At 40.5% G+C, this 60,948-nt stretch overlaps 1 long non-coding RNA gene across 2 annotated transcripts; it reads right to left on the reverse strand.

Moving 5' to 3' along the window:
- Positions 1 to 36,612: 36,612 nt before the first annotated feature.
- Positions 36,613 to 60,513, reverse strand: LOC126470067 (uncharacterized). Of its 2 annotated transcripts, XR_007586115.1 has the most exons (3): positions 60,370 to 60,513; positions 60,203 to 60,269; positions 59,918 to 60,117 (listed from the first exon to the last, which is right to left on the reverse strand). It is a non-coding gene; the product is annotated as an uncharacterized LOC126470067 (long non-coding RNA). The 2 variants fall into 2 exon arrangements; XR_007586114.1 differs by lacking the exons at positions 59,918 to 60,117; positions 60,203 to 60,269 and adding an exon at positions 36,613 to 37,376.
- Positions 60,514 to 60,948: the final 435 nt, after the last annotated feature.

Raw genomic sequence — 60,948 nt, forward strand, 5'->3', positions numbered from 1 at the left:
TTTTATTGTAAGTTTCCAGTTTGCTTAGTAGTAGCTCATGGTTCACTGAATCAAATGCTTTAGTAAGGTCTAGAAATATCCCTGCTGTCTGCATTTCCTCATCCACGGCATCATACACCTTGTGGAGAAAGTCGGTAATTGCCGTAATGGTACTGTGATGCTTTCTGAAGCCATGCTGTGTTTCTGCTAGTAAATTATTCCTTGTGATATAATCAGTAAGATGTGTCAACAAAACAATTTCAAATATTTTAACAAAAGTTGGTATTAGTGATATGGGCCTGAAGTTTGATAGCTCTTCTATCGATCCTTTTTTATGCACAGGTTGAACTGCACTTTTCTTCAATATATTTGGAAATGTGTGCTCCCTGATACCACTGTTGATCATACAGGTAATTATTCCGACTAATTCCTTATTGCATTTTTTAATTATAATACTACTCAGTCCATCCCAGCCAGATGAGGTCTTATTCTTTAAGTTATTTATTATTTTTCCTATTTCCTCCATACTCACTTCCTTAAATTCAAAAGCAGTAGCCAGCCTAGGGTAAGGCTTTACCATCCAAGACAGACCTGTGTTGTTAACTGGATTCACAGCTGAAGATATAAAATATTCATTAAATATATTGCAGATTTTATCTGGATCATTAATAAGGTTTCCTTCATGTTGGATTCTGACAATTTGAGCCTCTAACTTGAGCATGGCTTTGCAATATCTATTTATTATATTCCATGAAGTCTTCCATATATTTGTTGACTGAGCTATTTCCTTACCTAGGATCTGTTTTCTTAAATTTGAGAGTTGTTGCTGAAATTGTTTTTTAACTTGATTGTACTTATCCTTAAATATTTGCAATTTAGTTGACTTATGTAGCACACTTAGATCCTCAATATTTTGCCTGAGTTTAATCATGTAAGCTGGAAGAGTCAGTCGTGTTTTTTACATTTTGGTTGTGAGTTACTATTTTCTTAATTTAAGTGTAATAATCCGCACATCACTGAAGAGGCTTCAATCACATGTTCAGTTGTCAGCTTTACTCCTGATGAAATTGACAGCAAGTAAATGTTTATCAGTGGATGAAAATAAATAAACACCTTATCTCCACTGAGCATTTCAATTTTGTGGATAAATGATGTAGAAAGTATGTTTGATTCCACTATTACATGAGATTTGGGGCAGAATTACTATACTGACAGGAGAATGTTTACAGGAATTGGCAATATTAACACTGCAGTAGGCATACCATGTAGAAATTTCTAGAACTGTGGTGAAATGACCCCATCTCCATACCCAAGGTTGCTAACACACTTCTGTGTGGTCGATTTTTACTTGGATGTGAGTCATTCCAGTGGTGGAAAATTTTGACTGCCAGTATTCGGCTGGAAAAGGAATGATAGGTGGTGGCATAAAGTTCCTGATCACATTTTGTGCCTGTGTCCTGGATTAAATTCCATACCTTCTCACAGTGTCTATCGATGTGACGGCACGTGACACTGTCTGTTCATCAGATGGGGGTTTAAGCTCAGCAGCTCCCTCAGTGCAATTTTGGAGGAGTTGGCTGTGTGCCCACATCAGGTTTCACCCTCTTGCTTCCCTTTGTCCATAAAAACACAAACTCAGCAGTACACTGTACATGTACTCATCAAAGTCATTCACACAACACAGATACATACTTGACACTTTGTTATAGGTCAAAGGAAGACAAAAGCAGACCATGACCAGTGCAACCTCACCAAGTGATGCATCTGCTCCCCTGTGCTCAGTTCCTGAGTATGGGACTACTTTCACTTTGATGGCGAAATGGAATGAAGCAACAAACACAAGATCATCATGTTGAATGTATACATTGCTCTTTCTACAGCAGTTCAGAGAGCTAATCTTACCTGCAAGATGTTTTACCCGAACTTATTTACACGGCAGTGCTTCACAATTGCTAAATATGTACAGGGACTCTATCACCCCCTGCCCCTCTGTCATCCACCAATGTATGTTAGTAGTGGCATAGACTTGCATTACTGTGAGTGATAACTGTATAGAAAATTTACTGGAAACAGTGGCATTGTCCTGCCCATGTAAAAACTCATAATTGTACCTATATAACTGCACAAAAGATAGTGATATTTAAGTATCTGTGCAGGTTTTACAGAAAGTGATTGTACACTTTGAGAAATGGCATAAATATAGGATTTTAATTTTTGGTGACTCGAGTATTGATATAAGACTAAGGATACAAACAAATTAACCTACACAGTATGCTACGAGCATGTGACCTGTTCTGTATTAATGATCACTTAACAAGACAAACTACTTGCCTTGACAATGTATTTACTAATGTTGAGACAAATCAGTTATCAAGTGGTGTTGTTCAATACACATTTTATCATCAGGTTACCTTCCATTCAGAAAGTGGGTTCACTCAGTGACTGTTATGTGGTTTATAAATTATACAGTGCAGCAATCAGTCATCCTAATTTTTGCAGGTTTTATTATGCAAAACCAGATTTTGGCTAGTGCCTAGCCATTATCAATGAACTATTTTCTAATCTCGATGCATGTTAGTTCCCTGTTGTTTGGGCATCAGTCACAGTTCATTGAATACTACCAGTTCAAAGAACTGTGACTGACGCCCAAACAACGGGGAACTACCATGCACTGAGATCAGAAATCAGTGCATTAATAATGGCTAGGCACTAGCCAAAATCTGATTTTGCATAATAAAAGCTGCAAAAAAAGGACAACTAATTGCTGTGCTCTATAATTTATAAATCACATTTTATCAGTCCATAAAGGTGTTTCGTTAAATTAAATACTAAAAATCTGATTACAGTGAAATTAAGTGTAGAACATGGCTAAAGATGACAAACTTGAATGACATTCAGCTCGAAAGTAGGCCTACTCACACTGAAAATGCATTTACATTAATTGTCAGTGCACTGTCAGATACATTTAAAACTAATTGCCCTAAAGTAGTGAGAAAAAATAAGGGAACTGCCAGGATACATGGTCTCACATCTGTGCATTGCCGGTTCACACATTATCTACAAGAGCTTTTAAGTCTGTTAATAATTTCCTATGATAAATCAAGGGATAGTGAAGAAGAAAGAGCAAACCACATATGATTAATGAAGAAATATAAGGCAGAAATCAGTCAGATTAAGCAAGTGCAATGTTAATGACGTTTATATTAATAAGTTGCAAAATAAATGTAAAGTAGCCTGGACTGTTGTCAGGACTCATCTGGGAAGAAGTAAAGATATTAGCAAAAATAATTCCTGTGATGCTGGTATCACACCAGATGATTTCAACACATACTTTGTTCATGCTGGCAGTATGAATAACACTGCTTCAGCTGAACACAGTCGTAAATATCACAACATCCATGACTCAAAACATGAAAACTATTTTCCTCCAAAATTTTGAAGATCTAGTTCCTGTCTCTAAATGATAAGAGGTAAAAGTAACCAATAATAAAAGTGCAATAGCAATACTAACTTACTCAAAATCAGAAGACATTTATTGTCTATTTTTGAGAGAGAAAAACTGAGGATATAATAGCACATCCATTATGTCCTCTTATAAACTGAATGTTTGTTAGTGGTTGTTTCCCTGCATCCTTAAAAAATAACAGCCTTTACTTCTCTGCCCAAAAATGTAATGTGTTTTGTTCTAATAATTACCACCCAGCCTGTGTTGTCCCCATCCTTTTTTTCTTACTGCATTACTGTGTGTGTACGCGTACTAATTACCAGATTTGCAGAAAACTATGACTTTTTAAACCTTGTGTGTGTGAAACATAGTAAGAAGGTGAAATGTGATGTCAAGTTATGTCTGTGGTTACAACAATGGATCTATTGCTAATGTTTAAATACATTAGAAGAGAGAAATGTAATTTGTGATTGTGGAAATGTGCACTGCGATTTTCATGATATTCTATGTTTACAAAAGGAATACCAAGAGGACTGTGTGACTGCTGTATTAAAATATGATCTTATGTTAGCTAAACTGTATGTATAGAAACCTGAAAAAGTCATCGAAGACTATTCAGTGTGTAGTGAAACTGTCATAACCGAACAAAATGATAACTTCATTAGGCCTAAAAAGTTCCATCATGCTAATAGTAAAGAGAACACCACTAGTCTCCCAGTAGCAAATAATTTTGGACTTTTAACGTGTGGTGAGTCAAAAAATGTGAAAATACTAGAACAAATGAAGTACTCCCACAAATGTATCGGCTAAAAATCACTCACTTACGAAACGCTGTCATAACAAGCAAGGAAATAACAGATAATGCTGGGAACATGCAAACATAACAATTATCGGTAAGAACAAAGAAGATATTTACATACTTTCAGGCAATCATGGAAAAGGTTTAGCTGACACCATGTCTAACAAACAAGCTACACTCAAAGTTGGTGGAGTAATGAAACCAGGTATCCCTTACGGGTAGTTCTGTGAAAATTTTCTGACTCCTGGAATCAACTGTGTAATAATAGGAGGTGCTAATGATGTTAATAGAAATGAAGATACACTTGTCATGAGAGCGCTAAGAAGTACATTACAGAAAATTACAAACGTTAACTTCTTCCTTGGTAGTACAGTGGAACCTTGCGTAGCGAGCATAATTTGTTCCAGGGCAGTATATGTACTTTATTATCCACTAAACATAACTAATTCTTTTTTACTAGGAAGCTATCTATAGTCATTCATTTCTGCTAATACTTCAACACTTGGAGAAATTGCGATACAGCATTATCGTCAAATAAATTTCTAGTGCACGTAGCCACTACTTTAATAGTGTGTTGATTTTCAGTGTACAATGCAACCGATTCCCATGCTTTCAGCATTTCTCTTATTGCATCAGAAGACTGCTTCTTTGCTGTTACTGCCACCTCCTCCTCCTCCTCCTCCTCCTCCTCCTCCTCCTCCTTCTCGTCCTCCTCCTCTGAAGAACTCCTCTCCACAACATCCTGCTGTGAAACATGCTGCAACTCCATAAGCTCTTCAGTGGTCATTTCTTGGCTGTGATTTTCACAAGCTCATCAGTATCATTACTATCTACTTCTAGTACAATGCTTTTGGCCAAAGCCACAATCTCGTTGAATGCAGGCTTCACAGGTACTGCCTCAAATGCCTGTCACATTCAACAATACACTCCAGCCAAAGCTTCTTCCAAGCAGATGTGAGAGTTCGCTTGGTAACCCCTCCCCACAACTTTTAGATCATCTTGACACAGGCAATGATGTTCTACATCTACATCTACATTTGTACTCCGCAAGCCACCCAACGGTGTGTGGCGGAGGGCACTTTACGTGCCACTGTCATTACCTCCCTTTCCTGTTCCAGTCACGTACGATTCGCGGGAAGAACGACTGTCTGAAAGCCTCCGTGCGCGCTCTAATCTCTCTAAATTTACATTTGTGATCTCCTCGGGAGGTATAAGTAGGGGGAAGCAATATATTCGATACCTCATCCAGAAACGCACCCTCTCGAAACCTGGCGAGCAAGCTACACCGCGATGCAGAGCGGCTCTCTTGCAGAGTCTGCCACTTGAGTTTATTAAACATCTCCGTAACGCTATCACGGTTACCAAATAACCCTGTGACGAAACGCGCCGCTCTTCTTTGGATCTTCTCTATCTCCTCCGTCAGACCGATCTGGTACGGATCCCACACTGATGAGCAATACTCAAGTATAGGTCGAACGAGTGTTTTGTAAGCCACCTCCTTTGTTGATGGACTACATTTTCTAAGCACTCTCCCAATGAATCTCAACCTGGTACCCACCTTACCAACAATTAATTTTATATGATCATTCCACTTCAAATCGTTCCGCATGCATACTCCCAGATAATTTACACAAGTAACTGCTACCAGTGTTTGTTCCGCTATCATATAGTCATACAATAAAGGACCCTTCTTTCTATGTATTCGCAATACATTACATTTGTCTATGTTAAGGGTCAGTTGCCACTCCCTGCACCAAGTGCCTATCCGCTGCAGATCTTCCTGCATTTCGCTACAATTTTCTAATGCTGCAACTTCTCTGTATACTACAGCATCATCCGCGAAAAGCCGCATGTTGAAGTGATATTACTAAAACTCACTGGAGTGAGATTGATAGCTTCAGTCAGCCCAAAGCAATTTCCAAGAGTGCTTTGGTGCAGAGCTCCTTATAGTTGGAAATAATCTGCAGGTCCATAGACTGGAGTAACAGAGTGGTGTTGGGAGGCAGAAATTGGATCTTGATGAATTCAAATTCTTCAAGGAGTTGGACTCGTAGGCCTTGAGAATGGGCACGAGCATTGTCCATAACATGCAAGAATTGGGAATGGCAGATTCATCTCAAGCAAATGTGTTTTCACCGAAGGACCAGATACTTCATTGATCCAATCACAAAAAAGATCACGTGACACCCAAAACTTGTAGTTGTTTGATCTCCACATCACATTTAACCTCTTCTGGATTTTGCTCTTCTTGAAGGCTCATGGAGTTTCTGAATGGTAAGCAAGCAGTGGTTTACATTTCAAATCGCCTCTTTCATTGGTACAGAATAGCAGAGAGAGCAAAAACCCATACTGCAATATGTAGTACTCCCGGCAGTGGCATATGAACAATGAGGCTAGAGCAATACAAGTGAATGGAAAAAAAGAGAAAAATAATGGTCATGTCAGTGTACTGAACACCATAGTGACGAATTTTTTTTTATTAATAAGCTTGAGGCACTGCTGAGCATCTCTCATGATGAGAAATCATCAAGATTTATATGTGGGGACTTTAATGACAATGTGCCAATGGCCTTATCACAGTGGTAACATCGGTTCCCGTCAGATCATCGAAGTTAAGTGCTGTCGGGCTGGGCTAGCACTTGGATCTCTGACCATCCGGTCTGCCGAGCACTGTTGGCAAGTGGGGATGCACTCAGCCCTTGTGAGGCAAACTGAAGAGCTATTTGATTGACAAGTAGCAGCTCCGGTCTCAGAAACTGACCTATGGCCAGGAGAGCAGTGTGCTGCCCACATGCCCCTTCATGTCCCTGTCCAGTGACGCCTACGAGCTGAGAATTACACGGCGGCCAGTCAGTACTGTTGGGCCTTCATAGCCTGTTCAGGAGGGTCCGTTTTTTTTTTTTTTTTTTTTTTTTTTTTTTTTTTTTTTTTTTTTTTTTTTTTTTGGCCAATGTGTTGGTGGTAAAAAGTCCAATTAAAATTCAATTCCACAATACACAATGTTTTACACAGTTTGAATTTGTATTCAAATTTAAATAACCTTAAAAGGCTAACAAATGCAAATTTAAATAACCTTAAAAGGCTAACAAATGCTTCAAAATGTCTCATAGCAAATTTATTTTGAAATATAGAAACCTCAGATAGAGAAGTTTTGAATATTGACCTAGGCATATCTGATCACAATGCACTCATTAAAGTTTTCACAGTTCAGATAAATACAAAAACAGTACATCATATGTACAAACCAATTTTCTCCACTGAAAACTGTAGCCAGTTTGCTATCACACTGTCTAACCAATCCTGAGGTGCAGTATTGCTTCATACAATGTTTTCCCTTATCTTTTCATGACAGATTTTGAAATGTTCTTTCCAAAAAGATTAGTCAAAATCAACTCACATAGGCATAGACACAGAAATTCATGGATCACATCTGATATAAAAAATTCTTCCAAGACTCTGAAATGAAAGGTTGTACTGATTCTAATTAAAAAAAGTAACAAACTACAAAAAGTGTATAGAAGGATAATTAATCTAGCAAAAATACTAAATAATGCTAGATTAATAAGGAAGTCGGCCAATAAATCAAGAACTCCATGAGAAATTGTTCAAAGAGAAATGAAAGAGACAGTAAGCAACAGGATATTGTACTTAAATCTAAAGATAACATAACAATAAAGATGGAAGCCTTGTCTGTCTTTATTTATTTATTTACATCACAAGATCTTTTATGTACATATATTTTACCCTAGATGTTGGACAAAATTTCATTAATTTCAATACTGTTATATCGAGTATTATTTGCTAGGGTCATTTTTATGATGTTTGTCTGAGCATAATTTGCAACAGAAAATTCTTTACTTAGGCATTTTACATAATTTTCTTTAGTTAAGTGGGATATCTTTCACATATAATGCAATTTGGCACTTTTGCACTCTCATTTTTATAATACTTGTATGTACATATTTTTCAGGAGAGAGCTTCCTGGCATCAGATGTACACTATATTTACAAATTCAGTTTTTAAGATACTGTGATACTGAGTAAAAACAGTTTTCCATAAGATATAAAGTTACACTAATAATTACTTTCCAAGTGTACCTGAGAAACTAAGCAAGAACTTTATCAAACAAGAGAAAATAACAACAATGAAGTAGTCAGCAGTTTGAGAGTAAGTCCCACAGATGAACATGAAATGTTGAAAGTAAGTAATAGTCTGAAATCGAAAATGTCTGCAGGAATGGATGAAGTGCCAGTATCACAAAAAAAGGTGCCTCACAGAGTTTAAAACCACTGATAGATATTGCCAGTTTCTCATTCAGGGAAGGTGTGTTCCCCTAGAGGCTGAAAATCTTTCAGGTTAGACGACTATTCAAACATGGAGATGCATGTAAGGTAGGAAACTACAGCCCTATATCCTTCCTTCAATCTTTTTCAAAAATATTTGAAAAACTGATAAAAATCCAACTCATAAGATACCTGGACACCTTCAGTATTCTGAATTATTGCCAGCATATCTTTCAAATAGGTTACAACACAGAAACAGCTATGCAAGCCTATACAGAAGAGTATGTTATGAATTTACACAATAGCAAAAGTGTGGTGAGAATCAACCTAGAGCTTTCCAAGGCCTTTGATATAGTAAACCATCAAATTATACTTGAAAAACTGGAGGCAATAGGCATTGGAGGAATTGGGAGGAAATTATTTGAATCCTGTCTCCAAGATAGAACTTAAGTTGTGGAACTCACCTTAAAATAAGTAAAAATAAAGCATCACATGCTAAGAAAGTGGAAGCAGGTGTCCTGCCGGTTAGAGTTCTTGGCCCACTATTTTTCTTGATCTATATAATGACATTAAAATCCCAAACAGCTCATCCAAAATTATGTTATTTGGAGATGACACAAACAAAATTATAAGTGATGACAGAAAATCTTTATTCACTACAGCTGAAAAAGTTCTGAATCATGTGCAACAGTGGTTTAATGCTAATAAGTTAGCACTTAATTTAAACAAAACAAATTGCATGCCAGTATAGTAAAGTAAATGAAAAGGATGACTATTTATTATTGGGTGACCAGGAACACAGAAAGTACAGTCTACAAAAATTTTGGGCATGTATATTGATCATGACTTGAGCTGGAAAGAGCATGTCATATGCATATCCTCAAAACTCAGTTCTGCTCGCTTTGCACTAAGAATAATTCCTCTTGTAGCACATATTTTGCAAGATAGTGCATTTTTCTTATATCTGCTCTATTGTATCTTACGGAATAATGTTCTGGGGTGTAAAAAAATCTCATTTGAGAAACATTTTTAAATTACAGAAAAGAGCCATTAGAATTATTACACACAGCTCTCCACAAACACACTGCAGGCCCTCATTCATGCAGTTAAAAACACATACAGCACCATATTTGTATGTATTCAAAAGAGTACTATGCACAAGAACACACTTGAGTAGTTTACATATAAATTCAGATTTCCAAAATGATGATATATGTACCAGTAAGAATCTGCAGTAGAAACAGCAAGAAAAACAAAAAACTGAAAAACATTTGAGTTTTTATGGAATAAAGCTGTATAATGCTCTGCCAATTTGCATCAAGGGAATCGTAGAGGAGGGACAATTTAAGTCTGAAATTAGAAAGTTAACTGTTAAATAAATGTCTTTATAACATGGAGGGATATTTTGTATCCCTAAATCACCAACAAACACTTGTATTTTCTTCATTATCAGTACAATCATGCTGTTCTCATTGTAAATTTTATATTTCGTTTGTTTACTCTTTTGACTGTAAATGATGTGATAAATGTGTGTTCTTGAAGTGTACTATATGTATGTCGAATCCTTATTTACTTGTTCAGAGAGGATGTTTAACTCCACTGCATTAGTTCATTGTGTCATTTTTAAAACATTGTAAAATAATAATTTTATATTTTGTTGTATTAATTTGAAGAATTGTGACAGTTCCCATATCACACAAGTGATGCAAAGTATGCTAATAAACTAAACTGAAAACTAAAAAAATTACATAAAGCTCCAAATCGGTCAAAGCTGTCTGTAAAAAATATTCTAAGTGACTCACAATATGGCTCCAAGTCCAGCCTGTCAACAGCAGAAGCAGTTGACAGTATTGTTTCATTTACACTACCGTCATTAGAATCTAGAGAATTTTTTAATGCTATGCTTGCGGATCTCAGTAAGGCATTTGACTCTATCAGTCATTGAATTCCATTAGAAACACTACTGTTACATTTTTAGAGGCTCAGAACTCCCTGATCAGATCCTTCCTGGGTGACAGTAAACAAATTGTGCAGTTCAATAATTTGAAGTTAAATGTCTTGAATATAAAGCAGGGAGTGCCACAAGGTACTGTGTTTGGACATTTACTCTTCATAATACATGTAAATCACTTGCCTTGTATTATGTTGTGTAAATCCATACCCTAGCACTTTTGTTACAGCTCGAAAAGACTTGGAAGCCAAAAAGATCAGATTGATATCAGTCGCTAGATTTAAGAAAGCTCAGGATAATTACAGACACATGGGGGTTAAAATATTTAACTTGTTGCAGGCACATACTGTGTCACTGAGAATGTTTAGAAACACCACACTGAAATGGCTTAGAGAAAAAGCATTTTGTACAATCAAAGGGCTCAAAATATGCCCTGAAGATGATCTTAAGTACTAATTATAATTTCACTTACAATAAAGGAGATATAATTTCACTTAGACTAAACTTATACACTCCTGGAAATGGAAAAAAGAACACATTGACACCGGTGTGTCAGGCCCACCATACTTGCTCCGGACACTGCGAGAGGGCTGTACAAGCAATGATCACACGCACGGCACAGCGGACACACCAGGAACCGCGGTGTTGGCCGTCGAATGGCGCTAGCTGCGCAGCATTTGTGCACCGCCGCCGTAAGTGTCAGCCAGTTTGCCGTGGCATACGGAGCTCCATCGCAGTCTTTAACACTGTTAGCATGCCGCGACAGCATGGACGTGAACCGTATGTGCAGTTGACGGACTTTGAGCGAGGGCGTATAGTGGGCATGCGGGAGGCCGGGTGGACGTACCGCCGAATTGCTCAACACGTGGGGCGTGAGGTCTCCACAGTACATCGATGTTGTCGCCAGTGGTCGGCGGAAGGTGCACGTGCCCGTCGACCTGGGACCGGACCGCAGCGACGCACGGATGCACGCCAAGACCGTAGGATCCTACGCAGTGCCGTAGGGGACCGCACCGCCATTTCCCAGCAAATTAGGGACACTGTTGCTCCTGGGGTATCGGCGAGGACCATTCGCAACCGTCTCCATGAAGCTGGGCTACGGTCCCGCACACCGTTAGGCCGTCTTCTGCTCACGCCCCAACATCGTGCAGCCCGCCTCCAGTGGTGTCGCGACAGGCGTGAATGGAGGGACGAATGGAGACGTGTCGTCTTCAGCGATGAGAGTCGCTTCTGCCTTGGTGCCAATGATGGTCGTATGCGTGTTTGGCGCCGTGCAGGTGAGCGCCACAATCAGGACTGCATACGACCGAGGCACACAGGGCCAACACCCAGCATCATGGTGTGGGGAGCGATCTCCTACATTGGCCGTACACCACTGGTGATCGTCGAGGGGACACTGAATAGTGCACGGTACATCCAAACCGTCATCGAACCCATCGTTCTACCATTCCTAGACCGGCAAGGGAACTTGCTGTTCCAACAGGACAATGCACGTCCGCATGTATCCCGTGCCACCCAACGTGCTCTAGAAGGTGTAAGTCAACTACCCTGGCCAGCAAGATCTCCGGATCTGTCCCCCATTGAGCATGTTTGGGACTGGATGAAGCGTCGTCTCACGCGGTCTGCACGTCCAGCACGAACGCTGGTCCAACTGAGGCGCCAGGTGGAAATGGCATGGCAAGCCGTTCCACAGGACTACATCCAGCATCTCTACGATCGTCTCCATGGGAGAATAGCAGCCTGCATTGCTGCGAAAGGTGGATATACACTGTACTAGTGCCGACATTGTGCATGCTCTGTTGCCTGTGTCTATGTGCCTGTGGTTCTGTCAGTGTGATCATGTGATGTATCTGACCCCAGGAATGTGTCAATAAAGTTTCCCCTTCCTGGGACAATGAATTCACGGTGTTCTTATTTCAATTTCCAGGAGTGTATATTATGTTGAGTATATCATGCGTAGTATGATGGACAATTTTGTATCTTGACAGACAATAAGGATCTAAAATATCTGTTACACCACATATGTTATTTATGTAGGTGTGTGTGTGTGTGTGTACACAAAAGACATTTTTTTTTACTGCTTAAAAATGCATAATAAATAAAAAAGTATTAGTTAGTAATTTACATACCCTGTAGATAATTTAAAATCTTGTATCAGAATGGCGTGAAATGAGTGAGCTTATGGGATACTTATACATGATTATTGTTAACATTAATCAACACATTGTTTTTTAGTCCTACTCGTGCAACTACACTTTGAAAGAAGGCTTTTTTCAGGCTGTCAGTTTTTACATCTACATGTACATGATTACTCATCAATTCAAAATCAAGTGCCTAACACTTAACACATCTATACCAGTGGTCATATAATGTCCAGAGAGGTAGATTTTGTCAGCTGGGCTTGATGACTGTGACTCATGAATGGAGATAATTAGTACATTAATTTTACTATTTAGTGCTCCAATATTTTGATGCCGTAAAGTTAGCTGATATTCCCCACTGACTGAGTTGAAATTGGGTGGTAATAAAATTTCTGCTGACTGCTTAAAGTTTTGAAACAACAGCTGTTTGTGCTGATGCAATATGCCAGAATTACACTGATCAGCCAGAACATTATGACCATTGACCTACCATCAACATGAACCCATCCAGGTGAAGGCAGCATCACCTGATGAATGAATGCTCGTCAGAAATATGCACGGTGCATGTAGTATCCGTGATTGTGCTGTCTATGTGTAGAATGGGGAAGGTGTGCGATCTTCCTGAGATTGTCCGAGGGCAGATTGTTTTGGGCCAGAGGCTTGGCATGAGCATTTCAAAAACTGAAGGACTTGTCAGGTGTTTGAGGAGTGCTGTGGTGAGTGTCTTCAATGTGTGGTGAAACCACATCCAGACTTGTGGGTTTGGGTAACTACTCCTCATTACAGATGTCAGAAGTCATAGGCTGGGGAGACTGGTCAAACAGGACAGGCAGTGAATTGTGGCAGCATTAACATCATACTTTAATGCTGTGCAGAGTACAAGTGTGTTTGAAAACACAGTGCACCAAACACTCCTAATGATGGGCCTCTGCAGCCATGCATGTGCCATTGTTAATCACAACATTGGTAACTATGACTGCAATGGGCACATGACCATTGGTACTAAACATTGGAATAGTGACAGATTGTTGCATGGTCAGATGAATCCCAATACCTACTTCATCATGCTGATGGGAGGGTGTGAATTTGTAAACTTTTAGGGGAATAGCTCCTTGACACCTATACTATGGGACAGAGACAATCTGACGGCAGCTCCATTGTGCTCTGGGGAACAATCATGTGGGCATCCATGGGTCTAGCGGAGCTTGTACAAGGCACCATGATGCCCAAGGAGTATCACACACTGGTTGCAGCCCATGTAGACCCCTTCATGACAGCCATGTTTCCCAACAGTAGTGGCATTTTTCGACACAATAACGTGCCATTTCACAAGGTCAGGAATGTGATGTAGTGGTTCAAGGAACACAGGGACGAGTTCCAGTTAATGAGCTGCCTCCCAGCTCACCAGATCTGGACCCAGTCAAACACATCTGGGATGTGATTGAACGTAGCATCAGAGCTCATTGCCCCCCCCCCCCTCCCCCCTCCAGGAATTTGCAGGATTTATGTGACTTGTGCCTGCAGATGTGGTGCCAGCTCCTTCCAGCGATCTATGAAGCCCTCACTGCTTCCATACCATGACATGTTGCTGCTGTTATACATACCAAAAGTTGACGTACCAGATTTTTGTTAGGTGGTCATAATGTTCTGACTGATCAGTGTATGTCGTTTGGTTTCTTTCTCAATCTGAAGCTTTGTTTCAATCTTAACCTCTCTTAAAATTTGGTTTCTTGCTGTCCTCCCTACCCTTAAAATGCTGCTTTTTTTTTTTTTAACCCTGCAGCCACTGACATTTTATCACTCATTTAGTATACCAAGAAGAATTAATGAAAAGGGTAGATAGTTAGGTGTACATATTGATGGAAACATAAAGTGGGAAAACCACATAGTACACCAGCTGAAATGTTTAGTTCAGCTACCTTTGCCATAAAAATAATTGCAAAATTTGGTGATACACAAGTTATTAAGTTAACATATTTTTATTCAATCGTGTCTTATGGGGTAATATTCTGGGGTAGCCCCTCACTTAGGCAAAAAGTGTACATTGCACACAAGACATTAATTAGAATTATGTATAGGGTTTACAAACATACATCTTCCAGGTGTCTGTTCCAGCAGCTAGGAATATTACCCACAGCCTCCCAGCATATTTATTCACCTACAAAATTTGTTATCAACGGTCCATCTGTGTTTGAGAGTAACAAGATATCCACAAGTGCAACATTAAAAGGAAAATGATCTGCATTACCCTTTAAGGAATATAACTGTGGTGAAGAAGGAAGTGAAATATGCAGCTCAAAAAATCCTCAGCAATCTACCAATAGCAATAAAATGTATGGTGTAGGAGATTTTTTTTCATGCAAATGCAGATTAAAGATGTTTCTCATATTTCTTGAATAGAAATAATCAGTCATTTATACAGAAAAAACATGTCAATTGCCAGCATACAGTGACATCTATAATTTTTCATGTTTTTCTAAATGTGAGTAGCAGGGCAGTGATGATTCAGGCAAGAAAATTGAGGACATTGTGGGAGTAGTTGATTCCATTTCAAATATGTACATGTTTTGTAAGTGATTAACATTTTATATACATATTAAATACATTCTGCATAGGGCAAAATACCTTGTCAACACAACTAAATGTGATATATATACCACAGGAGAAATTTTATTTTAATATTTGCATTCAACCTTGGTAGGCTCTGTCTATCAAGGTCACCACATCAGCTGCTTTTGGAAAGCTGTGGCTCTTGTGGTCCTGCATCACATCACAAATTTGACCACCACAGTTCAAATCCCTAACCTGAAAGGAATTAGAAAACCCAGGAGCTCCTCTAACCAGAAGGTATCTACAGTTTACCTACATGCTAGACTGTGCGAATACAACCTCGTTTCCTGAAGAATCTGGAACAGGCATGCATAATCTCACATGTGATGTGTCATGTAGTAAATTTTGTCACTGAGTTACAGTTCTGATGGGTCGCTCACTGCTGTAGACCGATTGTCTTGTGTGTAAGCAGGCTTGAGATGCTCATCAGATCCAGTATCCCATTTACCACGCTTATCAATCACAAATGTTTTATCACTGTGGTCTATTACCTTAAAGGAGCCAGTATATTGTGATATTGTGGAGAGAGTAGTGATTTAACAGTGCCATCTCTCAGTCACACAAAATCATACCTGACTAAATCTCAATGGAAGAAAATGTGTCTGTCACAATGTCAGCCTGGATTCTTTGACAAGAGCTGTTGCATGTGCTAGAGCAGTTTATGCAAGAATGCATTGGACTGCCCAATCAATAGCTCATGGTTAGGTGTGGAGGAGAAAATTCACTTAGGACTAATAACTGCTCGCCATAGATTTGCTGAACAGCCAAGCAACTGTATTCCCCTTTCAGGAAAATATGTAGCCCTAATAGTACTAAAGGCAGTACGTCCAATGAGACATCCATACAGCAAGCCAATACCACCTCCAATGTGCAGTACATATGCTCTGCTATCCTGTTACTGGCAGGATGACAGCTTGTGGTTTGAATATATTTGCAACTGCACATTCTCAGAGCTCTCTGAACAGTAGGCTCTCAAATTGCTACTCCTGTCTGTGGTAATGGCCTGGGTGAAAGAGACTGACACCTTTTGTACCTCTCTGCCATAGTCAGCAAAATTGAAATCCATTGGTCTGGGTGGTGCGACCTTACCCATCTCGTCGTGTTCTGTGACCTTCTATAAACTATTCTGCACGCACCCATTGCACTGCCTAAACACTTGGTCCTATATGAGCAGCAATTTCCCAGATGGATGCATCACATTCTCTCATGCCAATAATGCGCCCTCGCCCTCTTTCAAACACACTGATTTGATGGTACAGTTCGTGCATACATCTGTGAGGCATCCTGCACATCTGCTCAAGTCACATTGATCCATTACCTTTGGTTTATAATTACAAAGAGATGCGCAAGCACATTCTACCAGTGGATGGTGTTGCGCCATGATATCGGTGTTGGCCTCGAACCCACGGACCAATGTGTTTCAAATGGTAATCATTTCTGCAGAACATACTAATGTACAGGTCTTGTGAATATGTATGTCCTACCTCGTTCAAGGTGTACTGTTTTTTTCTGACCATGAATATACCTCAGCAAAATGTAACAAGTGTCACCTATAATAGTTCAAAATTCCAAGAAATCATCTATGGCCTTTAAATGTTGGAGTCAAGAGGAATCTGCACATTATTGTTGACCTTCTCAGGAAGAGGTGAAATGCCCATGAGAAAGGCTGCACAGTCTAGAAACTGTACCTCCTCCCAAGCAAAGAGGATTGGCACTGCAGTTTTATGCTCATCGTTTTGAGGCATGGGGATTTGTGAGAAAGCCCCTGCACAATCTGTTATGCTAAAAAAACACAAGTGTCCGCCACACTGTTGTTACATTTGGCAACATGGGAACCAGGTATCTGCCTGGAATGGTGCAAGCATTTAAGCCCCTATAATTGCCACACATTCTTCATGAGCTATCCTTATTCTGTACCATCTGTGAGATTGTGTCACATATCCATTATAAATCACCTTCTGGAACTCAAATTGTGCAGCATGTAACTTATTGGGATTAACCACCGAGGTCTGGCAGTGTCCAGTTGCCCTGGTGCTGTTAAGATATGGTGATGAGTTGTATGGCTTCTTTTGCTCTTCGCTAATAACTGGGTCCGTTAGCACTGGGAAATCTTGCAGCAGCTGTTGGCTAAGGTCATCGACCACATTTGCCATGATGTTGGGGGCAGTAGTATGGGTAGCCACATGGTTCGGGTCTCCTGAAGTAGCAGTGAAGTGTAAGTGTCGTAACAGCTCAAGTGTTATGTTCAACTCGTTATGCTTAGACACTTCCCTCTTCAGTTCAGAACTGCTATCTTGTAATATGTTATGATGAATTACTCCTCAGCACATAATACATTAACTTCACATATCTTTGCATTAAGTACCTTCCAAGTCTCTCAGCTCTGAAGCTTCCATGAGTTCACACAATGTAGAATGTGCATTCTTCTCACATAAAGCTGATGTGTGTTTTCTACATTTAGGCAATTGCAACACCGAGCATTCTACACCCGGCATGGAAGACACAGACAGCCCAAAAGTTTTCACAAGATGCTCATCAGCACTATCGTGCAATGCATGGCCTAATGTGGTAGAGAAGAGAGGAGAGGAGAGAGACACATTTTGATCAAGCAACCATTTAATAGGCCCAGCATCAAAGAAATTTAAACTAGAACAGTGTATTAATCCCTGATTTATCCAGTGTTAAAGGTTATAAGTGTTGAGCTTGTAACTATAAAATCAGTAGATGGGGAATTTATTGACTGAATACCTATGTATTTTGTGGCTCCTGCAGGCCTGAATATGATTCAAGCTGAATTTAAGGCATATAGAAAGTAATTATTGACTAAATGTTTCAGAATAAAGATGATGTGACTTACCAAACTAAAGCGCTGGCAGGTCGATAGACACACAAACAAACACAAACATACACACAAAATTCAAGCTTTCGCAACCAACGGTTGTTTCATCAGGAAAGAGGGAAGGAGAGGGAAAGACGAAAGGATGTGGGTTTTAAGGGAGAGGGTATGGAGTCATTCCAATCCCGGGAGCGGAAAGACTTACCTTAGGGGGGAAAAAAGGACAGGTATACACTCGCACATACACCCATATCCAACCGCACATACACAGACACAAACAGACATTTGTAAAATGTCAAATGTCTGCTTGTGTCTGTGTATGTGCAGTTGGATATGGGTGTGTGTGCGAGTGTATACCTGTCCTTTTTTCCTCCTAAGGTAAGTCTTTCCGCTCCCGAGATTGGAATGACTCCTTACCCTCTCCCTTAAAACCCACATCCTTTCGTCTTTCCCTCTCCTTCCCTCTTTCCTGATGAGGCAACAGTTTGTTGTGAAAGCTTGAATTTCATGTGTATGTTTGTTTGTCTATCGACCTGCCAGCGCTTTCGTTTGGTAAGTCACATCATCTTTGTTTTTAGATATATTTTTCCCACGTGGAATGTTTCCCTCTACAAAAATTGTCCTTTTTTTGCAACCATATGAAAGTCCTATCAATAAAATGTTGTTTGGTCTATGCTCTGTAGTGAGAAGGTGAACCACAGAGTTATCCAGCCATAATTTATTGTTTAAAATACCCTTGAGGTACCACAAAGTTGACTGGGTGTTCTGACAGGTATTCTTACTTTTCCATCTACATTTCTAATGCACACTTTTTTTTCTAGTCTCTGAGAAATGAATGAATGAATTGCATTGCTAATCCCATACTACCATAGTACTCAAAGCTTATTTATAAGTGTTCTGTGGTTTACCATGTCAACAGTTTTAGATAAATCTAAAAATACACCTGCTGTTTGTTGTTTTTCATCAATGGCTTTTAAAACAGTGGTTATATGTCCGTAGATTACCATCTTACTTGATTTCTTATTTTGCAAACCATACTGAGGACTGGCTAATAATCCATTTTTGTTTATAAACTGTATTAACTTAATGTACATTATTTTCCTAATACTTTTGAAAAACAGGCTGTTAATGTAATGGGGCGACAGTTTATCACTTTATGTTTGCCAGTAACTTTGAGAATTGGAATCACTTTGGATGTTGTTAGCTGATCAGGAAAGATGCCTGTCTGTAATGAGGAGTTGCATAATAAGTGATGGGGTCAGCAATATTTGGCAGGAAGAACCGCAAGTTTCTGCTGGGTATGCCATCAACTCCTGCTAGCTTGACTGTATCTTCCCTGCTTACGTGATCCACAAACACTGATAATTTACAGCTGTTGATCTTGTTTTCTGTTGGCCACTCGATAACCACACAGTATGTGTTAGTAACTACCTGAGCACGATGGAATACTGACGAGTGCAATTAGCATATTCAACAAAATGGTGAAATATATTAACATAAGCTACTTTGACATTAAAGTGTGTGGTTGAATTGCTAGTAAGTAAGGCAGAAGACTTCAATATATTCGATACAAGGCATGGCACTGCTTGTAAATACACACACTTCCATTCTGAGATGTATAAGTAAATACGATATCGTAAAATATTCTGAAAAAAGTGGTGATAAATATTGTGTGGTATATCCCCATATCCCACGTTAATCAAATAACAGACTAAAACCAATATACAGGTACTAAGTACACATTATTGGTGTGTGTGATGTCTTATAAGATTGACCGCGGTATCTCCGTAAATAAACGATGGAGAAACCCAAATAAAATAACCACAGACTTTCTAACTTTTGCAGATCACATGGCATTAATTACTGACTCACTAGATAGTGCCAAAGAACAAATCACAGAACTACAGACAGAAGCAGGCAAAATAGGGCTAAAGTATCATATGAAAAAACACACTTCATGAAAAACATCAATGATACCCTTCCACATCTTAATTCATCACAACACAACATCTAAAACAAACTTCTTTAAATACCAGTACCTAGGAGAACTGATAACAAGCAGTACAAAAGGAAAGATACCATGGAAAGCAGAGTATCGTATATAAAATAGTAAGGGCATTCCAAATGACAAAAAATATATAGAACTATAAATAGCTCTATTTGAAAGTGGAAATGCTAATTGATGTGATGAGAAAAAGAAGATTACAATTTTATGGGCACATATACCGAATGGATACTAAGAGACCAACGAAGCAGGCCTTCAACTTACTAACCAGCTACAAATCCAAACCTACACTGTTCACTGAAATTGACAATGATATGAAATACACTGGACTTAGAATGAATGTAATAGATAACAGAATACTTCTTAGGGAAGCAATAATAGATAACATAATATTTCTTAGGGAAGCAACCCAAAAGGCAGAATTTCATGGGAAAAAAGATGAGGTCTGCAATTGGAAGAAAGTGGACTCAGGAATAAATGGAATAACAATCTGGAAGGATGAAGGAAGTCTGGAAGTAACGAAAATTAACACAAAGAAGCTGTCGACATTGATTTCCTTGAAGAATCTGCTTGAAAGTCCCAATTAGTAAATTTAATGATGTCATTCAACTTAAATATGAAAGTTATATGTCCTACAAGATTAAACAGCTGTCTTGATCAGGTTGCTACTAACACTGATTGCACAGTAAAAATTATAAATGTTGGTTTTTCAGATCACAGTGCACTAAAAATATATTTTAATCCACCATTCAATGTACTCCCATCAGGAGAAACAGTTATTAAATGTAGAAGTTATAGTGATAGCAACATAAACAACTTTGTACTTAGCTTAGAGAAAGAAGACTGGCAAAGTGTATTTACTTCCTCAACAACAAATGAAAAATATGACAATTTTCTGCAGATATTTGAATATTACTTTAATTGCCATTTCCCAGAGAAAACAAAGACTATCACTAACAAAAAACAGAATGTTTGGGTCACAAAAGGTATTAAAACTTTATCAGAAAAGATGAGGCTGCTGCAGAGACTTAGCAAACTCGACAGTGGCAAATCCAAAGAGTTCAAGGTATACTATAAAAATTACAAAAACACATACGGGAGATTTATAAAATGCGCTAAAAAAGCTCATAATGATAAAACAATTAGGTGCTCTTCCAATAAATGTTGGAAGAGCACCTAATTATTTTAGCATTATGAGCTTTTTTAGTGCATCTGGGGTATAATAAATGAACAGACTGGTAGAAAGTTAAGGATAGAGGATAAAATCACACTAAATATAGAAGGACAAAAGACTGAAAATGCACATAAAATTGCCAATAAATTCAACTACTATTTTTCAGAAAGTTTCACAAATCTCCTAACCAACTCTTTACATACTGTTCACTCTCCTCCCACAAATCTCCTGACTAACTCTCCAAACACTGCACAGTCTTGTCTCAAAAATAATATTCCTCTGAACTCCTTTTTCCTATCTCCTACAACACCGCATGAAATTGAAGATATTATTAAAAAAAGAGTCAAAAAGATTTATTCTGCAGGGCATGATTTGCTATCCTGCTTCTTACTTCATAAGTGTTCAAATTACATCAGTGGACCCCTGTCAAATATCATAAATACCTCATTTCTAGAGGGAACATTTCCAGACCAGCTAAAACTTGCTACAATTATACCTCTCTACAAGAAGGGAGAGAAAACGGATGTGACAAACCATAGGCCAATTGCTATACTATATGCCTTGTCAAAAATATTTGACTACTGTATGTTAACTAGATTACAAATATGTTTAAATTCTAACAACATAATCACATCTTCCCAACACAGATTTTGGAAAAATAGGTTCACCACACATGTTCTGTATGCATTTCTAGAAAAGTGCTCAAGTTTCGTTGACCATAAACAACCTGCTGTCTGTATATTTCTTGATCAGTCCAAGGCCTTTGACATGGTCGACCACAAGCTGCTGCTTATGAAACTCCATAAGACCATATGTATGGGATTAGAGGTGTAGTCCACAATTGGCTCCATAGCTACCTTAGTCAAAGAAAGCAATATGTAGAAATAAGAAAATCAGAGACATTCAGGCACTGCAGGTCAGATATACTACATACAACAAATGGCGTCTCTCAGGGATCTGTCCTTGCCCTGTTCTTTTCATATTGTTCATAAGTGATCTCCCAGAACACATACCAAATGCCAGTTCCTTTCTGTATGCGGACGACACAAATATCCTGATAACCAGTAGAGGTGACACATTGCAAGATGCAGTTAATGAAACTACTTGTCATTTACAATCGTGGTTTGAAGCAAATAGACTACTCATAAATACTCAAAAAACTGTAAGTACGAACTTCCATACTAGACAAAATAAAACCCCCTTCAATGCAGTTATAGTTATCGGCAAAGATGACATTATGAACAGGCAGGACACCAAATTTCTTGGACTTACCATCAGTAACACACTAAATTGGAAACCACATATTGAGGCATTGTCACAAAAGCTTAGTAAAACCTGCTATCTATTATGATCATTAAAAGACAGCCATTGTAGATACCTTGAAGCTGGTGTACCATGCCCTGTATGAGTCTGTCTTGATCTATGGCCTAATCTTCTGGGGAAAGAGCTCTGAGTCTCTCACAGTTTTCAAGTTACAAAAACAAGTAGTAAGAATAATGAAATGTAAAAAAAGAACTGAACACTGTAAACCACTATCTCAACACCTAAAAATCCTGCCACTGCCATGCCCTTATATATTGGAACTAGCTTGTTTTACAGTACAGCACTTGGATGCCCTCGATAGAAATGCAGACCGCCACATGCATGACATCAGAAACAAAACACAGTTACAAATTATAGCCCACAACACAAAATTATATGCGAATTGGGTTAAATGTATGGGCATTAAAATATACAACTACCTCCCAACAGACATAAAAACAATCAAAAACCCAGAAATAATGAGAATTAAATTACGGAAATTGCTACTAAATCAGTTTCTATTCCGTACATGAATTTCTTGAAACAAAATTTTAATTATTTGCAATAAGCTGTTTATTCAGTTGTAGATGTTTCTACTTAGTAAGATAATTTAATTATTGTATCTTATCTATATTCTGTCTGTATCTCATATATGTATTCTGCTATGTGAACTATGTACCACAATATTTTAATTACCGGTACTTGTAATAAGCTGTGTATACTTGTAGATATTTCTACTTAGTAAGATAATTTAATTATTGTTTGTCACTCATATTCTGTCTGTATCTCTTATACGTATTCTGCTATGTGAAGTATGCACCACCTTTTTTATATTTTGTCTATATATCCTATATGTATTCTACTATGTGAGTTACGTACCACTACTGTCATCTCTCGTCGTATACCTTCTTAACATAATTTTTCAAATTGACTTGTCCTATATCATGATGTGCTTTGTTGTACAAATTGTATGACCTACAGGACCAATAATAAATCAATCAAATCAAATCAGTCCATTTATCGTATCCTCAAGGAGGGCTATTCGTGCATATAAATAAATAATAAAAAGGCAAATAGAAAAATTTGCTGGACGTGTCCAGTGGTTCTTGTCTTTGCGTTTCATCTGGACGAACATTTATTTAAAAGATGTGGTAAATATCCTGAAATCCGATGAGCTCCGCGAAAATATAGTTGTACCACAGATGTACATTACGTCTGCTACTCAGTGATCTCTATACTATGGAGATCACTGCTGCTAGTTGTCTGAGATAGAGGATACTCGTGCTGCCATCTCGTGCAGACGTTACGAAACACGTAGTAACGAGTGCTTGCTGAGCTGTCATTGTAAAATTTTATTAAACTACTGAAGTACCACACTATTTCTGTAGAAAACTTGAGACAAAAACTAAATTATTTATGCCAGGAACTGCTACCGTTACGCCCACAGGAATAAAAGAGCTATAAATTTCATTGCATTGGTTCCACACTCGTTTGTCTCGGCATTCTTTCTCCTTTAAATATCCGACTCTGTACCTCACGCACTTTGAGAGAGAGAAATTTAAATACAGAACGATAATTACAATACAAAGCCGCGTTATCTTTGTTATGCGTAATGGTAAATGGTTGTTAACCCCCTTTAACTCCGCCTGCAGCTTCTGTACAGTGAGTTGAGTATATTTGCGGAAGCTGTTGCCGGTCCCAAGCCCGGATAAAGGAGGAGGGTTGGCCATTAAAGAAAGCTGTAAAAGGGATAACTGCAGTTGCTTAGGGACTGATTTTGCGAGGGGAAGGTTGTAAGCAGTCATTGCCGCAACCATGGCTGCAGTATAGTTATAAAATTTAGAATTTAATAAGCAGCCACCCACAATTACGGTTCAAAAAAGTTTATTGAAATCAAACCTGATGGTTTTCCGATTTCGGATTTATTACAAATCCGTGTAAGATGGCGCCTACAGATTTTATTACTTTCCTGCTAGGGCCTCGTTTCGCAGTGTACATTTTCTGCCATAAAATTAAAAGTTCTTCATTCGAAATCCGATTAACTGGGAAGAGATTTTTTTCATTTTAAGCTACATATAAACAAATGGAATGATATTAAGTTAAATAAAGCATGCAATGTGCCGAAAACTTACGCACACCAAGTATGTTTACGACATATTTCATGTTTTATTTTACTTTACGGTCATGTCTTGTGTGTTCCTATTACGGTTAAAAAGAAAAAAATCTGTTGAAAGTTCACAAATACAAAACGTTTTGTTTATAGTGGTGCGCAATAACGATTGCAGAACGAAGCGATAACACAAATCCGTGTAAGATGGCGCCTACAGATTTTCTTACTTTCCTGCTAGGGCCTCGTTTCGCTGTGTACATTTTCTGCCCTAAAATTAAAAGTTCTTCATTCGAAATCCGATTAACTGGGAAGATAATTTTTTTCATTTTAAGCTACATATAAACAAATGGAATGATATTAAGTTAAATAAAGCATGCAGTGTGCCGAAAACTTACGCACACCAAGTATGTTTTCGATATATTTCATGTTTTATTTTACTTTACGGTCATGTCTTGTGTGTTCCTATTACGGTTAAAAAGAAAAAAAATCTGTTGAAAGTTCACAAATACAAAACGTTTTGTTTATAGTGGTGCGCAATAACGATTGCAGAACGAAGCGATAGCAGAAAAGTAATAAAATCTTTCACAAACATCGTAATATGGAATTGTGACAAATCCAAACCGGCATTGATGTGCTTTAAATAACATTCTTTAAATTATGCGTGTGGCTGGTATCTGTTTTAAATAATAAACCGTATAATTAACAGAGGCATCCTCTAAGACTCGGTACCATAATGAGATCGTTTACATTTGATTATCCCACCCATCTTAGGAGCATGGTGGAAACCTTCGCAAATAAAGCATCTACACAGCCCCACAGCGGTGATAGCTATATGGAAATCGCGAATCAACTTGTGCGGTTTCCTTTTGTTTCTTTAAATACGACTGATATGTCATCAACAGTTGTTTCTAGTGAATGTAGTAAGGAATTTTGCGTCTTTCAGAATAATCCACTCAAGAAATTGACGTTGAATACTACTATAAATTCCGGGGTTTTTCATCTGCATGTTACGTAGGTTAAATGGAGAAAGTTAACAATAGGTATTTCTACAGATTTCCAAGACAAACTAAAGAGTTGCATCTGATGTGGAGTAGTCCTTGTAAGCTGTGAAGGCAGAGGGAGTTTTGGCTAGTGGAGTTTCAAAAGCAGACTTAAGACTCAGATAATCGAAAAAGTCCAAGATTCATAGGAATGCTTTAACAGGGCTACCAGAACTTAAAACAAAGCTACATCATGGGAAAAATGAATGAAAACCGCTTAAAGCTTTGTACGATAGCAGCAACAAGAGCTAGGTAATGGACATACAAAGACAAGGTATTTGCTCTGTCCTTATACAAGCAAAACCCCTGCCCATACAGGTATTTGTTAGTTCATTTTTGCCTTCCTTCTGTGACTCATATGAAACCTCTGTTGTGTGTTGCACCTTCCAAGCCAGGATTGAGTCCTGCAGTGATGAATGTAATAAAAGCAGAAGCCAAGGCAGTGCACAACAATGTTAAATATTTTGCTTTGTTCCTTGATGAAGTGTCTTTGGAGACGCTTTGTTCCTTGATGAAGTGTCTTTGGAGACAATTTTTTATTATGATGTGAATAAGCAGCAAATCAGTGGGTTTCACGATATAAGAAGGGCAAATATATGTGCAGGCCATGATGTGTTGGTAGTCTGGTCAGAGGCATATGCAAAATTTGGAGGCAGGTAGCCGCATCTCTCTTCACTCAGAGCTCAGTTTCAGGTACTACTTTAAAAGTTCTTATTATCTATGTTATAAGCAACTGCAAATAGAGCTGATGGCAGTTAATACAATTTGTCATCAGAGTGCAGCCAACCGGGGAGCACTGAAGGGACTTTGCAGTCAGTAAACAAGTGAATCCAGTCCATTTCATTTTTTACCTATTGCAGTCATTTATGATGTCCCACACCTATTAAAGGATACTAGAAATACTCAACTAGAAATAAAATTCAGTTTGGGTTTAAAAAGGAGGCCAGTTTTGAATTTATTCAGAGGACTTTTCTTCTGCATCAGGATAAAATGTTTAAGACTTGCCAAAATTGCAGAGGAGTCATTTTGACTTTAAGGATTCTTTTACTAAAATGGAAGTTACGACACATGCAACCCAGCTTAGTTAGAATTGCTGCTGTTATTGAGACCTATGTAGCATTTAATATTTTACCTGCAGATGTTAATATACACTGCACAATTTGTTGAAAAGATAGATTGCCTGTTCAATTCACTAGACAGCTCCCATTATTATCCACAAGGTATTAAATTTTGTAAGCGTGCCCTCTCTCCAGGTGCACCACATACTGAAATGTGGTACAGTCTATTAAAGGAATTGGATAAATAGAAAGTGTTGCAGTTAGGAACAGGGAGAGGCAAGACAAAATGTCCAGTTTCATAAGTGGGTGGCAAACTACAATAATCACTGATGTTCATTTAGTGCAGATTTTTTTTTTAATGGCTTCAATTTTTTAAGCATGAGGACCTTTAATCAAGACCCACTGGAGAATGTTTTCTGTAGTATGAGGCAACACGGTGTTTCAAACACCAACCCAACCTGCCTTCAGTCCGTAGCAACACTGAAAACAGTTACAAACAATTACTTATCCTTACCTATAAATTCATTACATAATTGTGAATATGTTAGTTGTATGCCATTATGCAATTTAAGGCAATTACATGACAGCTTTCTTGACTCCACAAAAGATGTTTTCATAACTGATGAAAATGTTTTATATAGTGTCCTTGCTGATAATGCAGCAGTGGTGTCAGTGATGGTGAAGAGGCTGATGTAAGCAATGACAGACAAGCATTAACGTATGTAGCTGATTACATTTTGCAAAACATGGGAGGAATACCTGAAATCAACTGTGATGACTGTAAAACAACTGTTTTCATCAACAATCACAGAGGATCACGTATTTAAAAGTTTCTGGGCATCTGATACCTTAAACATAAAATTATTGTATGGAAGTGGCAGCCCGATATCCTTTTTAACAGATGTCCACAGTCACTTGTATGCATTTTTAGTGGACAACCAGAAAAATTGGAATACAAATTCTATTCACTGTCTTGATTTCCAGAAGGGATAACAATTTGTAAAGCCCACTTTTCTGAACAGTATATATTAAGTAAATTTGCACCAATTTTGATTTACATGTATATCAAAAATTGAAAACAGACTATCTGTACTAAAAGAATAAATGTGGTTAAGGAGAAATTGAAGAACAAGTTTAAAGCTGTTTGACAGTTCAGAGATCAATTTTGCTGTGTACTTTGAAAACAAAAAATGTAGAAGTCAATGTTTGTCTTTATTAATTGCTGTTATCCCCATTTACTATCTGTGATACTTCTCTCTCAATCTTGATGTTGTATCTGCTATTGTGTTGAAGCATTTACTCTCCTTTTATGTAGGAACATTTTAGAGGAAGTCAGTGATTAAATAATGCAAGTTACCTGAAATAGGCCTACAGTTGTGAAAAATATTTGATAACACGTAGGTCTATATGCTTTGCCCACTTCTACTGGAAAGCTATAATAATCCTTGTGATTTTCCAGATGCAGTTCCCTCCGTGTCTAAGTATCTACATTACCTGGGAGAGAACATCCTGCAGACGTAGATTGTAGGGAATGCCTGAGTAGGCATACTCTGTTTAAAACAGCGATAACTTGAAGCATAAGTATTCAAAGTGATTGTGAGTATCTGAACTCGAGTTGCCAATGTGATCTGAGAGGGATTATAGATAATGTTTTGCGTTACTTGTTCTGGTAATGAAAATTCTATTTGTCTTGTGAAACACATACAATCCCACAAAATCTTATGCCTTGTAGTAATTAGTAATGATTTCCTTATATGTGGTTGTAGATGTAGTAGATGCATTAAGACTGATTACATCCAGTCAGATGTATATCTAGATGTGTTGAGGTTGATTAGGTGCAAGGAAGAGAGTGGGATTTACAGATATTCCAGTTAAAAATTTGACAATTTGTATATTATGTTAGCTGAAGTGTAGGCCTAATACTTGAGGATATATTTAAAAAGTTTAGCTGTACAATTGGTTATAATATTGAAGAAAATATCTTTCTTGGAAGTACTTTAGTGCAATAAATTTCATTGCAACTGCAGGTAAATAAGTTTGGGTAAAACTTCTTGCAGGTAAGACTGGCGCACTGAACTGCTGCAGAAACAAAGCGATGTATAGATGTCAGATGATAATCTTGTGTTCATCATCAAAATGAAAGTTGTAACACACTCAGGAAATGAGCATAGAAGAGCAGATGTAGGAATCAAGTGTCACTGCATTCGGTGAGGTTGTAATGGAGTTGGTTTGCGGTAGGATGAAACCCAGTGCTGGTCCATGGGCCTACTGTTCTCAAAAAGTACGTTGCGGCTGCTGAGCTTAACTCTAAATCTGAAGAACAGAAAGTGTCACATGCCTTCACATAATGAGACAGTGAAAGAAGGTACAAATGTAATCCAGGACATTAGCGCAAAATGTGATCACGAACTTTACGCCATCACCTCTCATCCCTTTGTCACCCAAATACTGGCATTGAAAATTTTCCACCACCAGGATGACTTGCATCCAAGTTGAGAGCCACCACACAGAACTTTGTTAGCAACCTTGGTTATGGAGATGGGGCCATCTCACCACAATCGTAGAAATTTCAAAGCAATAGGCCTACTGCTGTGTTAACATTGCCAAGTTCTGTAAACATTCTCCTGTTTGTTTTTACCCCAAATGTCATATAAGAGTGGGATCCAACACACTCTCTACATCATTTGTCCACTAAATTCAAATGGTCGGTGGAGGAAAGATGTTTGTTTATGTTCATCCATAAATAAACATTTATTGGCATTCAATGTCATCAAGATTAAAGCTGATAACTGAAGATCTAGCTGAAGCCTCTTCAGGCTTCTTATACTTAAATGCCAATACATATATTCCCTAACGGTAGTTGTGGACAAGGAAACTTTAATGAACTCGGCAATTCACAACCACAGTACTACAGGTACAAATAATTTACTTCTCCTGGTTTAAAAGGGAGTTTTATATTCTGGTGCAAAAGATTGTAACAGGTGGACTGTAGAAAAGAAACTAAACATTCCCACCCATCCGTATAAATGGCAAGTTGACATATCCTGAGCATGTGAATTTGTTGAAAACAAGTGACCAGTCAGTGTGTAAAAAAGAGTCGAGCTAAGACACTAAAAGTAAGTTGTCAGTCAGTGTGTGAAAATAATCAAGCTGTATACGGAAAAAAAGAGGAAGTATCCAGTCAATGTGTGAAAGCAAACAAGCTACTGCATGTTTGTTTTGCTTCACAATTGCTAAATATGTATGGGAATTGGACATACATCCTAATCTCCTTCTCCCCTACGTCTCTGTTTCCTCCTGTCGCCTACCATCTCCTTCCCCCTCTCTCTGTCCATCTCCTCCTCTGCCCTCTCTATATCCATTACTTCCCTCCCTGCCAGTGGCCATCTCTTCTCTCCCCCTTCTCTCTCTGAGCTTGAGCCTTGCTTGTTATTACAATTTTAGTTTCCATAGTAGTATTCTAATCATAAACCATAAATACAATGTTCCTGTTTCCTGTGAAAACAGATTGCAAGGAATAAAACAAAACAGTATAGTTTTGTGTTTACAGTTTGCATTTAAAATATATATAATGAGGTAGAACATATATGGAAGAAATAATTTGTCTAGCAGTTTAAGTGCCCAGCTATCATAATTGAAACTGATTGTGAGAAAGAAAACAAAACTATACATGTTCACAGCAGAGCATGGCAAACATTTTCGTTGGCACAGTCAGTTTTAACAGAAAACTGGTAGTTGGTCTTTAAAAGAATATATGGCCTGTGTCTCTCTGAATGTTTATAAGGGTATCATGTAAAAATTTGAAATAAATTGGTCAAGACCTTTTTGAGATTTCTGCTAACAATGTTTCCCATTACCATATACAATTAAAAAAATGTAGCCTATATCCATCTAAGCATTTATTAGGGTATTGTGCAAACATTTCAAGTAAATCAGTCAAGTACATTTCCAGATTTGTCTTTTTACAGTAATACAGATTAATGAACACTGGGCAAGCGAATATCAATTGCAGTTATAATTATGTACAACCAGTGTTTGACTTAATAATAGTTTACTGTGAAAATGGGGGGGGGGGGGGGGTGCTCAATGTATGTTAGTAGTGGCATAGACTTGCATGCATTGCAGTGCCCTCGCTGTGTATGATTACTGTACAGAAAATTTACTGGAAACAGTAGTGTTGTTCTGTCAATGTAAAATCTTACAATTGTACGTGTATAACTGCACAACAGATAGTGATATTGGTATATCTGTGCAGGTTACAGAAACTGATTGTACACTTTGAGAAATGGCCTAAATATACGATTTTAATTTTTGGTGGCTTGAGTACTGATACAAGACCAAGGACACATACACATTAACCTACTCAGTATGCTATGATCACATGACCTGTTCTGTATTAACGATCACTTGACAAGACAAACTGCTTGCCTTGACAATGTAATTACTAATGTTGATACAAATCAGTTATCAAGTAGGGTTGTTCAATACACATTATATCAGTGCATAAAGGTGTTCAGTTAAATTAAATACTAAAAAGTCTCTATCTGATTCCAGTGAAATTAAGTCCTGAACCTGGCTAAAGACAACAAACTGGAATGGCATTCTGCTTGGAAGCAGGCCTACTCACATTGAAAATGCATTTACATTAACTGTCAGTGCACTGTCAGATACATTTAAAACTAATTGCCCTAAAGTAGTGAGAAAAAATAAGGGAACTGACAGGATATATGGTCTCACATCTGTGCATTACCGGTTCACACACTATCTACGAAAGCTATTAACTTTGTTAATAATTTCCTATGACAAATCAAGGGATAGCAGAGCAGAAAGAGCAAGCCACATATAGTTAAAGAACAAATATAAGGCAGAAATCAGTCAGATTAAGCAAGTGCAATGTTAATGACGTTAATATTAATAAGTTGCAAAATAAATGTAAAGTAGCCTGAATTGTTGTCAGGACTTATGTGGGCAGAAGTAAAGATATTAGCAAAAATAATTCCTGTGATGCTGGTATCACACCAGATGATTTCAACACGTTCTTTGTTCATGCTGGCAGTATGAATAACACTGCTGCAGCTGAACACAATCGTAAATATGACAACATCCATGACTCAAAACATGAAAACTCTTTTCCTACAAAATATTTAAGATTTACTTCCTGGCACTAAAAGATAAGAGGTAAAAGTAACCAATAATAAAAGTGCAAAGTTACTCAAAAGTTACTCAAAATCAGAAGACATTTATGGACTCTCTATTTTCGAGAGAAAAAAAACTGAGGATATAATAGCACATTCATTAAATTCTCTTATAAACTGAATGTTTGTTAGTGGTTGTTTCCCTATATCCTTAAAAATAACAGTCATTACTTTTCTGCTAAAAAATTTATCGTGTTTTGTTCTAATACTTACCGCCCAACCTGTGTTGCACCCATCCTTTTTTCCTTACTGCATGACCGTGTGTGTAAGCGTACTAATTACCAGATTTGCAGAAAACTATGACTTTTTAAACCTTGTGTGTGTGAAACATTGTAATAAGATGAAATGTGATGTCAAGTTATGTTTGTGGTCCCAAAAATGGATCTATTGCAAATGTTTAAATACCTTAGAAGAGAGAAACATAATCCGTGACTGTGGAAATGTGCACTGCAATTTTCATGATATTCTATGTTTGCAACAGGAATACCGAGAGGAAAGTGTGACTGCCTTATTAAAATATGGTATATTAGTTATGCTGTAGTCTCATAAAGTAACAGAAGACTATTCAAAGTGTAGTGAAATTGTCATAACCGAACAAAATGATAACTTCATTAGGCCCAAAAAGTTCCATCATGCTAATCGTAATGATAACAACACTAGTCTGCCAATAGCAAATAATTTTGCACTTTTAACGTGTTATGAATCAAAAGATGTGAAAATAGTCATATCAACTAAGTACTCTCGCCATACTTGCACTGTACATTCTTGAGCACTGTCCTGCAAAATGATGGTCAGGTCCTGCAGAAAGTGTCAATACTTCTGTCTGTAAGCTGGTCAAAGGTTGTGTTCCAAAAACGAACAGCACAGAGACAGAAGTGATGACACTTGATGCAGGACCTGACCATCATTTTGCAGGACAATGCTCAACCACGTACAGTTCAAGCTGTTACTGATTTCTTTGACTGATGGGGCTGCTAAGTGCTATACCACCTACTGTCCTCATAAGTTCAACTCAATTTCTAAACTGAAAACACTTCACAGCATTTGCTTCAGAACTGCTACAAATTTGTTGGGCAATAGACCGTGCCGCTCTAACGGTCAACACAACTGGCACTGCTAAGAGTATCCTACAACTTCCACATCATTGGCAATGGGTTATGCACAATGCTGTTGATGACTTTGAAGGCCAGTAAAACTTTGAAACACGTATCTATTTTGTACGAGCTGTAAATAAATAGTTGCCAGCATTAAAGTTCCAACCCTTGTATGTAGTTCTATAATGGAAAACGTTATAAGCCCATTCAACAATCTCTGGTGGCTTCTGATGTTTACCTGCTTAAGAGCTCTCGAAATCCCTAAATATATTTAAAACAGTTACTATACAGGACAAGATACCGAGCAGAAAGCTGGGCAGTTATAGGTGAGCTGGTGCATTACCAAACTCTTCCCTCTTGGGACTGAACTGTATCCCCCTGTTGACATTGCTGGACAGGAATTGTAATGTAGACACAATTGCCACATATGAAGACACATACTGGATGTGGTCACAGGAAACACAAGAGAAAAGCTGGAGGCAAAAACAACAAATGTTATTTTGCTGATTAATGCAGATTCTTAGGTATTCTTGTGGATAATGAACTGAAATGGAAAAAACATATTAATAATGTCTGTAAGAAACTGAGCTCTGTCATATTCTTAATGATGCAGCTATCACAGTATTCAGACAAGAGCCTTCTGTGTACAGTGTATCATGGACTTTTCGAACCATACTTACAGTATGGAGTGACTGTGTGGGGAAACTCAAACAAACAAGAGACAAAGCGAGTGTTCACATTACAAAAAAAAGCGATTAGGACCATTTTAAGAAGAAAGACCTCTGAAACGTGCAGAAACTGTTTCAAGAATTTAGGTATCTTAACTTTTTCATCGTTGTATATATACAAAACAATAATGTACATCACAAAAGGTAGTGAGGACTGGATTACAAATGCTAGTGTACACACCCACAATACAAGAAGGAAGAATGACGTACGGAGCATACCCCACCCACTGGCAATGCTAGAAAAAGGACCCCAGTACTCTGGTATCAGACTACTAAGAAGTCTGCCCAAAGACCTGCAAGATAGTGTACTTCATAATGACTGTCCAAAAAAATTTAAAGGCTATCTCATTGAAAAAGAGTTTTACAGTGTTGCAGAATACTTATGCCATTAAATTTGTATATATTGTTACTCATTATCAGTGATGTAAAAATATAAGCTAAAGGTGTAGAAAAATAAGTGATAAAGAATGTTAATACTTTGACATGCCCTATACTACATGTACATTTACTGTACACAATGTAATCTTACAGGATCAAATAAAATTCATTTCAATTCAATTCATCAGAAGCTGTGCACAATATAACCTACTTATTACTGCTGGAGAGCTAGTCCCAAACAATAAATCCTACCACTAAAGTAGGAGGAATTTCAATTTGCTGGTTCCATGTGTGTTAATATTTTGGTCTTTACTTTAACAAGAAAATTATTGTTTTATTATTCAAGGAAAGTAACTAAGAAAGCTTGCAAAACTGTGTATGAGGTAGCTCAGACTGAAATTGACATGAACTATCAATTCCAGTGAAAAGATTATATAGTAGCGCCATTGCTGTATTTGCAGCAAACATGCAGGCCAAACAGTTGCACAGTGATCATGCAAAAGGACACCTTGGACATATGCAGAGAGATGTGCTTCTAAAACTAACGGTAGCATTGGAACTACTTCAGCAAAAGCATTATTAGTAACTTATTGTTGTTTTCTTTATATGATAACTTTAGACAACAGAAATATACTACATTACTGGAACATCAAATATGAGGAAATTGAAGAGGTGGCATTTCACATGGGCATCGTACTTTAATTCTATCAAATTCCATAAAAACAATGCATCATACAGATGATAAAACAAAAAAGAAAAGCAAGTTATGAAACACAAAGTATGTGCCAAGACTGTAGTTTTTCTGAGGCCAGCATAAAACCACAGGACACTAGTGTTCAAGTTCATAGATGATGAAGGCTTGTACAAGGTGATTAGAAACAGTCTGAAAAGCTTGTAATGGTGTTTTAGTGCAGGTTGTGCTGAGAAATAATTGTTCAGAAAAAAATTCAATATGTTGTGCCACTTCAAAGTTAAATAGCACTGAGGTTAGCCAATCAAGGCATCATGCATGAAAATTCAAGCAGTCCACCAGTTACAATTAGTGTCAGTTGTTCCCAGAGTGCAGCTGATAGTGAATGTGACTGCTCAGCCTTTGGTTTGGGTTCGATCCTTACTATCATCCCATTTCCAATTTTTGTAAAGCTCTCTAGTTTGGTTTGGGGAAACCAAATGAAGAACATATTTTGTGACACCATCTCTGGTGGGCCACTTGAATTTGCACATGCAACAGCCTGATTGGCTAACTTCAATACTAATTAACTAGGAAACAGTGCAACACACTGAATTTTTTCCTTAATAATTATTTCTCAGCACAACCTATCCTGGGACACCCTGCAAGCTTTTCAGACTGTTTCTGACCATCCTCTGTATATTATATTTGAACATGTTTTTGTATTTTTAGAAATGTATTTACATTTTTATACTTTTATATTATGCTGAAAAAATTAGAAAAATTGTCAATGTAATATGGCGACTGTTATACAGAGTGATTATAATTAAAGTTCCAAGTACAAAAGTTGTAGAAAAAAAAGGACCAGTGCTTGGAAAGATGTCAAATTTGAACGGAATATTATTAAAGGAGGATGAAATGTTATGGGAAAAAAATCTGAACGAAAATTTTACCACTATGTGTCACAGTAAACAGCAGAATATGCAAAATAAAATATGGGAGGTATACAGCTGTTCCCCAGTTCGTATCTGAGATGCTCTGCATGACTCTCAATGCAGGATCGTTTGCTGCTGGTAAAGCTCTTTTGTGACTGACCGTACACCAGTAGTTCTGCAGAAACTTCAGGCACTCAAGGGTATGAAAAAAAGGTGCAGGTCCAATGTCTGCCAAGGATGTGGAGAATATGATTGCCAAATTCATACAGATAGGTTTGCTTGAACTGCAGTTTGCAACAGGGAGGAAAACAATTGATCCAACATCAGTAGAAGGTGTGGCCACAACACTGCAGGAGGGGTCGAGAAGTGGTGTGAAAATATGCAGTGCACAGGGAATTGCCCAAACTCTGGACATGCCTTTGAGCATGGTGCATGAAATTCTTCGATACTTCCTGCATTGCTATACAAAATTACTCATGTTCAGGAGTTGTTTCATACTGACCTGGCAGTAAGACAAATGTTTGTTCTAGAATTTCTTACTTGCATGGAAGTGGACAATGAATGACTATGGAACATTCTGTGGACAGATGAAGCCCATTTCCGCTTCTAAGGATGTGTCAGTACACAGAACTGCAGAAAAATGGTCAGTGGAAAATCTGCTCCCACATCAGCTGGCATCTCTTTATTCTGCAAAGTGAACAGTATGGTGCAGGTTGACAGCATTGTTTACATAGGACTGTATTTTTCTGAGGAGATGGGTTGTGGAGGTCCTGTTACTTGTACCATCACTGGCAAATTTCATTATGTCTCTAAGTTTGTCATCAAATATGTGAAGTCCAGGAATCCTACTCAGTTCACTAGAAAAACAATTCAAACAAATCATATTAATGAGTTTTATTACAAAAAATTAAAAGACAATACTTAAATCTGACAATTACACAGATGTGTCACAAGCAAAGAGTGACATACAAAATAAGCAATTTCTTCAGTATAACAGTTCCCATGTCTGTGTTACATAGAGTGTACAAGCAAAGTAATGAACACTGACGCTTCTATCCAACCGCTGGTAGTGAAGTGGCTATTCAACTGGAGCATCACCAGTCAGTCACGGCACTTATGTCCTCTTGACATAGGGGCTGCTGTTGTCGTGTAGTCATCCTGGAGAGGGGTCAGTCGGCGTGCGACTGGCTGACGTCTTCTCACAGCCAGCTCTTTTCTATCATTCCCAAATAGCATGCTGGTGCTTGACTTTATGCCGTTACATTGCTCCCCACCAAGGTGATGGACTGTCATTGTATATGGAGCACGAAAACAGTGGGGGAGGCAGCAGGGTGGACACACTAATGGACTGGAAGCTGTGGCTGCAGGGGACGTGAGGCTGCCAGTCATACCCCACTATCTGGCCTGTGCACTGGTGGAAATGTCCCCCAGAAGACATCCAGAAGGGTACGTGTCCACCTCCTGAGGCCCATACCACAACGTAGAAGGCGTTGGTTACTGCGGCATTTGTGGGTCCAGCTCCATTGGTAGGACGAGAGAAGGCAGAGGAGGCAAAGGCTCCATCTGGATGGGGTTGTCCTGTGGTGTTGTGATGACACCCTCTGGCAGCTGCTGTGGCCACACTGTCCTCGGGATCTGTGAATCTGGGGGAAGAGATACAGAAGGATAACCATGCACATGGCAGTGGTGAATTTTATTGTAATGTCGGTGCTGCAATCCCTCTGGGCCTGAAATGAGATACATGCATAGGCCAATTCGACAAAGGATCTTGCCTTGCACCCACCATCTGCTGCTGCTAAAAACCCCGTAAAACACAAAATCATGCAGTTCGAAGCGATACTTCCAGCCTTCTTTTGATTCTGATAAAATGTTCCACTTAACAGTTCGACTGTGGATGGAATGGTGCACTAGTTAGGTGCTGTATGCCATTGTGTTCACAGAATGATTCAAATTCATTTGATGTGAACTGAGAACCATTGTCCAACACTATGAGTTTAGGCAAATCTTCAAAGGAAACAATTGAGGACAACACCTAAAAAGTGCTATGTGACGTTGTTGAGTTCACTGGCACAGCAAAAGGAAACTTGCTATAAAAGTCTACCCAATCAACCAACGAGTGTTCCAAAAAGATCCCGCAAAGTCTATGTGCACACATTGCCATGATGATTGTGACTTAGGCCAAGCAGAAAACATTTGTGGCTGAGCAAACTGATTTTCCACACATGCATGGCACTGTGACATAATCTGTTCTATTTGGGTGTCCATACCCAGCCAAGTGCAGTGTTGACATACTAACTGTTTCATACAAACAATCCCCCAGTGTCCTTGGTGAAGTAACTGCAATACTTCTTTTTGCAAAGCTTTGGGGATCAGCACATGTGACTGTCCACTGTCATTTTGAACAAGAATCACTCCTTTCTGTATAGCGAGGCTATGCCGACATGCAAAGTATCAGCGCTCTACTGCAATGAGTCAGGCCAAGATGTGCGAATATATTTTAGCAAAATGTTCAAATTTGAATGAGCTTCCATGGCCTGAGGAATTTTCCTATAATTCAGAGGAAAGGACTGAAGCAATTCAGAATTGTGAGCATTGATGTGACAACAAGATGCAGCAGAAGCATCAAAGTCTGTATCAGGGTCAATCGGAAGACGTGAAATTGCATTTGCATTACCATGTCGAGCTGTTGGACGATACACTCTCTCATATTGTTATTGAGACAACAACAAAGGCCATCTTTACAATTTTTGGACAGTTTGTACAGGAACCAGCTTCATAGGATAAAACGAGGACTGCAGTGGCTTGTGATCCATTTACTAAGTAGAATTTTCTGCCATACAAATAGTGGTGGAATTTGGTGACACCATACACAATAGCCAATCTTTCTCTATTTGTGAATAGTTACACTGAGATCTGGACAGCACTTTTGATGCAAAAGCAATATGCCTGTCTTTATCACCAAATCTGTGCAAAAGCACTGCACCATTTCCATAGCACTGCACCATTTCCATAAGTGGAAGCGTCAACTTGCAACACAACAGGTAGGTCAAGATAAAAGTGTACCAAGCAGTGATCACTGAGAAATACATCTTTATATTTTTTAAAAGTTTCTTGGCGCTCATCTATCCAAACAAAGGGGATGTTCTTACGATGAAATTGATGCAATGGAGCTGCGATTTGTGTAGCATTTGATATGGACTGAACATAATAGTTCATTTTCCCTAAGACTGACTGCAATTCTGTGACGTTGTGAGGAACTGGCAGGTCCTGTATGGCTAACAAATGTGACTAAAGAGGATGTACACCTTGACTGTTTATGACATGACCAAGATACTGCAACTCAGGTTTAAAACTGTCACACTTGTCCAGTGTACACTCTAGTCCTGCATCAGATAACACACGAAACAAACTACACAAATTTTCAGTGTGTTCTTCAGGTGTATGACCTGCTACAACAGTATCATCCAAATAGTTTGAACAGTTTGGTACTTGAGCAGTCAGCTGTTCCAAATACTGTTGGAAAATGGTGGGTGCAGAAGCACTGCCAAAAGGCAAATGCAAATATTTAAACAAGCCCAAATGAATGTTCACGACACATGTTTCGAGATGCTTCGTCTACTAGTATTTGAAGATAGGCATCGCGCAAATCAATTTTTGAAAAGTAATGACCAGTGCCTAATCCATTCGTGAGATCCTCTGGGGTGGCAATGGATAATTATCAATCACAGTTTGTAGGATGACTGTAGATTTAAAGTCAACACAGAGGCGAATGTGAGCTGAAGGTTTGGGGAGCAAAACCAGTGGACTTGCCCATTGACTAGCTTGTATGGGCGCAATAGCTCCACTATCTTGCAATTCTTTAAGTTCAGTGGACACTTTGTCCCATAATGCAATGGGAACAGTTCTGCCCAGCAAAATTTCGGCTGAGCATTGTCTTTCATAGTAATATGTGCAATAAAATAACAAAATTGTTAGCCTTGAATAAAGCTTCAGAAAAAGTTCAGGGAATTTTTTCAGCAAGCTACCTACACTGTCTTTGGCACTGAATGCAGTCATTGACAACAGTGTTTCCTGAATGTTAACACCAAAAAAATAAAATAAATCAAGGCCAAATATGTTCTCACAATCGCATGATTGTAGCACATGAAAGTCATAGTTCGCGTACACAAGTGATACATGGCAGGCAAAGTACATTTTCTGAGAACAGGGATGTCTTGTCTATTATAAGCTGTGAGGTGTGTGCTACTTTTAGGAAGGTGTGGGAGCCTAACAGTTCATATGTGTCACGATTCAGCAATGTAACAGAGGCACTCATGTCCAAATGAAATTTCACGTGCTTCCCACTTATATGCAATTGAACAAAAAGTTTGTTGGACTGGCACAGCACTGAAGAAAGTGTTTGCTTGCTAGTTTTGCTAATGACTGCAGCAGGCTTTGAATACACTGCATTGATTACGTGAGTGGGCAGAATTCTTTTGTTTGTTCCATTGCAAACATACGGATTGTACGTGACCTTTCTCGCTCCAAGTGCAACACTGTGCTTGTCTGGGTGGGCAATCTTGGCATTTGTGCCACGAATAGCACCGAAGGTATGACTTAATTCTATTTGCCAGGTTGGTTGGTTAGTTTAAAAGAGAGGGGAAGGACGAAACTGCTAGGTCATTGATCCCTTGTTCCAAATAAAACAATGCCACAAGAATGAGAATAAAACAAGCGAGACTGACAACACAAAACAAAGAGAAAGGAAAAACCACAAGGATGAACAAAGGGCGACAAACACTTAAATGGACAAAAGGGGACAAGAAAACCACAGAAACACAATAAATAGGTAGAAGATATTAAAACGACAAAGCAGATTATGAGATGCCAGCCACTCTGCAGCACATTAAAACCTCCACCCTAAGAGCACTAGGATGGAGGACACAGAGGAACAAAGGACATGCGCTAAAACTTAGCTCAAATGATAAAACCCACCCTCAGGTATAAAAAGTATAATTAAATCACCCGATAAGGCATTGTCAGATAAAATAAGTGGCAACGAGTCCAGTAACCGAAGATTTCGTCACAGGGCAGTCAAAGTGGAACAGTGCACCAGAATATGGGCCACTGTCAACCGGGTGCCGCACTGACACTGAGGCAGGTCTTCACGGTGCAGGAGGTAGTTGTGCCCAAGCATGGCCCATGTGGAGCCAGCATAGAACCACAGAGTCCCTGTGAGCGGCCCGCATGGAGGACTGCCACACATTCGTAGTCTCCTTAATGACACACAGTTTGATGTGGTTACTAAGACTATGCCATTCCGTCTCCCAAAGCCGGAAAACCTGGTGGCACAAAAACAAATGCAGGTCAGTAATTGGGATGCCAATCTCCATAAGTGGTTTCCGTGTAGCCTGTTTGGCCAGCCTGTTAGCAAGTTCATTGCCTGCGATTCCGACATGTCCTGGGGTCCACACAAACACCACTGAATGACCGGACTGTTCCAGGGCATAGATGGACTCCTGCATGGTTGCTGCCAGAGGATGATGAGGTTAGCACTGGTCGATAGCTTGTAGGCTGCTCAAGGGGTCAGTACACAGAAGAAATGACTCCCCAGGGCCTGAACAGATATACTCAGGAACACGAGATATAGCCATCAGCTCTGTAGTGAAAACACTGCAGCCATTGGGCAAGGAATGCTGTTGAATATGTCCTCCATGGACATATGCAAAGCCGACGTGACCATCAGCCATCAAGCCATCGGTGTAAACCCCTTCATGGGCACGGTACACGTCAAGAATCGAGAGGAAGTGACAGCGGAGATATGCGGGGTGAACTGAGTCCTATGGGCCATGCAAAAGGTCCAGGCAAAGCTGTGGCCTGGGTGTAAACCATGGAGATGTATGTGAATGGACCTTGGGTATAGGTGGTAAAGGCAAGGACTCCAGTTCAGACAGAAGGGATTGGACGCGAACTGCAATTGTAAGCCCTAACCTGGGCTGCCGATGTGGGAGATGAACCACCATTTGTGGGAAAAGGAGATGGTAATTTGGTTGAGCAGGAGAACTACAAACGTGTGCAACGTAACTGGCGAGCAGTTGCGCATGCCTGACCTGCAATAGAGGGACACCAGCCTCTGCCAGGACGCTGGTCACCAGACTCGTCCTAAAAGCTCCCACCACTAGTCGAACGCCACAGTGGTGCACTGGCTCGAGTATACACAATGCTGAGGGCGCCGCCAAGCCATAAACCAGACTCCCATAGTCAAGGCAGAATTGAACAAGGGCTCTCAGAGCTGCAGCAGCATACAGTGATCTGCACCCCAGTTGGTGTTCCTCAGGCAGCGGAGGTGCTGCCAGCACTTCCACTTAAGCTGGCGAAGGAGAGGAATCCAAGTTAATTAGGTGTCGAAAACCAGTCCTAAAAATTGATATGTCTCCACTACAGTGAGGGAATCATCAGTAAGGTAGAGTTCTGGTTCCGGATGAAAGGTACAACGCCGACAGAAGTGCATAAAACATGACTTTGTGGCTGAAAACTGGAAGCCATGGGCTAGAGTCCATGACTGTGCCTTGTAGATGGGTCCCTGTAGGCGCCTCTCAGCAACACCAGTACCGGATGGAGCAGTACGAAATGCAGAAGTCGTCTGCATACAGAGAGGGTGAGACGGACGGCCCTACAGCTGCTGCTAGACTGTTAATGGCCACTAAAAATAGAGATATACTCAATATAGAGACCTGCAGGACCCCATTCTCCAGGATATGGGGGGAACTATGGGAGGCGCCAACTTAGACATGGGAAGTACGAAGCGACAGGAAATTCTGGATAAAAAATGGAAGCAGGCACCGGAGACACCACTCGCATAATGTGGCAAGGATATGATGTCGCCAGGTGGTGTCATATGCTTTTCGTAAATCAAAAAAGACGGTAACAAGGTACTGGCGTCTGGGGAAGGCTGTTCGGATGGCGGACTTGAGGAACACAAGATTATCAGTGGTACAGCGACCCAGGCGGAAACAGCCCTGGCACGAAGCCAGTAGGCCACGTGACTCCAGGACCCAAACCAAACATCGACACACCATACATTCCAACAGCTTATAAAGAACATTGGTGAGGCTGATGGGCTGATAGCAGTCCAAATCAAGTAGGTTTTGGCCGGGTTCGGGGACTGGTATTATGGTGCTCTCCCGTCAGTGCAAGGGAAAGATGCCATCGCACCAGATCCAGTTGAAGATCACAAGATGTCACTTGTAGTCAGATGAGAGATGTTTAATAATCTGACTGTGAATCTGATCTGGCCCAGGAACTGTGTCGGGGGAATGTGCAAGGGCACTGAGGAGCTCCCACTCTGTAAATGGGGCATTATTGGGTTCACTGTGGCATGTAGTGAACAAGAGGACTTTCCCTTCCATCCATAGTTTGAGAGTGCAAAAGGCTGGGGAGGGGGGAGGGTGTCATTCTCCAACACAGAGGCACGAGCACAGCGCTCAGCAAAGTGCTCAGCAATCGCGTTTATGTTGGTAGATAACACGCCATTTATGTTGACACCGGGAACACCTGTTTGGGTCTGGTACCCAAAAACTCGTTTGATCTTTTCCCAGACTTGGGAAGGTGACACTCCTGTTTCCGTCTTTTGATAAGCTGGCAAATGTGGGAATGAAGCCGTTTAAAGTCTATGATGTGCTCCAGGGAATGGTGTTGCTTATGCCTCTGTAGAGCTCTCTGACGCTCCTTAATTGCCTCAGCGACTTCCGGTGACCACCAATGGACTGTCTTTCACCGGGGGCACCCTGAAGAACGAGGGATCATGTTTTCCACCGCAGAAATGATCATTGTAGTTACCTGCTCAACCACCACATTGATGTTACCATGTGGGGGAGATTCAGCGGTGACAGCACAGGTGAAAGCATCCCAGTCTGCCTTGTTTAAAGGTCATCTGTGCAGGCATCTGTGGGCCTGACGTTGGAGCAGTGACAGGAAGATGGGGAAGTGGTCACTACAACACAGCTCGTCATGTGCTCTCCAGTGGATAGATGGGAGAAGGCCAGGACTGCAAACTGAGAGATCAATGGCCGAATATGTGCCATGTGCCACACTGAAATGTGTGGGGGCACCTGTATTTAAAAGGCAGAGGTCGAGTTGTGACAGTAAATTTTCGACATCTCTGCCTTGACCAGCAAGCACGGTGCCACCCCACAAGGGGTTATGAGCGTTAAAATCTCCCAAAAGTAGGAAAGGCTTAGGGACTTGATGAATCAGTGCAGCCAATGCATTCAGGGGTACTGCACCATGTGGAGGAAGATATACGTCTCAGACAGTCATTTCCTGCGTCATCCTTATCCTGACAGCCACAGCTTCAGGAGGGATTTGAAGTGGCACAGGTTCACAGCATACTGAGTTCAGGACATAGACACAAACTCCACCTGACACTCTGTTATAGTCGCTATGGTTCTTGTAATGCTGGGGACCAGATTTCCTGGGGGGGCATTGCAGAAAGCAGATGTAAAGCTTAAGAGTTGCTGTAGCTCAGCCAGGTGGTGGAAGAAACCGCTGCAATTCCAATGAAAGATGATTTTATAGTCAGGCTGGGAAGGCATGAAGAGTGCAAGGAGGCAGGTTATGTCTCAGGGTCACCTACTGCCACCAATTGTGTATTTGTAGCCATTGTGATGGTGGATGAGGCGTCAGTGAGATCCAGGTCCACAGGGGATGGTAAGATCTCCACTGCATCCTCAGATGCAGAATTGGTAGGGAGTGGTGGTGCTGCGGCCACCAGTGAGTCCTGTTTCTTAGCAAACTTCTTCTTAGTTTGCTTGCTGTCTCGCTTCCCTTTAGGAGTTTGCTGGAAAGCTGTCTCCAAAGCAGCTTTAGGCACGGAGGAAGACCATGAAGCTCTTCATTCAGCAGCTTTTGGCTCCTTGAGCCACTGGCGAGTGTCCGTCGTGGCACTATTGGAGACCTTGGGAGAGAGGGCCCCAAGGGACCCCTTCTGCACAACACAAGAGGAGCCGAAGGAGGCTGTCGCTTCTCTGGCAGGGGGGAAGAGACCGATATCCCCTGCATTCAGGGGGGTCTTGATCCCGAAGTAGGTGCTTTGGGAGCAATGGAGGAAGATTTGCCTCCTACCACAAAGGGGGCAGATGTATTCTGGTGGCTTAGTGGGCCCACTGTTCGTGGCACAGAGTGAGGAACCACTGGCACTTTGGATAGCAATGGTGATGCAGCTGCAGCATATGTTGACATCAGCTGAATGGGGTGTAATCTTTCAAATTTACGTTAAGCCTCTGTGTAAGTCAACCGGTCCAGGGTCTTGTACTCCATAATTTTCCAGCCCTCTTGGAGTACTGGTCAGTCTGGCGAGCAGGGAGAGTGGTGCTCTCCACAGTTGATGAAAGTGGGAGGAGGCGCACATGGAGTACGTGGGTGCAGTGGACATCCGCAGTCTCGACATGTGGCACTGGAAGTGCAGCGGGAAGACATGTGCCTGAACTTCCAGCACTTAAAGCACTGCACAGGGGGAGGGGCATATGGCTTAACATCACAGCAGTAAACCATCAACTTGACCTTTTCAGGCAATGAATCACCCTCAAAGGCCAAGATGAAGGCACCGGTAGCAACCCTGTTGTCTTTGGGTCCCCTGTAAATGCGCCAGGTGAAATGAACACCCCACCACTCTAAATTGATGTGGACTCATTGTCAGACTACTAGAGGAGATCGCAATGGAAAATGATCCCGTGGACCATGTTGAGGCTTTTATGGGAAGTGATGGAAACAGGAATATCACCCAGCATGTCACAGGCGAGTAATACTTGGGATTGGGGTGGGGATGCTGTCTGATTCACAACTGCACTATTTTGAACCTTGGACAGTGCTATCACTTCTCAAAACTTATCCTCAAGGTGTTCAATGAAAAATTGAGGCTTCATAGGTAGAAAGGAGTCCCCATCAGTTCTGCTCCAGACTAAAAACTGAGGCGAATATGGCTCTGTCCGTTCTGTAGCCCTACGTTCTTCCCATGATATAGTGAGGGAGGGAAACGGTTTAGGGTGAGACCTGTTGGCATTGTACTCGATCCTGCCCTTCTCAGAGACTGCTAGGGCCATAATGTCACCAGCAAGAAATGACTTAGTCCACTTCACTGGGGGTCATCCACCCTGATGCCACCCACTCTGATCAGGGGCTCTCCCCACAGGCACCACCCAGCCACAGCAAAGGCCAACTGGCATGATGGCCATTGCCGGGAGTCCTGATGCCCCAGGAAGGCAGGCATCTACTCCTCAGCATACATAGGGAGTTTACAGCTCAGGCATCAGCAGTGTGATCCCTCTGTTGTCAGAAGGCTACCACCAAATGGGTAAATGACAGCCCCACCACAATGGACTGGCTACCATGCTGGATATTGGGTGCAGAGAAATCCAATATTGTTACAGGGTGAAAGAGGACAGGAGACAATGGAAGAAGATGACATACTCCGGAAAGTGTCCACACCCAAATAGTTGAATCGCTGGTGGAGATGCAAAGCCATGACAAGAGATTCAGGAGATCGAATCTAAGGGCACTATGGATAACTCATGCACCACATAAGGCAGCATTCCCCATCTGGCCTGCACTTCTGTAGAATTTTGAAAGTGGCTGGTCAAACTATAGAAAGGGACATCAACTCATAGGGCCGAAAAGTGTGAGACTCCTTTTAGTCACTTCTTACGACAGGTAGAAATACCTCGGGCCTATTCTAACCCCCAGACCCACAGGGGATCTATTAACCTGTTTAGAGAGCTGTTTACATGGCATGGTGCACATGAACTGTTTCTGCCTAAAGAGCCAGTCACGAGCAAGGGACGACTCAACCCGGCTGCTCAAATTTATCGGCGAACACTGTACCTGAATCATACTCATCTTGTATTTGCATGTGTTGAAAGGATGGATATGACTGTTTCAAAATCTGTTCTCTAAGTCTGACATCAGTTACATTGTACACGATCGCATCACATAACATAACATCAGAAAAATAAAGCACCACAAGCACATTTGAATTTGCATTTCTTCGTCATACCCATCAAATTTGTTACACACTGACGATAAGTTTTTTCTGACCTTTTCTTGTAATGAAAGAATGGTACCTAGCTGCCACTACATTGACTTGTTGGTCATAATAGTTAGAGAATCTACAACCTGATCATAGGAAAGTTTACTCAGAGTGGCATTAGGGAACAATTTCTGAATGAAGCAAAAAACTGTGCTTCCTACTGTTGGTAAAAAGTAATGTAGTTTCACAGTAACTGGTACTTTCGTCTCTGTGGCAATTTCAAAGCCACTGTAAATGCTCAATGCCTTATCGACACTTACCCTATGCCTCGACCTGAAGAATTGTTCACTAAACTTGCTGGAGGCCAGTATTTTTCTAAACTTGACCTGTCAGAAGCTTATCATCAACTTCCTCTCGACGCTGCTTCCCAGCAGTTTCTGGTCCTTAACACGCCTTTCAGCCTCTATCAATACCAATGATTGCCATTCGGGGTTGCCAGCGCCCCTGCTTTCTTTCAGCGATTCTTGGAACAATTATTTCTCACTGTCCCTGGGTGTATAAATTACCAGGACGACATTGTTGTCACTAGCTCCACCACTGACGAACATCTTCAAAATCTCTGCACACTTTTTCATGTCTTACAGACAGCCGGTCTTAAGTGTAATCTTCAGAAATCAAAATTTTTTCAGGCATTATCACGTACTTGGGGTTTCAACTCTCTCGGGATGGTATTCATCCGCTTCAGCAAACTGTCGCTGCAATCAATGCCCTTCCTGACCCTACATCTGTTAAGGAACTGCAGGCCTTCTTGGGGAAAATAGCATACTATCACAGGTTTTCACCATCTGCTGCTTCGGTGGCTCAGCCGTTGCATTGCCTGATGCATAAAAACATGCCTTTTCACTGGTCCTTGTCATGCGATGCGGCTTTCCAGGAATTGAAGACTATGCTGAAACAGGCCTCGTGCCTGGCTACTTATCGACCTGGCCAACGTCTTGTTCTTGCCATGGACGCCTCTCAATACAGGGTTGGTGCAGTCCTTGCGCACTGTTTTTCTGACGGTTCTGAACAACCCATGGCTTATGCCTCCAAAATGCTCACGGATGCCCAACAAAAGTATTCTCAAATTGAAAAAGAAGCTTTGGCCATTATTTATGCTCTTCATAAGTTTGGTGTTTTTCTCTATGGATCCAAATTTCATCTTGTTATGGATCACAAACCACTTGTTTCCTTGTTTCATCCATCAACATCACTTCCTGACAAGGCTGCACACCGCCTCCAGCGTTAGGCTCTTTACTTGTCTCGTTGTAATTATGAGATTCATTTCTGGTCGACGGCTCCAACATGCGAATGCTGATGCACTGTCTCGCCTTCCCATGGGTCCTGATCTGGCATTTGATAGGTACGAACTTTTGTGTTTCCACCTGGATGTTGCCAAGCAGCGGGTTGTGGACGGATTCCCCATCACTGGGGACCGGCTGGCGGCTGCTACGGGTTCTGACCTTACCCTCTCCCGGGTTTTACACTGTATTCAGAAGGGTTGGCCAGATCGTCCATCCGCTAAGACTTCTGATCTTGCGGAACTACTACACTTTGCATTACCGCCTCACGGCTAGGGATGGTGTTATCCTCCTTTCCACCGAAAATGCTTCTCCGTGTGTTGTGGTACCTGCATCTTTGCGTGCTTCGGTCTTGCGCCTCCTTCACCAAGGGCACTGGGGTGTCTCTCACAGAAAATTTCTGACGCACCGTCATATTTACTGGCCCAGCATCGACTCTGAAATTGCACACATGGTCGCTGCCTGCGGCCCTTGTGAGTCACAGGCCGCCACCCTGAAGTCATCTTTGTCACTGTGGCCTTCGCCTGAGAAGCCCTGGGAGCGTATTCATGCTGACTTCGCGGGACCTTTTTTAGGTACACCTACTCTAACTTTCCTTTCATTGTCCGTTGCATGTCGCCTACCACCGCAGCAACCACCAATGCCCTAGCTCGCATTTTCTCTTTGGAAGGCCTTCCCTCTACTCTTGTCACTGATAATGGTCAACAATTTGCCTCTTCTGATTTTTCGGATTTTTGTGCCCGTCATGGCGTCATGTATGTCACGGCCCATCTGTTCCATCCACAGTCAAACAGTGAGGCTGAACGACTGTTCGCACATTTAAAGCTCAGATGAGGAAACTCCTGACTTCTTCTGCTGCTGATGATGCCCTTCTCCAATTTCTGGCTTCTTACCGTTTGACCCCCATGGGCGACTACAGCCTGGCTGAGCTCTTACACGGCTGACAGCCCTGCACGCTACTTCATCTTCTGCGTCTTCCACTTCACGTCCGTGGGTGCCTTTGCTTGACCGGTTCACCGCCAGCTACCTTGTATGGGTATGGGGATATGGCAGGCGGCCAAAATGGAGTCCTGGCCACATCTTACGACACCGTTGCCGACGCCTGTATGAAGTCCAGACAGACACGGGTGTTGCAGTGCATCATTCGGACCAGCTTCAGCCTCGTGTGCCGACGACGCCTGTTCCGGATGCCACTATACCACCTTCGGCTCTACCTGACGCTCGGGATCCTGGAATCTCTCATTGCTCACAACGCAGTCCTCTCACCATCATATTGGTGCCAGCACAGGAACTGACGCCAACAGGAGACATGCCCATGCAGGAACCAGATGACCATCATCTGTCGGAGCAACGCTGCTCACCTCCTCCTTCCACGGACGCGGACACATCACCCATGTCTCCTGTTATAACAACCGGACTTGCTGCAATGGGCAGATTGGTGCACGGGGCCCCAGCAGATTCGACCCCCACGTCTCCTGTCATCTCGACCCGTTATCATTGGGGACACTTCCGTCCATACGGGAAGCCTCCTCCTCAAGAATTTACGGCCGGTCAAACAACACCTATGTATGTTAGCAATCTACAGGCCACCTCCATCAAGACCTGTGCAAAAACTTCAAAGGGGGGGAAAGTGTTGTGACTCGCCGATCTTTCAAAGTGCCACCGTGCAGTTACGCGCCTCCTCTACACACGGTGCTGTCTGCCAGCCATGCAGCAGCAGTGCCACCTAAGCGGCCAGCCAGCCAGCGGCCACTAGACTCGGACTCAGTTTATGATTTGACTGTTAAAGTGACACACGTCTTACTCTGTTTACTTGATCTGTGACTTTCATGTATTGCGTAGTCCTTGAAATATATTTGTTCAACTTGAAGTTATAACACGACCCCTCACATGGTTCCATTGCTAGCAGTTATCTTTGCAGACATGTAGAGCTGTGCCTGCTGTAATGAAAGAAGTGATGATTGACATAGATCAGCATATGAATCCTCTTCTGCTAATCACTCCTTATTCACAGTGTCTTCATCCAAAATTGTGTCATGTACATAATCATCATCTTCGTCAGTGAAGTCAATTTCCAATTCAACTTCATAATTTTCTTTGTTTTCCACTTACTGTGTCTAATGTTTGCTGTAATCTGTCATTCTAACCACATATGTGTAATGCAAACATGGAATATTACTTTAGTATGATTGACTGCTTTGATACTACCTATGTATATATTGTTTACTGACACACTCTATACCCTCATGAGTTTGTCACAGTTGGATCAATGAAGTAAGAAATAAATAAATAAATAAGAGATGTAACACTTTTTCATCAAAAAGTCTACGCTGATGACACATGTTCGAAAATGTGCTTTGTGGACAAAAAAGATATAAACAATGGTTGACTGGAATTTCCATGTGCCAAATTGCAATACTGAGAAGCAAATGCGCTGCATGACTGCTGACTGTTGCCACTCCATTGTTGGATGATCTACATACATTAAAAAAGGAAATTACAGTGGGTTCGAATTGACCCCTTCCGCCATTCTAGGTATATCGAATGAAATGTTGAAAAAAATATAAATATTCTGCATCCTAATACATGACTGCAAAGAGGAGAAAAAAAATAGGAAAAGTCATTTGATTTTGTTAATGAAGTAAATAAATCAGATTCGACAATGAAGGAAAAAATATGACAGATGTCTTTTGACCACTTCCACTGTTTTACTGTCAAATGTCACACATGAGCAGTGATACACATTGCACAGTACAGTTGGTTTAATGTGGAACTCACACCATAGCTTTCATATTGCAATTCTTCTGTAATTTGTAGCTGAATCCATTTACGTTATGACATTTTCAGCACCATATAGTGGGAAAATTTTCATAAATTTTTATTGTTTCCATCACATTTCTGTAATAACTTCAAGTTGAACAAATATATTTCAAGGAAGACGCAATACATGAAAGTCACAGATCAAGTAAACAGAGTAAGACGTGCGTACACTTTAACAGTCAAATCATAACTGAGTCCAAATCTAGCGGTCGCTGGCTGGTTGGCCGCTTAGGTGGTGCTGCTGCTGCATGGCTGGCAGACAGCGCCGCATGTAGAGGACGTGCGTAACTGTGCGGCGGCACTTTGAAAGATGCAACAGGCGATGCAACGGCTGAGCCACCGAAGCAGCAGATGGTGAAAACCTGTGATAGTATGCTATTTTCCCCAAGAAGGCCTGCAGTTCCTTAACAGATGTAGGGCAAGGAAGAGCATCGATCGCATTGACAGTTTGCTGAAGCAGATGAATACCATCCCAAGAGAGTTGAAACCCCAAGTACGTGATAGATGCCCAAAAAAATTTTGATTTCTGAAGATTACACTTAAGACCGGTTGTCTGTAAGACATGAAAAAGTGTGCGGAGATTTTGAAGATGTTCATCAGTGGTGGAGCCAGTGACAACAATGTCATCCTGGTAATTTATACACCCAGGGACAGTGAGCAATAATTGTTCCAAGAATCGCTGAAAGAAAGCAGGGGCGCTGGCAACCCCGAATGGCAATCGTTGGTATTGATAGAGGCCGAAAGGCGTGTTAAGGACCAGAAACTGCCAGGAAGCAGCATTGAGAGGAAGTTGATGATAAGCTTCTGACAGGTCAAGTTTAGAAAAATACTGGCCTCCAGCAAGTTTAGTGAACAGTTCTTCAGGTCGAGGCATAGGGTAAGTGTCGATAAGGAATTGAGCATTTACAGTGGCTTTGAAATCGCCACAGAGACGAATATCACCATTTGGCTTAGCAACGAAAATGACAGGAGAGGACCACTCACTGGAAGTGACAGGAAGCAAGACCCCTGAAGCAGTGAGACAATCCAGCTCCCGTTTGACCTGATCACAAAGGGCCACAGGAATGGGTCAAGCCCGAAAAAACTTAGGCCGAGCAGTGGGTTTGAGCGTGATATGAGCTTCAAAGTCGTTTGCGTGGCCTAACCCAGGACAAAAAAGGGACGACAATTTTGTCAACAAGGTATCCAGTTGAGAATAAGGAATAGCATCAGAGACGATATTGACAGAGTCGTCTATGGAGAACCCAAAAACACGAAAGGCATCGAAACCAAAAAGATTCTCTGCGTTACTATGGTCGACCACAAATATGGGAACAGTGCGAACGACAGATTTGTAAGATACCTCAGCATCAAATTGTCTCAAGAGAGAAATCTTCTGTTTATTGTAAGCCCGTAATTGCCTAGTGACAGGTGACAGGATTGGAGAACCCAACTGAAGATACGTCTGAGAATTGATGACAGTGGCAGCAGAACCAGTATCCACCTGCATGCGAACATCTTGACCAAGTATTTGGACAGTGAGGAATAACTTCCCTGAAAGGGAATAAGTACAATTGACAGACAACACAGAATCAGAATCAGTGTCATGTTCATGAACATCATATATGCGGTCGGATTTGCAAACGGATGACACATGACCGTTTTTTTTTGCATTTGTGACACACGGCCCAACGTTGTGGACAATCTTCTCGTGAATGTTTCGTAAAACACCACGAACATGAAGGAAGTTGCCGTGGGTTTTGCTGTAGTTTCTTAGAGGTTTGTTTACGGTTAGGCCGAGGCTGCGCTTGGGAGCATACTGCGGCCACGTCGGCCGGCGGGGACACACCACACGCTTCGTCAACAGTGCACAGAGGTTGTGTTCCCCCGACGTCACCCCAGGCCTCTATTTGCACTCCAGCAATGCGAGGAACTTCAAAAGACTGAGCGATGGATAGGACTTCATCTAGAGTCGGATTTGCCAACTGAAGGCACGTTGCCAAACTTCTATGTCGGGCGCCGATCGGATAATAGCATCCCGTACCATGGAATCGGCGTAGGACTCTTTGTGAACTTCAGTAATAAATTGACACTTTCTACTGAGGCCGTGAAGTTCAGCAACCCAAGCGCGATAGGATTGATTTGGTTATTTTTGACAACGATAAAAGGCAACACGAGAGGCTACCACATGCGTATGCTTTTGAAAATAGGCGGACAGAAGTGAGCGCATTTCAGCAAAGGACAAAGACGCAGGATCTTTCCAAGGAGCCGATTGCGACAACAACCGATACATTTGAGGTGAAATCCATTAAAGGAACAGAGACTTACAAGTTTGTTTGTCCACAACATGAAATGCCAAGAAGTGCTGTCAAAGACGTTTTTCGTAATCAGACCAGTCTGCCGCCGTCTCGTCATAAGGAGGAAAAGTAGGTAGAGACAACGGCGAGAGACGCCCCGCATTTGATGCCGCAACGAAATCACGAATCGCATTTGTGAGAAGCGTTTGCTGTTCTATAAGACCTTGCAATAGTTGCTCTAAAGTAGCCATGGAAACATGTGGATCAACGATGGAAAAGAAAAATCACTACCTCATCACCAATTGTAATAACTTCAAGTTGAACAAATATATTTCAAGGAAGACGCAATACATGAAAGTCACAGATCAAGTAAACAGAGTAAGACGTGTGTAAACTTTAACAGTCAAATCATAACTGAGTCCAATTCTAGCGGTCGCTGGCTGGTTGGCCGCTTAGGTGGCGCTGCTGCTGCATGGCTGGCAGACAGCACCGCATGTAAAGGACGCGCGTAACTGCGTGGTGGCACTTTGAAAGATCAGTGAGTCACAACAATTTCCCATTTCTTTGATAATATTCCATTCAAATTTGACATTGGTCTGAGTAGCTATTCTTTTTTTATGGCATTTTGAACCTGGAACTTTAATTATAATCACCCTGTCGTATGAAAATAAACATAAGTCTGATATGACCTGCTGATGACAAAAAGGGAAGAGGACATATACTTTCATAGGACCAATCCACAGAACAACTTATAGGAAGCTGCAGTGAGCATACTGTTACCTTCCCATAAACATATATAATGAGTGAAATTGTTTGCACATCTGTGATGAGGAGAACAAGTAAGACATGATGTTCATCACTTTATTAATAAAGGTATTACCTAACCAGGTAGCTGAGCATATTAAAGCAGCCCTTCTGGGATGTGAGGTGGTGAGCTTGATCCAGATTTAATCTGACTTGTGGATTAATGATGAGGGCTGCTGAGTTGGCCAGACAGGATGTGGTTTTTAGACTGTTTCCCACATCCAACGAGGTAAATGCTGGTCTGGTATGTACATTCTGCCTCAGCTACATGCTATGCAAACTTTTAGCAAACATTCTTACACTTGAACATAAATCTAGATGCAGGTGGTAGGTGGGGTACACCAATTCTATCTTTGGGGGGGGGGGGGGGGGGGCATTTGGAAGGGCATCTGGCCAACACTTACCACTAACATTGCTCAAACACTTATAAATACTGACCCTGTAGAAGAAATGGGAAAAGGGAAAAGAAGAAGAACAAGAAAAGTAAAGCTATTAACCCTTTAACAGCTCTCTTGTAAGTAAGTTAATCCTTTTTTGTGGATGGTGTAAACACTCTCCACAGGAGTGTTGCAATACATCTCTTTGAGACAAATGCAAGGAGATTTTACCTGCATTTGTATCCTCGCTCCTTCCATATGGATCTCGATCCTGTTTGTGTTCAACGGTAACACTGGAACAATCTTATTAATGTAGTCTAGGTATCATTCTCCCCTTTACTTTGTGCTTAGGAACCTGTTGCAGTTGGGGGAGGAATTTGCAGAACTCTTAAGAGATTTCTGGGAAACCTCTAAAGCCATTCAACTTGTATTTATTGAACTGTGTTCAGCATATGGTAAAACCTCAATTCTGCAATTGTACAATTTATGCCCTGGTCTCTTTGAAGTACCTTTCTACAATTTTAAGCTCTTTCATAGTTGACTGTTTATTTCTAGATGGGAACACACCGTTTTATATCATTTGCACAGTTTTACTTTGCTCAACATTTTATTGGAGAAGATACAGTTCTTTCAATGGATACATTTTTTGTTAGTACATGTACATATTTTACTACTCAATCCAGAATACTCTGTATTGCTGAATTCAATGTGGAAGACTGTACCTTATAATTCCTTTTCATGTGCACTTTATATTTGATGGGTAAGTTTTACCTCTTTTATCTTCTGCCTTACAATATAAAACAACTATCCAATTAAAACCACTATCTCTACTTTACACTGTTAATTACTTGGACAGTTAAAACAAGTAAGCTACGTTCTCTTCTATATTTATGTAGGAATATACTATATTTACTTGAAGCTGCATGTCAAGACAATATGGTCACTGAGCTAGAACAGTTTGTCGTAATACAAGCACAGAAGAAACAGGCACAAACGGATGACACACAAAATTAATATGAAGGGAAAAAGTGCAAGTACTAAAACTGGTTGCTTACAGGCAGAATAGAATAAAATGCAAAAGAATGAATGGGAGATCGAAATAGAAGTAATTGTTCCCTGTCACTCAAGGAGAAGGAAGGCTAATGCAAAACAAGGAGATGATATAAATAAGAAAAAAGAAATGAAGATTAGGTTTTAACATCCCATTGATGACCATAAAGAAGGATAATGTCTGGGAAGAAACAGAAAGTATGAAGACGAAAATATAAGAAAGAATTCTGTAAAAATTCAGATGGCAGTAATCACATCAACAAAGAGTCTAAAACACAGTATGCATCTGCAAAACATTTTAAAAATGTAGGAAACCTCAAGTACGCAGCTGAGATGTTCAACAGAAAGTAAGCAATTCAGTAGACATGAGAGGAGGTCTGAAGGAAGAAGCGCAGACGGAAATATGGAAGCATCCGATCCCGCCCATCTGCTTTGACCCATGACATCACAAATATGGCGGAAACGACCATAAACCACGATTCCAATATGGTGCATATAAAGTAGTTACGTACACATTATGTGGACGAAAATACATCGAAAAGCAAACATACACACGTTCCACAAAAAGTCTGACACTAACGGGACAGGCGCGGGAAATAGGGGGTTTTTGGGTGGGGACAAACTAAATATAAACAAATTTAGACACCCACCCCCATACAAAACCACGCAAAACGAGGAAAAAAACCAACATCACAAAACTCCCCAAACACCACTAAACACAATATTATCTGGAATTGGACATTTCCCTTGACCTATATAGCTCAACAGCAGCTTCCGATCTCATAAATTAGGACCTAACACTTCCCTTGACCTATCTAGCTCAAAAACATCTCCCGATACCAAAACCAACATTCCCAGCCACACATTGGGATCGAACACTTCCCTTGACCTGTTATCCTTACAACATCTCCACATACAGCCGTCCCTAGTCCGAGACGCCGGAACTTTAAGTAAGCCTCATTTCTTCACAACATACCGAACACTTCACGACTTCATCCAAAAATCCGAATAGTTGAAGAAATTTTATTAGAGACAACGCACTGTCCCCCATCATAGCTGACAACCAAAAACTGTTGACCCTGTCAGTCATATCCATACCTACCAAAGACACAAAAAAGCAATTTACCAAAATTCACACGACGCCACACTCCCAAACTAAACCAAAAACATCACCTAACACACCACCAGAGAGCACCACCGATCGCATCAAAACGACACCTACAAACACGCCACTCTCACTAACTAAATTCCGCGCCATCGTGACGTCATACACAACAACAGCCTTACGTCACAGGTCAAAGCCGACGGGTGGGATCGGACGCTTCGGTCGACTCGCGCAGACTGGTAAATCATGATTCATGGAGTTACAAATTTCTTGATAGTAATTAAAGCACCCATTGTATGAGACAGCATGGCACATTAGTAAGAATGCATCACTTGCTGACAAGATAGAAGAGGACAAACCATTCCATACAGCTAAATGTCAAAAAACTAATTGAGACTCTTGCTGTCTCAGAGTAATGCTTGTAGTATGTGTGACTACATACTGGTGTGACTGTGCTATAAAGAGTAGTTTATAAACAAAAGTGAAATTTTATAAAGTTTATTTATTTGTGTAGTCAGACCACATTGGACTACTGCAGCATTGGAAGACCTAGTGACAGGAACAACCAAATGAAAAAACAATTGATTCAGTTGGTTACTGGAAAACAGTCATCTAATTTGGTTGTAGTTTCACGTGTCAGCAGAATTATTCATTCATTATTTTGAGCAAAACTACTCTATGTGAGCAAACAAATGAAAACAATTTAATCAGTCGGTTGTAGCTTTACGAACTGATTGGACTAAACATTCAGTCTTTTGAGTGAAACCAGTATGTGGGAGCAACCAAATGAAAACCGTCAATGCAGACCAGCATATTCAGTTCTGAGCAGACACATTCAATCAATTTGCCACTGTTAAAGCATTATTGTTGTGTTGTACCCTGATGGAGGTTGCAACATACATACATGAATCCCTCAGTTAGATAGCAAGTTGTGTGGGATTTTTCAGATCCACCAATGCTTTGGCACACTAGAGGCTTCATGCAAAGGAATAAGTTGACAACAGGGTTCAGGGTTTAGCTGAGGTTTATCAGGTCTCTATGGTTGGAGACAGCATACAAACTCGGGTATAAGGCTAGGGAGGTACAAATGAAGAAATGAGCTTCTGGTTTGGTACCTTGGTCTGATTTTATTGCTTCTTCCTGAGCTTACGTGAACATGCTGAAGAGCACAGACACTGGGTCACAATTTTAATGAGTGGAGAACATAGATGAGGCTTACTAGACACTCAAATTACTAGAACAAATAGCCTGCCTGCCCTATCACTTAGACTAGAATCATGAAAGGGAGCCAGTTTCTTATTGCTCAAATTGAACCCTCAGGTCCTGTATACATCACACTGTAAATGACAATAGTCATAGCTACAAGTAAGCCTTGATAGACGAACTACCCACAGGTATGTACAGGCAAGAATGCAAGTCTTTCTTAGGGGACAAGCTTAATTGAATACGCGTATTTCCCTTGCATAATTCTCTGCTGTCAGTTGATGGTCACCCAAGACTCATCTGCTGTCAGGAACTCTTGAATCAACTCCGTCCTGCTCGTCAACTGGTGGCATCTTTATACTGTGTTGTGGTTGTTTGCTTATAGATGGTATGTGATCATGTCACATTTTTACCCACAATTTGCAACCAGCCAGCTTGAAATTATTGGTTTCTTAATGCTCGTCACCTCATACTGATATCGCTAAAGTTTCAAGCACTGTACATCTCTGCCTAGGTTTCCAGACTGTAATTGTTAAAATTGTTACCAAGATGACTTTTTTGCTGGGAATCCTTTCATGATTTAGTCATTACTCATTTCTTAATGCTTGTGACCTCATATTTGTCTGGTGAAAGCATTAAGCCCGATACATCTCCATCTAGGTTTCCAGGCTTTCCTTGTTAAAATTCTTACCCAGACGACTTATTATATTTTTGTTGATCATCCCTCTATGAGTTGGTTATTACAGTTGACTGAACTCTGTTATTGCCTCACACACACACACACACACACACACAAACACACACAGGATTTAACTTTTACAAGCTTTCGGGGCCAGTGGCTCCATTTTCTGGCAGAAGAGTTGAAGAGGAAGGAAGAGAGGTGAAGGAAAAGGACTGCAGAGATTTAGGGAAACGGGTATAGTTCAGAAAAGTCACCCAGAACCTCGGGTCAGGGTAGACTTACAGGACGTGATGAGAAAGAAAGACTGATTGTTGGGGACTGTAACGGGCAAGATTTGAAAATCTGGGAGCTTAAAGATGGAAGACAGGGTAATACACAAGACAGAGGTTACTACTAAAACATCATGCATGCCTTAACAAAAGTGAAAAGCTAAGTGCATTGTATGTAACAGGGGTGGCAGGCAGGACAGCAAAAAATAAACAAGCCAGAAAACGGAACATGTAGAAAACTAAAATGGAGTGAAGAAAGGACAAGTTACAGGAAAGAAATGCTGGATGGAAGGAATTAATGTAAATTAAGGCCAGGTGGGTTGCGAGAACCAAGGACATATACTGCTAGTTCCCACCTGTGGAGTTCTGAGAAACTGGTACCTGTGTGGTGCAACAGGCGCAGAGATCACGACTGTCATGATGTACAGCACACTCTGCAACAGGATATTGTTTGTTGCCTGTATACACCCTCTGCCTGTGTCTATTCATCCTGACTGATAACTGGGTAGTAGTCATGCCACTGTATAAGGCTGAAGAGTGTTTAAACAACATCTGGTATATGACATGTGTTGTTTCACAGGTGGCTCGCCCTGTGATAGTATATTTTTGCCAGTTACATGGTGGGAATAGGTGGTGGTAGGAGGGTGCATAGGGCAAATCCTGCAGCGGGGACAGTCACAGGAGTAGGAGCCCCAGGGTAGGGAGATGGGTGCAGAAGGAGCATAGGGTCTGACAAGGATATTGCGGAGACCAGGTGACGAAAAGCTATTCTAGGTGTGGCTGCCAAAACCTCACACAGAATGGATCACACTTCAGTCCATGATTTTAGGAAGTCATGGCCTTGGCGAAGAAGCTGATTGATACATTCAAGATCAGGTTAATACTGGGTGACAAGTGGAGTGTTCCAAAGTGTGACATACAGTATTTGCAAGGATGATTCATATTATGAAACTATATTAACTAAAAAAATTCAAAGAAAATTAATTAATGATGACACATTTTTCTTGCTAAGAAAATACTTCCAATAAGCTACAGTATATGGTTTAAAAGCAAGTGAGTAAATCACTAAACAATTAAAAAAATGTATCTTATATGCTTTGTCCTCATGTCACCTCAGCATTACCAAAATAGAATTATCGGTGGTGGGTGTAAACCAACAGGAAAAGGAGAAGAGCTTCAATAAATTTAAACAGAAAAGTAATTGTTAATTTATTTAAACATAGATTTATAATGTAGTACCAATTACTAAGCTCTTTTAAAAAGTCCCAATTGATTGAAAGTAGAATGAAAAAGTCATATCCATGTTCGGTTTGCAGCTCCTTGTATTGGCCGTGTTTGCAGTTAACATTTTTGGGATTTGAGGTCCGACTGATACGCAAAGCACCGTTTTTCTCAGTACCCAAACATGTTTCGGCACCACTGTGCCATCATCTGTGGGTTTTCGTTTTTATTTATTCTGCAATGTGAACATTTTTGTTACATGATTATAAAATTAAGTGCATTTTTAGTTCAAACAACAGATCGTTTCTTTTTGTAAATACCTTTACATTTGGTGAGCATGAATTTACTCAACCACTCTTGTGTTAATTATTACAGGTAGCTTGTCATCTGCAACCAAACGATGTTGATGAGAAAGTTTTTTGCTGAGAGTTAACCTATATTCTAGAGTGTAATTTAGTTTTTCGCGCCTATTTTCGTATTTACTTACGTTTTCGTGTGACAAGCACTTCCATTCTCCGCATCATGCTGAGATGTTGTGATGCATACGTAACTATAGCAAGTATTTCCCACAAATTACGTAGTAAAACGCTTTTCACTACACCAGAACACAGTGTGATTGTGATTTGTTGTGTGTCCCAGCCCAGTCAGTGTTCATTTGTTTACCAGAGAGTTTGGCGCCAAATTTGAATTTTATTTGCATTTTATCTTTGTGTGTGTTTCTTAGCTGTGCTTGTTGTCTTTTATATGGTATTCCTATTTGTGTGCAAATGGTGCGTCTTTTTAGTGTATTTATTTTTCGTGTGTGTGTGTGTGTGTGTGTGTGTGTGTGTGTGTGTGTGTGTGTGTGTAGGCTTTATCTGTTTGTGCTGTTTTCATTTGTAAAGTTCCTTTTAATGTGTTATAGTGTGCCCTTGCAGAGTGTAGTGTATTCGTTTAAGACCTGTTTTCTTTCCACTATTGCCTTCTTTATATGGAAATTTTCCTCAATGGTCAGTTTGCTGTATAGGCTGTGGCTGGGTTTTAGTATTCTAAGTCTGCTTCTATTGTGGTTGGGTGGTGGTTGTTG

This window comes from Schistocerca serialis, chromosome 3 (assembly GCF_023864345.2).
Source record: "Schistocerca serialis cubense isolate TAMUIC-IGC-003099 chromosome 3, iqSchSeri2.2, whole genome shotgun sequence".
Lineage (NCBI taxonomy): Eukaryota > Metazoa > Arthropoda > Insecta > Orthoptera > Acrididae > Schistocerca > Schistocerca serialis.